Consider the following 60,948-nt stretch of genomic DNA (forward strand, 5'->3'; position numbering starts at 1 on the left):
GCCCCATTCAAACATTTTCGGCGGGGCCCTGGGAGGGATGACTAAAAAAAAGTGTAAAAAAAAAAAGCCTCTAGTTTCTTCCATGTACTATTTGCTTTCCATAGCTATATAAATAATAAAATTATATATTATGTACATTGCATCATATATGCTGTTGATTGGTTATTAATGACGGCCGTTTCACACGTGTGGGTCCCCACCACTCCCTGGGGGTGTGCACATATGTGAGTCCCAGCTGCTCCCTGCCCCCCTCATTGAAGCAGGTGTGCAGGGTTACTGCCCTGGGAACTGCAGGGCAGCAGTGGACATGGGGCTGGCTGGAGGCAGGGCAGGGGCTGACTGGAGGGAGGGTCTGGCTGCAGGCAGGGCAAGGGGTGCAGGGCTGGCTGGAGACAGGGGAGTGTGGGGCGGGCTGGCTTCAGGCAGGGCCACAGGGGGGTGCTGCAGGGGTTGGCAGGGCTGGAGACAGAGGAATGCGGGACTGGCTGGCTTCAGGCAGGGGGGTGCAGCAGGGGTTGGCTGGAGACAGGGCAGGGGGGTGCGGGGCTGGGTGCGGGCAGGGCGTGCAGTGCAGGCAGAGGTGTGTGTGGGGCTGGCTGGCTTTGGACAGGGCTGCAGGGGGGTGTGGCAGGGGTTGGCTGGAGACAGGGCTGGGGGTTTGGCAGGGGTTGGCTGTGGGCACAGGGTGCAGAGCTGGCTGCAGGCAGGGGGGACAGCAGAGGCCATTTAAATAGCCCCCAGAGCCCTGGGGTAGCAGGGCTGCAGGGTAGGGCTTGCCGTGCTCCGGTCGGAGCTCCAGCCGGGGCCGCGGGGCTTGCCGTGCTCCAGCCGGCGCTTTGGTCAGGGGAGCGGGGCCACGGAAGACCCCAGAGCAGACCTCCTGGGGTGGGAAAGTCTGTCTTTACCAGCAGCCTTAGGCAGTCTTCCCATTCACTGCTTCATCATGCCACTCTCTCAGTGGCTGGCAGGGAAACCTGGGTCCACCCTCCTCCAGGTTCCAGCTTAGGGACCCACTAGTCAACAGTCAAGGTCTGGTCTCTTCTAGAACCTTCCTGCCTTTTCCTGAGCCCTAGCTTCGCCTGACTCCAGGTTTGCTAGCCCAACCAGACCTCCCTTCTCCAAGGCTGGAACTACAGAGTTTCCTACCAGTCCCTTTTGCTTCCAATCTCGTGTCTTTATAGTCCCAGTCCAGCTTGTTCCTCCTCAGGTGGGCTCCCTCATTCAGCCAGTCTGCATCAACCCTTTCCAGGCAACAGTGGGGTAAACACCCCATCACAGGAAGGAATGAAAGAGAGAGAGAGTGTGTGTGTAGGGATGGCCCGTTCATATAGGTGAACTAGGCGGTCACCTAGGACGCCAAGTTAAATGGAGTTCCAAATTCGAGGAAAAAAATAAAATTAAAAAAAAGAAAGGAAAAAATGAAAAAAATACAAATAAAATAAGGAAGATGTCATCATTTCAATTCCTGTGTGCGTACGGAAGGAATATGAATAATAATTCATTTCTCTACACTTCTGAGAATTTATTAATATGTGAAATCTTTAATTTACCACAAAAATACATATTTGAGTGAATTTTTTTTTTCAATTTGCAAGGTAGAGTCAAGATGACCCACTCCACAACTTTGATATGCAATAACTCAGCCACAATAAAACACGCCCGCCAGCGGCAAGAGCTGCAATGCTAGTGACACCTAACTCTAATATACATCTTTGGTGCCAAAGAATAAAGAATAACATCTTTCAGCATTATAAATCCAAAATATGAGTATCTTTAAGTGTTATTAAACCTTAGTGTTATTTTCGGGCTGTATAATTATGAACTTGCATGGCCTTGCATCTGTCTCAGTTCTGGTCCTGTTAGATTCCCTGCCCCCATCCTTTCAGTGCCAAGTAGTATTTTCGGAATTACTATCCACCACTAGAAGTTGGTAGAGAGGTAGATCCTCACTAGATCTGATGCCACCAGCAGGTTTATTACTATCATTTTAAATGTTGGCTTTAGGTAATTTGTAGGCATTGTTCATGTTAATTCTGAAAGTTTAATACATTCTGTACACCAAATTGGTTGTTGGTGGCAAGGAGCACACAAGCCTGATTTGGAGGGTGTGGAGGGGTGACACCAGTTGGTCAGAAAACCGAGGGATAGAATTGCTGACTTGAGTGTACAGAAGCCTGATTTGTAAGTCTTTATTTGTTTGTGTGCATGTCGGGGGGGGTGTCTGTCTGTAAGACTTGTGAATTCTGGTTGATATTATGAAGTTGTCGTCATGAAATTTCCTAATCATAGGAAACCTCTTTCTATGCGTATCCATCCTGATGGACAGGACCTACAGCAGGTACTCACTAGGCTGAGGACAATGGGAAACATACTTATGCTAAGTAGGGAAGCAGTTTGGCCAAGTTGATGTTAAGGAGAATGGGGGTTAGGAGTGGAAAGTTCCTGAAGGTTGACAGAGAACAAAAGGTTCTAAAAGAAATCACTGGGGGAAGAGCCACAGGACAGTTGGGGCAGAGGAAAGAAGGGGATAAACTGGCCAAGGTAAGGTTATGTGAGCAGGGGGAGAAGGCTGGGTTTTTGTGCATATAAGTGATGCATTGCAACAGAAGGATATTGGATGACACCAAGTGACCCTAATCCAGGCCCATAGAATGGTTTGGTGTGTTGAGGAAACAGACAGGGAATTGTATATCGGGTTTACAATTTTGGTTCCAATCTGTGTATTTTCTGTGTGTTGAAGTAAATAGCACTAGGGTGTTAGAATCCTGGGCAAAGTGTTTGCATGTTATAATCTACACCAAGATGGACAACGTGAGCCTGAGAAGGAGCCAGAATGTACCAATATACATTGCCAAAGAGCCACAGTTATACTCAGCAGCCTTCCATCAGCTCCCCCACCCTGCTCCCAGTGTCTCCCACCCACCGGCAGCCCTGTCGATCAGCGTCTCCCCCTCCTTCCCCTCACCTCCCGATCAGCTGTTTTGTGGTGTGCAGGAGGCTCTGGGTGAGAGGGGGGAGGATCGAGGGCACGGCAGGCTCAGGGGATGGGACAGGAAGAGGTGAAGTGGGAGCAGGGCCTGTGGCAGGTTGGGAGGACAGACAGAAAGACAGAAAAAGGGAGACGTTTCCTCAGTTTTACAAAGTTCAAGCCCCATGCGCACTCACTTCCTTTTACCTATGAAATGCAGTGAGACTATTTAACCCTTCAGAAGTAAATCAAATAGAGAAGAGCGCCGCGGAGCGGCCATCGGCGGGACGCCCCCCCGCTGGCCGCGGAGCGGCCATCGGCGGGACGCCGCCCCCCCGCTGGCCGCGGAGCGGCCATCGGCGGGACGCCGCCCCCCCGCTGGCGCTATCATCAGCTGGTTGTACACCTGGGCTGGGATACAATGCGTGCCAGGAGGTGCAGGAAAAGGGAGAGTGGACAAGGGAAACTACAAAAGTGTACTTGTTTTAGACATGCTGCAGTTAAAGGAATGTAAGAAAAAGCATTGGAACAGGCTTTACTCACCACTATGCGCTTCCTCATGGCCAGGCAGAGCATCACAGTGTCCTTGTCAACAGTCACTCTGGGGCTGGGCTGGTTTCTTGCAGATAACTCACCCCTCCAGCCAGGGCACAGTCTTTAGCCTGTTCCTTCCAGGGTCAGCGATCCACACTCAAATTCAAAACTATTTTCACAGAAATAAAAAGCTTCCAGCCTCTCCACAGCTCCTTCTTCAGCGAGGTCACATTCAGACTCCAGCCCCCTTTCTGGGCTCAGCTACCTTTGTACACCGCTTCCTTGGGGCTGGTAGGGGAATCCAGTCCCAACCTCACATTCAGGTTCCAGCCCAGGGCTCTGTACTGCACAGCTCAATCAAATCCTCTACCCATATGACCATTTTCCATGGGCCATTTCCTTCCTCACCTCTTTCCTTCCCTTCTAGGTCTCCCAATCTGTCCTCTGGGTGCTCACTCAACACCCTGCAGGCACCTTTTGACTCCCTGCATTCTGTTTCCTCCAGCCCTTCCTCAGCTGGGCCCACTCAGTAGTTAATCTGAAACCACCTAATTTCTCTCAGGTGGGGCCCATTCTGTAATCAGGGCTGGCTTCCTCAGGGGCTCTCTATTATTATCACAGAGCTCTGGATGAGCTCTGAGAGATGATCTCCCTCTTTCTCTCCATTTCTATCTCTCTCTCTCTCTCTCTCTCTCTCTCTCTCTATATATATATATATAGAGAGAGAGAGAGAGAGAGAGAGAGATGAATTTTATTATCAGGCTTTGGCTCTGATCCTCTTACACCAATCACTGTAACTGGCTTCTACTCTGGGTTATCTGTTTTCTTTTAATGATATTGGGCCAGCCAATGGGGCCATGCTGCATTCCATGAGCTGAGGATCTGGCCTATTGTTCTCATGTTGGGCCAGATTCTGCCACCCTTATGTAGACTATACAGTACCCCACAAGCAAGTCCCATTGAAATCAGTGTTAGAAGAGAGAGGTATTACTCAGTGTGAGATAACAACTAGAGCACCTCTGTCTTGTCTATTTATGTCCTTCTGCTTGTATGTCAGTCTGTGTTGTGATCCTGTGTGTCATATCAGTGCACTTACATGTTCTCATACATTATACAAAGAAGTATCTGACAGATGTTCAAGGAGCAGATTTATACCACACAGATTTATACATGCGGAGAATTGATGCATTCTGACTTGCATATTTAGGGGTTTTTTTGAAAGTCATAAAATGTCAACGTAGAAGACAGTTTCGCATTATATTATTTTGCAAATGTCAGTTGCATACACGCTGCATTTATCTGTGCACTTGATCATCACCAGCATGAATACACAGTTAAGTAATTGAAAACAATCACCCCACTAGATATGAAATTGTTCTTTTGTGAAAGGAGTTATGCTGAAGGGTTGCCATGTTGATGGTTTAGTTGATGGCCCTTACTGGTTATCTAGCACAGTTTTGGTCTAACATGGAGATGAAGCTGCCCATAAAAGGAAAAGTACAGGCAAGCTTGACACAGACCAAAAGAGGATAAGAAAGAGAAATGATGTGGGAAATATGCCATGAATGTTGTTGTGGTGCCATAATTGTTAGATGAACAGTAGGAGTAGGGGAAATATAGAAGATAATTATTTAGACCTAGTTGGAAGATCTGTTATTTTCTAAAAGGTATTTATGGACTGGACAGCCCAACAGTTTTTGACATTTTATAAAGCCTCTAGCTTTGTGAAACAGTTTTCAGGATGGTGGCAGGACAATAAACATAACAGTGTCTAGCAGAATGGAGAAAACATCCTCCCCAAAACAAAAATGGGTGCCTTGAATAAATACACAGGGATGAACATGAAGAAAAAAGACACTAAAAATTATGAAAAGAAACCACCACAGAAAAATATGTATCTCGCTTTCTGTGTTTTTTGACAGGTGGGATATGAATTTGCTCCACGTTTAAGAATAGAAAACAGATCCAAAAGTCAGTAGGTGTGCTTCTCCCAGCTCCAGTTATTAGGTAGCCAAAATCTCATGAGCGAGTCTAAAAATGGGATATTTTTAATGATCAGAGTCGGCGCCGGCACTGGAGTTGCTGACTTTCTTGGTTTCCTATAGATGCCAACAGACTTGGCAACAGCCTATTTGAATGATCTACATCTGCTTTTTCTATCCTACGCTTTTCCCAGGTTAATCATTACTGATGGGGAGTTTACATAAAGCCCCTGAAGATAGTATGTAAAAGGGAACATCAAATTGCTTCTATGCTTTGGCTGGGCCCATATTTTTCTTGCCCATTCTGTCAAAGTAAAGTGTCTACACTTTATATGCTAACTCGGGGTGGGCAAACTATGGCCTGTGGGACTGTCTTGCCCGGCCCCCAAGCTCCTGGCCTGGGAGGCTAGCCCCAGCCCCTTCCCCGCAGCCTCAACTCACTCGCTCTGCCGCCAGAGCAAAGCTCCGGGCATCTGGGCTGCGAGCTTCTGGGGCAGCGCAGCTGCAGAGCCCGGCCTGGCCCAGCCTCTGTGCTGCGTGGTGGTGGGGGCAGTGACAGACTTGAAGGTGGCAATTTTGCAACAAAAAACTTCAAAAACAGACTCCAAAGAGAGACTGCTGAACTCAAATTAATATGCAAATTAGATACAATTAACTTAGGTTTAAACAGAGACTGGGAATGGTTGGGTCATTACACCAATTGAATCTATTTCCCTGTGTTAAGTTCTCCTCACATCTTCTATGGGTCATCTCAATTATCACTTCAAAAGTTTTTTTTCTCCTGCTGATGATAGCTCATCTCAATTGATTAGACTCTTCCTGTTGGTATGACTACTTCCACCTTTTCATGTTCTCTGTATATATAAAGCTCTCCTGTGTCTTCCATTCTATGCATCCGAAGAAGTGAGTTGTAGCCCATGAAAGTTTATGCTGAAATAAATTTGTTAGTCTCTAAGGTGCCACAAGTACTCCTGTTCTTTTTGTGGATACAGACTAACACGGCTGCTACTCTGAAACCTAAACTATTGTTGTATGTAAAGTAAATAAAAAAATTAAAATGTTTAAGAAACTTCATTTAAAATTAAATTAAAATGCAGAGCTCCCCAGACCGGTGGCCAGGACCCGGGCAGTGAGAGTGCCACTGAAAATCAGCTCACGTGCCGCACGCCTTTGTCACACATGCCATAGGTTGCCTACCCCTGGCCTAATCCATTTAATCTATCTGAAACTGGAGTTCTAGCTAGCAGATGTGGGTAAAGGTGTCTAAGCATTTACATTCTGTTGCTCTGTTTTCAACTGCTCAGAACTTTACAAAACTTTTCCCAGCCCCCTCTGAGACTTGCATTCATTCATTCTTGATTTCAGCCTAAATACCTTGGAGAATCCTGACCGGGATGACTGGGACATTCTGTCCCCAACCTATTACACAAGGGATACCTTGAACTCACATCACCCCACTCCCTGCTCTCTCTGGCTGTGTAGCTGATTGCAGGACAAGTCCGGTTCGCAAACGCAGTTCTCCACTCCGTATCCTTTCAATGCAACGGAAATAAAATCAACCCCCATACGGGAGCCAAGACTGTACACAAAAAGGGAACCGCCTCCCCCCACGTCCCTGGGTGGGCTCGAACCACCAACCTTTCGGTTAACAGCCGAACGCGCTAACCGATTGCGCCACAGAGACTGGGACGGGAGCCGGCTTGGCGGCCAGCAGAGTCAAGCCATAGCAACTCTGCCGCTGGCCACTGGGGGCAGGAGGGAGCCAGCAGAGGCGCGCGAGAGACAACAGCTGCTTGCAAAGCAAAGCAAAGCAAAGCAAGGAAGGCGGGCGAGCAAAACCCAGCAGAACCGGGGGCGGGGGGGGGAATAGCCTTGAGCAGCTGGACTCCCGAGGCGCAGACGGTGCAGCCCAGGAGAAGGGGCGAGCAGGAATGTGCAGCCCCCCCCAGGTGGCTTGCTCCTTGGGACCTTGCCTAGGCATCTGAGAAGCCAGTTTCCTTCTGCCCCTTAGGCGCAAGGGATTTAGCAACCGAAGGTGGGGAAGATTCTCCTGAATCTCGAGAAACGTGTGTTGGGAGGAAGGCTCCTGCCCTCGACAGGGCGTGGGTGTGCTGTGTGTCCCCCTGCACATTTCCATCAGGGGTGTCATTCTGCACCCTGAAACATTGGCGGGGGGAGGGGATTTTTAGCAGAAGTATTCGGCAGTTTTCATGGGTGCAGCTGTCACCCCTCCCGTCACACGCTCATTGTCAGGGTGCTGCCAACACCTTGCAAAGTTAGTCGCCCCTTCCATGGCTGCACTGTTCCAGGGGGAAAGAGAGTCGCAAGACACAGGGTAGATGTTTTACGAGACAGATTCCTACCGAGATTTCAGTGGCCTGTGCTGCTGGCCTGGGCATCTCCGAAAGGTCTCGCTAAACACCCTCTCATTTACACCCCGGAAATCTCTCTCGTTACTTTCCTGGAAGAGAGCTCTGCCTTTGGCCGGGATTCTGCCCTTGCACGACTGGAGCTGAGTGACAATGTTGGTTTCGGACACAACCCTCGGTTGCAGCTTGACTCGGCAGGCGTTAGTAAAGCCCAGAATCACGCCACTGTGTTGTGTCACTGATGAGTAGGCAAGAACTCCCCACTGAAGTCAGAGAAGGAGCTCTGCTTAAAAAGAGGGGGTTTGATCAAAACCCATGTGGAGACAGTCGATGAGATCGTTTAGCTCCCTACAATATCCTACCCAGCTTCCTCCAGTCCAGCCCAAACCCGCAGGCTGTTGCCTGCAGCAGAGCACAGGAGTGTGGGGAAACTGAGGAAGCAGGCAGCCAACCAATCCCTTTACGGTTGCCTTCTGGGTTAAAATCAATCAATCGATGGTCATTAGGTCGCTTTACAAATAGCCCAGCGTTGCAGGAGGAAAGGGGCGTGCGCTAACCCTTGTATAAAAGCCCTAGGTAGATGTTCTCCAAAGAAACTTGAGGCAGGATGATTTGGGATCTTGGCTTGTCCTCGGGGTCAAACTATTAGTCAGCACATCAAAGCAGGCTCTTCAGGAGAGGAGCGTCCTTAAAACAGAGCTCACTGATGTTTTGGGAGTAGAAAGAGCTAATTCCATGGGACCTGATTTTCAGAAGAGCTCAGTTGTTGTTTAAGCGCTCAGTACACTGGGGCCTGAATGCTGTTGAGAATCAGGCCCTAAGTAAGAGTTGAGCTGCTTTGAAAATCTGACCCCTCAACGGTGGGTGATGAGAACTTGAAAAATAGGACTCTGGACTCTGTCCTGCAGGCCACAGCCCTTTAAATAAAACCAGTGGCAAATTATGATGTAATGGGCCACCAAATTCCATTGTGACAGAGGGAGCAAACCAGTCTGAAACCTGTCACATACTCCGGTGGTTTTCTCCATATTGTGTACCAAAAAAAAAATTGTGGTTCTGGGTTGTAGACTTCTACTAAATCCAAAATTACTTGTTGTGACCCTCTGCAAACTGGAGCTCAGAACAGAAAAATGATGAATAAATATTTAAAAAAATACCTAGTCATTCTCAACACTAATATGAGACTTTTCATCCTCAAAGCTCCTGGTAAGGATTAATTGGCTAAGCCTCACGGCGCTTCTTTTGAAACGGGGGAGTAGTATAATCTCCATTAGGCTGAGAGGGGAAACTGAGGCATGGAATTATTCCGCGAATTGGGTCAAGATTACAGAGATGCGGTCTCAAAAAGCCGCTGCCGTTTGGGTTCGTACGGCTGGCACCCGGGGGAGGGGGGGATTCGATTTGTAAATAAGAAAAATCAAGATTTGTTTTGATCTGAATTGATTCCCCTTACAGACATTCAGTTAGACAGAACAACACCCTTGTCCATCTAATCTCATTCCTGGAACAACTAGATACCCTGAATCCTATTGGGACATACCCGAGGAGTGGCCAGTTTGTGCGATTTTTAATCAAGCTCAGCTCCTTTGCAAGACAAAGGACTGGCCTGGTGGTTAATTCGGTTAATTCTAGAGTCCTCTGATTTTCCTATTTAAACGGGGGGTCACCCTCCAGTTACACAGTGCAGGGCATTCACCTCCCTTGGCATATTTCACGTCTGCAGCGTAGGTGTGACATTTCAACACACTGAATAGAAACCAGCCTTTTGTTGTTATGTATCAGCATAAACACACTCATCTCACCGCTGCTCCTTATTAAACCAACAAAAATACATGGCACATCATTGACTATCCCTGTGTAAGACAAGTAACCCCACAGTCCCGCTCTTTTTCTTATTGCCATTCTGCAAGTTTTATTTTTTTTTTCTTACCATGGGAAGATTGAGTAGAATTAGAGGCAATTTAAATGCACGTTTGGTGCTTAAAGCCTGTTCCCATTGAAGTCAAAGGAAAAATCCCTTTGCTTTCAATACCTCAGAACCCTACATGGGGACGGTCTCTCCCATTACCTGCCAGATGAAGGCTGTTTGATTTTCATGGTTCCACTGGACAGTTTCTGAGCAGACCATTGCACAGAGATGCATAATTGCACCCCAGTTTAAGAACTCGTAAGTCGCCTGGAGACAGGTTGTTAACAAGTTTGTTTAAAAATAGTTGCTAACATTTTCAATACAGAGATTGCTGTTGATCTATCATAATCAATCTTATCAACTCTCAATCCACACACACATAAATACGACATGTATGCATAGACACAGATAGCTAGACAGACTGACAGAGATGTGTATGTAGGTAGATACTTATATTCCCACATATATACAAACACACATATATAGAAGGAGAAAAAATATTCATATTTCTATACTCCCAGCTAAGTTCTTCAGCACGCACAGAGAGGTGATTATTTGACTGAAGATCTGGTTTACATGTCCTTATATCTATAGCGATCTATAAAAGATTAATTAAGATTAAGATCTGATTAAGATTAGCATCAACTCCTGTGTTCTCTAGATGCAAATTACACGGGTGTGTGTGAACCAAGCAACACAAACTACCGTTCTTTGCTTCATCTAATTCATATTAATTTGAGTTACAGTATTTTATTTGCAACTCAGGAGCTCAGGGCCAATATCAGTTTTAGATCGATCGATCTGAAATTGAGATTAGTTCTGAGCTCCTGATCTATCTGTCCTTCCATCCAAGTGTCTATGCAAATATCCGCAGTGGACTAGATAGATTCCATAACAAATATGTCCATGTCTATGGCTTGCGAGGCACACAGTGTGCGCACGTACAAAGCAACTCTTTGATTCACCCTTTAGAATTGCTCTGTATATTTTCCTAGCAGGAGGCTCCCGCAGAGCATCCGTTTCCCATTCCACCAGGGCCCAAGAAGAGTGAACAGCCCCATGGCCTCGAGACGAATGGCGCGTGATTCCAATCACATGCGCTTTGCCCGCGTCCGTGCTTTGTTATTCCTCAGCCAATTTTTTATTTCAGAGCGAGGGTGAAATTACACACACACAAAAAAAAGTAGAACGCAATGCGTGTATCTCCATTGTGTTACCTTTGGATTCTCCTGGTGCCTTTAGTATGGATCCTGGTTGCAGAATGGGATTGGCACAAGGGATTTAGACTCTGATCCATGTTTGCACACTTACGCACGTGCTTAACTTTACTCGCAGCGGTAAGCTTAAGCACGTGCGTAAAGGTTTGCGGGATCGGGGCTTTAGACAGTATGTAGAAAACGTGTTTATGTGCTCAGAGCAGACACACGCATAGACACACACACCTATCTACTTGGATAACTCACTCTGTCTGGGAGACAGGCTGCAATAACAGGAGATGACAGATCCATTTTTTCGTCTGGGCTTTATTTCCTGAGTATGTTGCTGCCTATTTAGAGTAATTTTGACCTCGTTGCTTTCTTATATACGGATTTCTTTCTCTTTCAATTCGCCTGCTCCTGGAACCTTACCCAGATTCCGTACTGACTGAAACATATTATGGGCCCGATCCTGAAATCCTGATTCAGAGAAAAACTCCCACGGAATTTTGCCTGGATATGATCTGAGAAATGAAGCCCCTAATTAAACACAATTGAGAGCCCTTTTTATTTATGAAGTAGATTCTGTTCTATCCATTTTATCCCTCCAGAGGGAGCGGTCAGGGAGATCAGGAAGGAGATATAAGTACATTCAAATATTTTTTCCAATTAAATAAACACTCACACAGACGATTAAGGAAGTATATAGAATACATGATTTTTCCCCATACAGAATGGGAAGTGTGATATAGATGCAAATAACAAAGGTTTATTTAAAATTGAGTTTTACAGAATAATTATTTGTAGATACAAGAGGAAGATGGGTCAAGGTGAATGATATCTTGCTCCTATGAGGAACCAGATCTCTCTGTCATTTACACACACCCCTCCACGTTGAATGAAGTCCTTGCACCAGTTAAGTAAGTGGGAAAATCTCCCACTGACTTCAGTGGGTCAGGATTTCAACCCTAGTGTTTGTTTCCACGGTGTTAGTAGCCAAATCCAAATCTTGTCTTCTCTCACACCGGTGTCAATCCGGAGCACTGTAAGGAAAGCTGGAAGAATCTGTCCCAGAGAAATTGGCATATTCTCCTCCTGCTTGTGGTAAACAGGATATGAAAGAAGTGGCCCGATGCTCATCCTGGAGACCGTATGACAAATATTTCCGAGACAATCCTTGAAAATTAATTCCTGCGAGAACCTTGAACAATTGAATGCACACCCTCACAAGGACACACACGCACATCAAACATCAACGCACACAAATCATCGACTCTGATAGACAGCCCATAAAACACACGCCCAAACATACACAAAACACCTCAGGCAGACACAGAAATATACACACACAACACAGAAACACAAACACACACGCAAAATCCCACACAACACACCACCATACCCCTACTCCTCCCATCACACACCCCATTAAGAAAGTCCCCTCAAAGCTCATGAATGGTACTGGACTCTTTGAGACTCGGTGGGAAAGTCTGAGAAAGGATCTTCGGTGGCTTCTCTTGCTTCTGATAGCTGAAGCATCGAAGTAATTAATTCTTCATGCATTGGCCTTGTTGTTTCCCTCCCAAATTAAGAGAGAGATCAAATATACCCGCCTCTTACTATCCACCTTAATGGGCTGTTTTTTAAATTCACACGTTCTTCCTTTTCAGCCAGCAGGCAGCAGGAGTGAGGAACAAAGCGGACGAGCAGCAGCCACTCGCCTTACAAAAATAGAGCCATATTTAGTAAGAGGAAGCGCCGGTTCCAAGAGGTGCCGGCTCTTGGACCCTGATTGGGTGGAAGGCTGCATCGGCGATCTAAATTCAGCCAATGGGCTCCTGCGATTGAATGCGCATTTTGCCAGCAAATAGGGGAATCCTGGGCAGAGAGATTAGGGAACCGAACAAAAAGCAGTTCTGCTCGTTTATGACGTTTTTTAGTGAGTGACAGAGCCACAACAGGAATTAGTTGGGTGGGAGGGGGGAGATAGGCAAAAATGATGCATATAGATACACAAAGATGTGTTAAATATATTGTGTCTCGTAATCTGAGCTAGTTTTCTGTATAGACAAATACATAGCTAGATAATGTTATATACACAGATACATAAACTTGATGTGTGTGTACTTAGATAAATATCTGTTTGATAGATAGATACATACATATGATGTACACACACGTTCCTTTTCTATATATGTGTGTGTGTATATAATAATGTACTATATATTGTAGACATCAATGAAAGCAACTGAGAATCTTGACGATCCACCTGCAAACATTTGTGTGTGCATAGGTATAGCGAGATGATTAGAGACAAGCAAACATGTTGTAACATGTAATTGTCTAATTGTAGCTATTTGTCCATCTAGCTAAACTGGATTGGAAAACAATGATGTACATAGATACACAAAGATGTGTGTGCGTGGACATTATAAATATAGTTGTGTTTCATGTAATCTGAGCTTGCTTTCTGTATAGACAGATATAGAGCTAGATAATGTTATATACACAGATACATATACGTGGTGTGTATAGATAGATAAGATATATGTGTACAGATAAATATGTATGATGTATATACACACTCACCCTTTCTATATATCATGTGTATATCATATACACACACATCAGATATATTTATCTAAATACACACATCAAGTTTATGTCTCTGAGTATATAACATTATCTAGCTATATATCTGTTTATACAGAAAGCTAGCTCAGATTACATGAGACAATATCTTTAACTTGTGTGTGCATAGATAAATGGATAGTTATGATGTGTGGGTACAGACTCAGAAACACACACACACACTCCATTTCTATATATGTGTGTATATAATAATGTGCTAGATACAACATACAATATATAATATATACCAGCACCAATTAAAGCAACCAAGGAAGCTTGAAGATCCATCTGTAAACTTTGATAGGTATAATGAGATGATTATATATAAACACACGTGTATGAAACGTGTTTATATCATTGTCTAGTTCTATCTATTTGTCCATCAAACTGGATTAGATGAGATCACACCCATACCCCTCAGCTTCCTGAAGGATGATTGCTATTCAGAAGCTGGAGGAGAGCATTAACAAGGAGACTAGCTGGATGGGTGACTTTCCTTCCAGGTTGTCTCTGCCAGTTTGCAGTGATGGGAATAGATCGATGAGGCCGACTTGCCAGAAGCCACCAAAAATGTCGAGTTGGCAAATGAGTGGGTCCCTACCAGCCTCTTAGGAGGAAGGACTGGCTTGAATGGATCCTTAGTTCATTTCGCAGCAGGCCACCTGCAGGTGCCAGTGCCTTTGAGATATGACCTCGCGACTGTATGTGGATATGTGTATAACGGAGAAAGAAAGGTGTGTGTGTGTCTGTTTATGTGTGTACGGGTGTGTGTGTGTGTGAGGGAGTTTTAAAGATTTCTGTCACCAGATCAGGAAACCCTTGTTTTTCATTTTATCTCTGTGTTTTCCGTAGGACTTTTTAAAAGAGTCATTAGGGTTTCGTTCCCTTGTCAAATGGTGAACCCTGCCAGGGGGACACTCTCCCAAGCAGCTGGTATAACACCCCATTGGGTTCGGAATAAGCCACTGAGAAGGTTTTCATTTCCCGTTTGGAGCCCTGGGTCCAGAAGAAAGAGGGCCTCGATCCTGCACCCATTGAATCCAATGAGAGTTTTGTCATTTACCTCAATGGGAGCAGGATCTGGCCCGGACATTTGCACATTGGGCGATTGCTTTATTTCGATTTACCTCCTGAACAGGCAGCTGGTGCCCTAAAAGAACCAGAACATGAGAAGTGGAGCATCGTGCCCAGAGGCCACGTGGAAAGGGCTCAGGATTACCTGTGACACCACCCTCCCCGTGTTCATGTCGTGTCCCCCACGCAAAGCCAGCCAACTTTACGTGCCAGCCAGCTTTTTGCTGAGTCTGGGGTTTCCTGTCTGTCCCGCTGATTTTCTTGATGTTGGCAGGCTGAGCCCAGGTGCATTGTGGGCGGATTTGTACTGTGGGCTTGAACCAAAATCAGACGGGGCTGGGTAGTACGTGTGTATGTGTTAAACATCCGGTCTGCACAGGGAAATATCTGTTCTCAAGGAAAAAAAGAACAGGAGGACTCGTGGCACCTTAGAGACTAACGCATTTATTTGAGCATAAGCTTAAGGATCTTTTTAAAAAGTATCTCACCATCGAGAAAGTAGACTCCAAAGACCGCGTATCGGCAAGGATCGCAGGCAGAGCTTTAATTCAGACTGACCCATGCTCACCTGAACACGAATCTGTTTCCGAACTGCCCTCTCATTAAAGCAGGATGCCCTTAAACAACGTTATGGGGCGACAGCGTTGTGATGTGTTTCCTGTCCCCACGTGTACCCTGGTTTAGAACTATCCTCTAACCGGTTTAGCTAGGTCGGTAAAGAAAGAAAAAAAAAACAAACCACTGCCTATAAATTGAGGAGTTGATACTTAAGTCGCTTTAGCAAGAGGTAAGGAATGTGCGTGCGTGGCATGTTCACGGCTGTGGGATAACGCCTGTATATTTATATATGATGGACACAGGTATTTGTACACCCAGATACAGCTCTGCTCTATGAAATATTCATAGAGGCAGCAAGGGAAAACAGTATCGTTAGCCTCCCCATCTCTCCTCTGATTCCCCGCTCCCTCCGACTAGCCCCCGACCCCTGTTTTCCGAGTGACAGCGGAAGGGGAAAACAGCTGTCACCTAGCTACGATGTTTTGATGTTTGTTTCCTTGCTTGTTTATTTCAGTGAATTTGTTTATTTCATACAAACTCTCTGGGCCCCGCCCCCTTGTTCTCACCCGCTGAGGTTCTCAAGGGAAGGCACTGGCAGGTTTGCCTCGGTGGAAAGTTCAGGGTTGGGGCAACCCACCACCACTTTGTCCCGCTGCTCCTGCTTCTCTTCGCGGACTTTCATACCTCCCAGGATCTGGCCAAATGCCTTTTGCAGATCTCTCTCTCTCCCCCCCCCACTCCCTCCCCCCATGCATCCCATCCCAGCACCTCTCCCAGGAAGAAGACATTGCAGAGTCGCTTTACGTGCAGCTTCCCATCTCAGGGCACCAGCTCCTCAAACTGGGGAGAAATGACGTGGACAGCAGGACCGAGACTAAAACCTTAGTTCTTGGCTACTTTCCTGTGCCCAGGGTCTCTGTGTCTGGCGGGGGAAGGGGGTGGGGGAGATGAGAGATCTGGGGATCTTAGCACCTCTCCGAAGTATGGATGGAGTTAAGAAAATAGCAAACTATTTAAAAAACGACTCGCGTTGCTGACCAAAGCCCCCAGGATTCTGGGCTCACAGCACCGCGGAGAGCAGGAGGGGAACCGGCAGATGTGGGACTCTGCTGCCTCTGACTGGGTCTGGTGCCGTCTGAACGGACCCCGTTTACAAATCTCCCTTTGAAAAGATATTTTATCCCGAGCGATTTATACTATGTGGATGCGATTTAATCTGTGTGAGAGAGAGAGCGAGAACAGACAGTTCCCACATGAGGGGAAATTAATCCATTTAGCAATGTTAGGAAAGAAAAGAAAGAAAGATAGATGGGGGTGGAGAGAGAGAGAGATTCACTACAAACATACAAAGCAACCTCTGGTTAGATCCTCAGCGGGTAAGAAAAAAATGTTATGCCCGTTTACACTAGCTGAGGATCTGCCTCCCTGTGCAGCACATGGGTGCCTACTGCCGCGTCCTAAAAACGGTGTTGTTTGAAATCAAACTGCAACAAGCGCAGGGAAATTCGGGTCTTTTGGGGATGGGTCTGCCCCAAGCCTGGCGCCTCCCGCAGACTAAGGAGATGGACACCGACTGCAGAGCCCGCTTTCCTTCTTGAGCCGTCTCTGGATCTTTCCTTGGAACCGATTTCTGTTCGGTTCCTCTCACCCGAACGCCAACCAGCCGCCGCAGTCTGTGCTTGTAAGGAACCGAGCTCTCTAAAGCCCGATTAAATACCGTGTGATGTTTTGCTAATTGTGGCGGGGCTGCTAATTGAGATAATGGCCAATCAAGGCATTTCATTGTAAGCGGAGCCCGACTGAATCCCGCGGAGCCGCCGAATTACAACCCCCTCCCCGACACACACGCGTGACTCCACCACACACCAGCTATTTCCCTGGACTCAAGAGCTGACTCGGCTAAGACCTCCCAGAGCCTCCTCCCTTTCCCCACCAGCCATCGATGGGGATGGAGGGATGAGGAAGACCCAGAGCCTCACGTCTCTATATAATAAAATAATAATCATAATAATTAATAAAAACCAGACACAGCTTTGGCCAGAGCTCTGGGGGAACCATCCAGCGAGGCAAAAGGAAGCCGTTTTCTGTAGCCCGGGCAGGCTGTGAACAATAAATCACACAGTTAGGGTTTTATTGTCTCGCTTTTCTATCTCCAGCCAGTCGCGCCAACCAGCAGCCTGCGTGTGTGTGTGTGTGGGGAGAGCGCGCGTTGTGTCATGTGTGTCTGTGGACTCCAGGGTGCACGATCCAAAGTTACAACCCGATCTGTTCCGAGAGAGCGAATATCCGCGGTAGCGCCTGTGGCTTTAAATTGCAACCAAGGGGCTGCTTTGCATGCAGGTCAGGTGGGTCCGCCAAGCCGCTTGCACGTGGACAACGCACGTGGCAGGCAAGCCCAGTGGCTGAGTGATCTCAAGGCGTGGTGGGGTGGTATTTGCAGGGTCTCTGTAGCCCAGCGCAGATTTCAAAGTCAAGGGCGCTTGTGCCAGCAGAGCAGGGGATGTGCGCCTGGGGAAGCGGCTGTTAGACAAACCACGAGCCAGAAGAAGGATTCTGTGTTTCATGAAACGGTCAAGATACACACAGAGAGTCAATGTATTAAAGAAGCCTCCATTCAATGTGCAGCTCCCACTGTGTGGAGAACCGCCCCCCCCCAAAAAAAAAGAGGGAGAGAGAGAAAGACTCCACCCCAGTAATGCATCTTGTGGATACAACCGAGAAAGTGAACACGACGAGATCTGTATCTTTCTCCGCACGTTTCTATTCTGGCAACCCCTAGAGACGAACATGATTTTCCACTCTCCCCCCCCCAAATACTAATGACAGTAATAAAAGGTGCTTGCCGCAGACGCCAGGCTGTTGCGCACCTTGGTTTTTTTTCAAACCCACAAGAGATGCTAAAAAAATAACCTACAGTGTCTCTGTTTATTGGGGGGAGGGGGGAATCCGCTAACTTTCTGCGGTCCTATGACCAAAAAAAGTCTTCTCCTCTATAGTGAGCTGCACATAGATATATGTAAAGGGCGAGAGAGAAATGCATTGGCTTGTTGGTCTCATTAGTTAGACAAATGCAAGAGAAAACTGACGAGAGGGGAAAAGCACCTTTCCTTTAGAAAAACAACAAGGAGTCCGGATTTTGGGGATACAGACTAACACGGCTACCCCCTGAGACCCTTTCCTTTAGGTCACCCATCCGAGCTTAAATGATAACGCCGCTGAATCTAACGACCAGACCTGCAAACCAATGATAAGTTTCACAAATAAAATAAGAGGCACGAGCGGTGTATACGACGGATCTGACGCAGGGGTCTGATCACAATAGATTTCCATTTAGCCTGCTTATTAAAATGTCACATGGATGCTGGCACCAGCTTCCTCTTCCCCTCCCTAAACGCATGTGACGTCAATATGTAAATTCCCTAAAAAAAATCCATCCCACTGATCAGGTGCCATGCCACGATTATTTGTACCGGGGCTAATTTGACAAATGAATTATATGTCCTCCCTTTTCAAGATAAAGAAAGTAGGAGCTGTGGGTTAAAATAGGTTAGATACTGTTTTGAGATAATTGCTGCCTCAGCATATTATTTCTTTCTGTCATAAGTAAAAGCACGAGAGAATAAAATAAAATAGATGTGAACCAGTTACTTTTAGATTTTAAAGTTTATTAAAGAGTTAGCAACAAATGTATAATTCTATGCAAGTTACTAATCTGGTGGGTTTGGCCAACCAGCAAAAAAAAATCCTTTGTTATGGAACTGACCTTAATTAAAAAAATATGAGTTTTATTCCGAAGTACTTTCTCGTCCAGAATATGTTCAGGAAAAGGACACAATGCTAGATGGTGGTGCTAGATTCTGCAATCAATCGGGACGTGTCGTTCTAACTTTGCCAACAAAAACTTTCCAGCGCGTAAAATGTTAAAATGTACGCGTGTCAATTTCTTTTTTTTTTTTTAAGGAGTCGCGGGGAGAGGAGTTTGGGGGTGGGGGGTTAGACTTTATTTTCTGAATCTTTGATTTTGGCCAGTGTCCACTTAGCCAAAAGAGGTCCCTGCTGATTGCAATCACTTCATGCGTGTGGCTTCATTGCCTCTTGGAAATATACTCCCCTGAACGAATCAATTTTTCCTTCCTCCCACTTTCCCCCCCCCCCTCTTTTGGCTGCGTTTCTTTTTTAAAGTCTTCTCCCGCCTGAGAGCACCTTGAAGTGCAGAAGAGACTCGATCAAGAGCAACATCAGCAACAGAAAACCTGGCTGCCCAAATGAAAAAAAAAAAAAAAGGAACAACAGAGAGAAGTTTTGAGGTTTTAAGAGGCAAGATAAAGTTACCACAAGGCCCAGAAATACACTTAGCCAGCGTTTGGCGCCTCCTCACAGCAAACTTCCGCTGATTACAGCTGCAGAATAGAAACGGATGATGCCTTCAGGTTTCAGATCGAAAACCAAACACCCCATCTGACAGCACGGGACTCACTGCCGGGGAGCGGCGAATAACCATGGGAAATCTAGAGCCAGTAAACAGGGGCAAACGACACTTTTTGATGCAGTGGGAATCCCGTAAAAATGTAGCAAGACAATAGGCTGAAAGTGGGTATCCTGGTCTTCACAGGCACTTAATGTTCGCGGGTTTAAATACATATCGCCGACACGTGTTATGTGTCTGCATCTTCGGGAGTGGGTGTAATTCTGGAGCTTGATTCGGTTCTGCCCTTCGCCTCGCGCCTTCGTTTAAACCCCCGGCACATCTACAGTCACTCTGCGCTCCTGTCAACGAAGACACGAGGCACAGAACAAGGCTAAAAGTGACCCCGACGGCTTGAGGCGCAAGCAGGGGTGGGAATGAAATTGACAAGGCAGCTCGAAATCCTGCTTCCCCTTGGGTAACCCGCTCCCCCCTCGCTCCCTTTGGCAAAGGAGGAAATGAAAGGAGAAATCAAGGAGAGGCGAGGTCTTTAGAAAACCCACCACGAGGCAGATCTAACAAACCGAAGCGAATGGGAATATTTGAAAATCTGGTATCGAACACAGGGATGGTGGCGTGGTAGTAAGAATTATAAAGGGGCAGTGAAAAGGGGCACTGGGGTGGGTGGTTTAAAAACAAATGCAGGGAAGGCGACGGGTTATTTGTCCCTGAAGGCGGGACGTTCCCAAACTCCAGCGGAGACAGTCTCCAGAGAAATCACACGAAGTTGTCGACAGCGGGTCTTTGTGCTTGGAACTTAATGCGTTGGGTTTGAATCAAAAATGTTCGGGGGGCGGGGGTGTGTGTGTGGAGGGAATAAAGCCGCGTCCTTTCCCAACAAATCCCTCAAATTGTCTCATTTCATCCCTGGCTCCTTTGCTTCAAATTTGATTTGATTCTTTTTATTTGTGAGCCCTGATTCCTGTTTGAAGAGAGACCGCAACAGTCCTCGGGGAGGGAGAATAAAGACGTGTGTGCGCCTGTGTGTGTGTGTCTGTGCAGCACTGGGCAATCTGGAATAGCCCCGTGTCTCTGCCTTCTAGGATATGTCAGCGCCTTTTAAATCCGTTTCTCTTCACGGTGCACTCTAAGCAATGCCTGGCTGGTCTGTAAATGGATACAAAGCGGAGAGCGAGGGGGAGAAATATAGATACACGCGCGCAGATATTTTTCCTGGTGCAAAAAAAAAAAAGAAAGAAAGAAAAAAAAATCGTTTGCTTCGAGACTGTAACGAAACAGAACATAACTTGCTACGACACTGGATCATCTGCTATTTTTTTTTCACCTTCCCCAGACATGAACGGCAAAATCCGGGAGCAAAAGGGCCGGGTCTCAGCATCGACCCCCTCCTTCCCCCCGATTTCTTCCCGCTTATGATTCCCATTGATTGCCAGCCCCCTGCCCCTCTTAATTTCCCTCCCCCCATGGAGGGAAGAGCGTAGCTGCTTTTGTTCCGATTGGAACCTCATGTTTCGTAGCCGCCCCGGGTTTCGCGACTGCGGCTGGGTCCCCGGGCAGGGGTTTGCGCCGGCGGATGCTGCTGGTTCTGTATTGTCAGGATGCTCCGGGGGCGGATGCCGGAGGGGGAGGGGGGACGAATCTCAGTTTTTGTCTCCCCCCCCCTTTGCACCTCAGCCCCTTTGCAAACACCCTAAAGGAATGAGATCACGTGAGGCAAAAGGGGGCGGGGCCAATCTCTTGTCTGGAAGGGGGAAAAAGCCATTTTGTGCCCCCCCCCTTCAGATCCCATCAGCAGCTACACAGACGCGTTTCTTCCAGCTCCGACGCTTTGGCACAAAAAATAAAAGCAAAGGAGAGAAAAGGGGGGGTTTGGGGGAGCTCGCTGTTTTCCCAACCCTGCTCGCCCCCCCTCCCCGAAAGGATCCGGGATCAGGTAGGGACACACCTCCCCCTACAATCCCTTTTGCTCTGTGGGGTGTTGGGGGGCGGAGGGGGAGGGAATAGATCTCTCCCTCCCGCCCCCCTCCAGGGAAGGACTCGACTCTGCGGTCCAGGCTGCGAGCTCCCTGCCTCGGCTTCTGTGACATCGTCTGTCTTTCGGGGGTTGGTTTTTTCTTCCTTCCTTTTCTATTTTTCCGCTCTCTCTCTCTCTCTCTGCTTTCAAGATGGCCGATCGGTTTATTTGGTATCCATCTCCTGCCTGGCTTCCTATCTCTCTCTTTGTGCTGCTGCTGCTGCTGCTGCTGCTGGTTTTCTGGCAGGGTCCGGAGGGGGGGAGAATTTGCATGAGATCCCCTCCCCCCCCCAGACATGGCAGTTCACCCCCCCCCAACCTCTCCACTCTCTCCCCCAGCCGGGGAGGGTGTCTGCTCCCCCGTGCCCGCTCTCTTGGCAGCCTCCTTCTCTCTCTCCAATTGGCACGCCTAACTTTTTGGATCCCTTCTCTCCCCCCCCCACCGCTTTTCTTTGGCCCCGACGCAGGGAGGCTGGCAGCCGGGCGGGGGCTGCCCCGGTGTGTGGGGGGCAAGGGAGACGGGGATCTGGGGAGAGGGAACCGGGTTTGACAGCACCCTGGCAAGCCCGAACCCCGAACCCCCCTCCCCAAAGAGCCCCCAGGAAATACCCCCACCCCGGGGATGCCACACTGTAGGCGCGCGAAGGGCAAGGGGCGCGCGAGTCCTGCCCAAGGGCGCATGGACGTGGGTGGCGGGGGGTGGGTGTGTGTGTGTCTTAGGAACTGAGATCTTGGAGCAATATGGCGCGGTTTCTCCATGGTTGGACAGAAAATGAATGTGGAGAAGGTTGTGGAGGGGGGCGAAGACCCCCCCCCAAGTTTACGAGACAGCGATTGTCCTGCGCCGATGGGTGGGGATTCCAGGGTCTGGGATCCAACCCCAGAGGGGACGGACAGAGAGAAGAGGGGTGGGTGTGGAGAGAGGAAGGGGGTCCTTGTTTTTCTGTCATTCCCGAAGTCATCTGGGTCCCATCCGCTCGTGTGAAAACAAATACATAGAAAGCAGCATAACGTACCACCCCCACCGCTCCAAAATAAAACAGAGGGGGCCGGCAGGGGTTTGCCAGGAGACCCTCGCGGGGGAGGGGGTGGGAGTGAAGTCGTTGCAACAGAGTCGAGGGGAGCTGCGGGGGGGGGGGGCATCTTTCATTTGGTTTTAATTGTCGCGATGTTTTGCGAATCAATATGGAAGTCCAACGAAGCTATGAGTGGGGCTGTCTCCCCTACCGCAGAAAGAGCGAAAGGAGAGGTAGGAATTAAAACCCACTTTGCAATTCATCTCACCCGCAAACAAACAAACAAAAAAAAATCCCCATTTAGATCCCGCCAGGGTCTTTTTTCTTTTCTGTCTTTCTCCCTCCCCAACTACATGTGGACACCTCGCCGCTAATTAGCGCGGATCGCCCCTCCATGCCTGATGAATAATAGATTGCAATAGAATCTCAAAATGAGCCCACAGCTCGGCTTGGGGGGCGGGTTTGGCAGGAAAGTGGCTCTCCCTCTCCCCACCCTCTTTTCCATGTCGCCTTTTTTCATTCAAGGGGGCCATTCTTCTTACTTTGGGACAGAATAAACAAACAAATAAAATAAAGACTTCCCAAACCCCCCCCCCCCAAGATGCAAAGAGAAAGAGCCTCTCCTGCTGTACCTTTCCCTCCAGAATTAAAAGGAGGGAGTTCTTGTGTATGGATACATTTATACATATTCCCCTGCCCATGAAAGAGTTACTTTCTCTTTGTCTATGGAACTCTTTCTGGAGGGCATATAGATATTTTTGGGAGGGGAATGCGTGGGACAGAGGGAAGGTTTTATAATTATGGAGGTCCCGATCTTCTTCCCCAGATTAGCCATCACCTCTTCCATAGAGCTGGATGATGGAAATATTCCTCCCTCACCCCAGATTGTATTATCATCATTATTATGGAGCGTCTGCGCACAAAGCCTGCTTTGTTTGGAGAAAAAGATGCATGAAATAACCCTTGTGTAACCAAAAAAAACCCCCCCAACCAACCAAACCAACAAAACAAAACCCACCACTGCAAAGGGATTGCTGTTCTGTTTGATATTGATGAGGGAGGAAGGGGAGAAATCTCGTGTCAAGGAGCTTTGGTAGCAGTGAGGGGAATGGACCGGTTTTGCCCTTTGAAATCGGGGCCCTGAGTTCAAGGTTCACCATGCTTTGCCGTGTCCAGGAGTCGTGCGCGCGTGGCTGGTCTTCAGGCGGGATGGATCCAAGTTGTGAATGGGAGGGAGCCCGTTCCATTGTACAACGTTGGGGCCGGGGAGGTGTCGGTGTATTTGTTCTTCCTCTGCCGCGGTGACAACCCACGGGGCTTTTCTCGCGTGGGTTCGAAGGGTTGTCTTAGGACTCAGGATGGAAGGCTCCATACAGGGAGCTGAGACCGGACCTAGGAACCTCCCTTCACCCCCTTGCGCACACTGGAGTCGGTACAGGAGGATATAAACTTCCACAAACCAATACCCAGCAGCATTTTGTCCCGGCGATCGATCCCTTTGTTTACATGTATCGACAAGTCCCTGCGATCTCCCTGAGTGGGGGCTGGGGGGTGGGGAAGAGACAGCATGTATGAGCCAGCGAGCTCCGCTTCTTTGCAGCAGGTTTGCGCCTCGGCTGGTTGTTCGCAAGGCTGATCTTGTGCAGTGGGCGCCGCTTCGCAGCTTGAGGGGTTGTGTGGGTGGGTGTCTTGTGCCCGGGGGATTCCTCCTGCCTTGGAATATTGTACCATTGCTGGAGGGTTCCCCGGCTTACTTGACAAGTTGTAGAATGACATGCAAACGGAGGGACGTGGGGGTTATTTCTTAGCTGGGGCAGAGAGGAAGGAGGGGATGACAGCGGTCGAGAAGTTATGGGGGACTTTGAAAGGTCCTCCTGCTCCCCGAAAATTCGGTCTCCTTTCTCTGCAACGGCTGGGAGTGTCACCCCTCTGCCCCGGCGAGCTTGGGACTCCCGGAAAGGTGAAGTTCATCCCTTGGGTTGATGTGCACAGACCACCTTCCCCTGCCTTCCGGGGGTGCGAATTGCCATCTGGGAATATAGACTCACCTTCCCTTGCGCTCCTCCTTTCGAATGCTGGCCACCCACCCACCTGAAACCCTGTCCCCAATCGCCCCTTTCCAATGTGTATTGGGAACAGTTTCAACAAAAGAACCCGTAAAGTGTCGCTAATTCTCAAGGCCCAGTGGCTGGAACAGTCCTGCTGGGGTGCTGTCATTCCCAGGCCTAGCCGGCTCCTGCCTTCAGAGCTCCTGGTCTGTTAATAATGATTAACTATGCGGGCGTGGAATGACAAAACAAACAACTAACATCGTATCACAACTAAGCCAAGATCAGACCTGGACATTCATTTTTAAACAAGCATCATTAGAAAAGTTCTCCCGGACTAGGAACCTCCCCGTGAAACCCACCAAAAAGCTAGCCCACCCCTAATAATGGATTGAAAAGTGACGAGAGATTGAGCAGCTCCTGAGAGCACTAAGAGGGGTGGTGATTCCCTGCTACCACTGAAACGCTGAGCAGAGCTTTGCCATCGTCTTCCATTGGAGCATCACTTCCTCCCCCGTCCATGTCTTCCAAAATAAAAAGCGATTTTACTCCTGATACCTGTATCTACCCTCACTGCACTACTAGCCTGGATTGAACGCCCTGCGCCAAATTTTCAAAAGAACTCTGCTCTCATGGAGGCACCAAAATAAGCGGCCAAATTGTCATGCTGGGCGCTGGACTTCCCCCCGCCCCCTTTTGTTGTTGTTGTTGAAAATCTTGCCTTTATTTGGATGCTTAAAGTTGAGCTGGGCTCTTTGGAAAATCTGGTGCTGAACACTTGAAAATCAGGACCCCTCATCACCTCTTTTGAAAATTTGGCACCACTTCTCTGCATGCCAGTGATTTACATAGGCAGATGGACTGTGGGAATTTGCTGTCAGTCATTGATTGTGGTGTCTAACACAACTCAGCCTCCAAACCTCTCCAGACTGTTGCAGCCAATATGCTTGTCACCAACAGATGTGATGCCAAGGGGTTTTTCACTGGAAAAATACTTAATTACTAACAAATACATGTTGCCCTGGATTCCCACAACTGTTTCTGGCAGGGCTAGATTCTGTAGCAAGTCCTCTTCTGGGGCTGGAGAAACCTGCAGCAGTCAGAGGAGATTTTTTATTGATTTTGTCCTGTTCTGCTCTGTTGACTAAATAAAGCACTTAAAAGGGAAAGGAGGAAGGAAGGAAGAAAGAAAAGGAAAATGACACCTCCTCCCTTCAACTGTGAAGCTCAGAAAAGATCCAGGTTTGATCTCTTGGATTTTTTAATACAAATTCCTTGGAAGAACTTTAGAGAAAAAAAATGTGAAGAATGAAACAATCCCCAAACAGCATGTACAAATCGTAGTGAGGGGGCCCGATCCTGTTTGGGCTAAACTGGAGAAGTCAATCGAAGTTTTGTCTGGGGACATGATGGAGAATGGGGCTCACTGGTTCTGACAAAGTCCCCTGCTGCCTTAGACTTCACCGCTGGGATTTTCTGACAGCATTTCCATGAGCTGCTCTCAAGTCTTAATTTTTGCATGTTATGGACAAACCCTAATTATCCAGATATACGTACACTCTAATATCAGGGGTTTCTGAACTGCTGCCTGTTCCCTGAAATATAGAAAAGCTCAATTCCGTTCCTCCAAATCGGTAGCAACTTCACCGACTGGCTTTGCGTTTAGACATGGGTAAATTAGAGCAGAATCCGGCCCTTTGAAAATAGTTGCTGAGTCCTACCGCCGCTCCATTCGCCCTGAAGGACAAGGGATGGTTAACCTAGCATGGAGTGCTCTGTTCGGCTGCGTAGGGGTACTTGGTGGATGGTTTATTTTTTATTTATAGCTTCGAGAAAGCAAGGAGGACTAGCCGGCTAATGCTGCTCTGACTGGCTTTTCCACTCAATTACTCACTGTTTCCTCTCCCCCCCCCCCACCGCCTCAAATCCAGTTTTGGGGCCCGTCTGTGGAAAGGCTTCTCTTCGCCTGCATAAAGCTGCATTCATGGTCAGATGCTGCCTTGAATGTTTCCATAGGAGATAAAAACTGTGCACAGTTGCAGTGAATTTGGGAGGTGTGTGTGTGTGAGAGAGAGAAGATCAGCCACCAATGTTTTGGTTACATCTGTACAAATATTTTCCTGGTTTTGAGGAAGGGGGCCGCACCCGCGTCTGCTTAATTCTCTGAATGACCCCATCGTGGGGGAAGGGGGGAGAGAAAGAGGGTGGAAATACCTTAAAGCTGCCCTTAACATTGAGAAGTTGGTTCACGGGTCACTGGTAGGTCCAGAGGCAAAGGTCTATCTAATTTCAACTCTCCTGTTATGGAGGTCGGACTAGTTCTAAAGGTCCCAGGCGCCCCTCTTTCACACGTGAAAACCATCTCAGACTGGAGTCTTCTGGCTTATTAATTAATTAATGATCGTCGTTGTTGTTGCTAGTATTAATCTGCGGGGGGAAGCCCCAGAGAACATCATTTCTGATTTGACAGAGGAGGGGGGTGAAGGATCTTAAAATATATAGAGACTGACGTGAGGGGAGACAGAGAGAAAGGGGTTAGACGTTGCTTTTGTAGGGATACTGCAGAATCCAGAACATTTGGACTCTGGCTTTTTGGCAAAAAGTTGTGGGTTTTTTTAGAAAAAAAGAAATTAAGAGGATGTTCACTCCAAAAGTCCCTGGTCGGGTGAAGACTTCTTGACTCTACACTGACTTTATCTGAGATTTTCAAGTGGTTTTGGGTGCCTGACTTGAGATACCTTAAAAGGGTCTGATATTCAGAAAGTGCTGGGACGCCCCCAAAATTAAGGCACCCCAAATCTCCAAGCACTTTTGAGATTCTTAACTTGTATTTTCTTGGGAGGATTTGAGTTTCTTGGAAGGATTTGAGCTTCCTCTCTGCATTTTAAAAGCTCTGATGCATCTTCTTCTAAAACCAGATCAAATGTCAGGGTAAACGATCAGAACAATTCATTTTTCCCCTCCCTTTCCAAATCTGTTTTAAAAAAATGAAAAATATGTGTAATGTCTTCTGTTCATAGAGAGTGTGGAAACTTTAAAAAAAAAAAAGGAAGCAGGATATACGTGTATATAATAGCAAGATGCATAACCCACAGCGTTTTGCAGGAAATCAACATGCAAAATAATTTATTTCCATGGGAGGAATAATCTGTGTCTCGGAATTATTGTCTGTTTTTAAGATGTTTTTTTCTCATCCCTTTCAAACCGGGATGGTTGCACTATCGCCTTCTTGCGAGGCAACGGCAGCAAAGCAACATTATTTGGTAATAGCAAGGGAAAACTTTGGAGATCTGGAAAGATAACGTGTCCTAGGCACAGACTGAGGGAGGCTGAGAGAGAGAGGGGGAAAAAAGGGGGCGATTGATCTGGTTCTGGAGCCTTGTCGAGATTTTAAATCCAGACCCACATCTGAGGTCACGTGCCCTCTTGCTTTGTGTAAACCCTCCTCTCGCTTGCTCCTACTGTACTTTGTAAACCCGAAAGGAGAATTTCCTGTTGTCGGGGTCTGATGCCTACTGTAACTGCTAGCAAAGGCTACGTTAACCCAACACGTCGCGGGTGTCTCTTTGTGAAATGCAGGCGTGTCTATTTTGCAGCAATAAAATTATATGGCATTATTATTAATTATTATGATAAATAATAATAATATTTTCTAATAAGCGTTCGGGAACCCGCATAACCAGCTGTGCATGTCTTGTCTGGTGATAAATGGTGCCTGTCTGATATTGCCAATCGATATATTGTTTTCCTGCCCACACCCGTGCAATTAGGAGTTGGAAAGATCTGGATCTTTCTGCTCAGAAAACTTGCCCCAGAGGTGGCGAAACTAGCGAACCTGTTAGGGAAGGTAGCGGGAGGGGAAGTGGTGAATCCTGGGGGATCTGCGCAGGAGTGGGGTGTACGTTTGGATTTCTGGTGCCTGTGTCCTGGAGGAGAGACACCTCCAACGGTGCCGTTTAATCAAACGATAAAGCAACGTGCTCCACTTTGATATAACGCTTTCCACCAGAGGATCAAGGAGGAGCCCATTACAAACATGAAAGGACTCAAGCTTTGCAGCATCCCTGCCGGGTGGGGGGAGGAGGCATCATTCCTCTAATTTCGCAGGTGGGGGAAACTGAGGCAGCAGAGAAGGAAGGCACCTTGCCCAAGGTCATTACCAGAGCTGGAGTGGGGGGAGGAAGCAGATCGCTAATCTCCCAGTTACATCACAGGCCCCTAAGGAGTTAATATTTTAAAGGGAACAGGGGGCCTCTGCAAAATTAAGCCCGAAGGGGGCAGTTTAAACGTAATCAGCTCTGGGTTTGAAAGATGCATCAGAGCTGTTTAAATAGTTTTTTTTTTAAGGGGGGGATAGACAGGGAGGTGGGTGGGTGGATGGATGCCGGGAGTGGAGGAGGATTGAATTTATTTATTTTCTGGGGGTGGGGAAAAGGTCAGGGCGGTGGAGGGTGTTTTTTTGGGGGGGACGGGGGGTGTTTTAAAAGGAGACCAGCGCCAGCCCCATCTGAGTCATGAAATCGGGATGATTATCATCCGGTTTATTAAAACCGGTTTGTGCTGGCGTCTCGGGCTCCCCCACCTCCCCTCTCCTTCAGAGACCCATGACGCCATTTGCTAGACTGGGAGGATAACATTAAAAAAAACAGGAGAGTCTTGCAGGGAGCAGGGGACCTGCAGAACTCATTGCCCGGCGAGAGCCCGAGTCACTGGAGGGGGATTGGATTTCAGGTGCACCAGGCAGGCCAAAGCTCCCCCCCCCCTCCTCCTCCTTCGCTTGGCTGTTGGTGTTGGCATCTTGCCAGCTGTTACCCTGCAGGTAACTATAGAAACCAGCGCACAGGGAGCCTATCAGCAGCCCCAACGTCACCTGCGCCTTGTAAAGGGGTCTGCGGGGCACTTCACTACCTTGATGATGCTGAGGCTTGAAGGGGGGGGGGGGGAGACGTGCTGCTATTAAGTGTAATCAAGGGGGGGGGTGCATGGGGGGTGGTGGAAGCAAACAAGCCGGAGGACCCCATAGGGGTGTGAGACGTGCTTTTGCCTTGGGAATCTACAAGGGGAGATGGGGCTGGGAGAAGGGGGGGGGCAATCCAGTCCAGAGAGCAGAACCCAAAACCCACCAGCCTCTTTCTGACCCGCATCTGTTGTGCTGTTGGCTTGTTTGCAAACACCCCCCGCCCCACAAATGCTTCCCAGCGGGCAGGCGCTAATGCTGGGTGGCAAACGCGGCTTTTGCTCCCTGGAGTTGCCTGCCCTGAAGGGGGGGGGGCGGGGAGTGGTGGCTTTAGCCACCGCCTGGAGCAGGATAGTCCCAAATTCTCCTCGGCCCCCTTCCCCCTTGACACACCCACCTCCGTGCTTAAGTTTTGTCCCACAGTCTCACCTCTGTTGCTTGTCTACTGAGGCTGGGGGAGTCGGGGGGGGCACCTTTGCCTTGAAGTTTGATCAGTCACTGTACCGATGGGGGGGTCTTTGATTGGTACAATATTGTGAACAGCTTTTGTGAACGTTAAACGCTTTCCCCGGCATTTGTGTGTGTGTGTGTGTGTGTGTACACACTTCTGCACCTATCCTTTGCAACGGTTCTCCATCCCAAGGGTAACCCCCCCCTCCCAGGCCGCTCGGAGGAGTTTGCTGCGCTCTGCCCGATCTAGATTAACGCCCGGTCTGGATTATAATAGGTAGATAAACTTCCATTTTTTTCAAATCAATCCCCTCCATGCCCAGGATGTGGAGAACTTGTCAAGAAGCAGCTCATTTGGACTAGCCACAAGAGGGTGGGTGTTTTGTTTTTTTTTAATTCAGTAACAAGGGTTTTACATGAAATAAAATAAAAAATACCCAAAGAATGGCTTGCAAGGGGACTGAATCTGTGTGTGTGTGTGTGTGTGTGAGTGTGTGTGTGTGTGAGTGTGTTCCTAACAGTCTGGCCCCCGACTGACGTCACGCACAAACTCATTTGCACAGAAATAGATTTTAGTTCATTTTCCCCCCCCCTCTCCCCTCCACCTCGGATGGTTGTAATAATATTCTGGCTCCTCGCCAAGTATAGGAGTTACCATAGAAACAATAAAACTGCAGCGATTCAGGGCCCCAGCTCGAACGTCTCCTATAGTAAATATTAAAGTAACGGGGAAGGGAAAAGGGGCTGGGGGGGGGCAGCAATTACATTGACATCTGCGACTTTCTGCATCTCTCCGCACTTGATTGCATCGACTGGTGATGGATTTCCCAGAGGGGCTGGATTGTAACCCCACTTTATTTAGTGCTGCAAACGTCCTGCTCAGAGTCTCAAACTTGGCAAAACCCCTTTCTTGTTCCTTTCCATGTTGCTTCTTTCGTATGTGTGTGTGTGTGTGTGGGGGGGGAACTGAACCTTGCAGACAAGTTATGTTTTTCCGCGGCTACAAATTCTGCCCGGTGCTTATCTGTGTGCCTAGCCCTGGAGGTTTTACTTCAAAACCCTTCTGCTTTCCAAGTAAATATCCTCCGCTCTCTCTCCTGGGGCGGGCATAGGTGTATACACACACACACACACACACACACACACACACACACACACACACACACACACACACACACACACACACACACACACACACACACACACACACCCGCCGCAAAGCACATACATTCATTCTAGCAAAGGCGAGTGACTGTTGTTTTTTTTTTTCTATCTATATTTGGGTGCCTGGCTGTGAAAAGCCGAAGCACGCCCCAGATTTGGAAAAAAAAAAACAAAACACAAACCCACCACCACATTCACGCGCGTGCCCGCGAATCCAGGTCCGATTGTTAAATTCATCTCCTGTCTCAAGGAGGTGTGTGGCCGTGTGGCTTCTGTCACGGGCAAGGAGCCAGCAGCCGGCTCTGGAGTCACTATAGAAACCACGAGGCACGAGCGGAAAATGCCTTTGACCATAAAACAAAACGCGCTCGCGTTAAAACATATAAATACCGGAGGGGGGGAGGGCAGGGGAGGCAGACCAAGGGCCGAGTTCCCAGTCGCACCAGTTGAGGCTTGGGGAGGGGGGCGATGGGAGCGGTGTAGGAGACATCTCAGCAGGGACGGTCTCAGTGCAGATTTCTTGTCCTGGGGGGTGACACACCAGAAGTCCAGGAGACCCCCCCTTACACGCACGCCCCTTTCCTTGCTTTTGACAGCGATTTAGGGGAGGCGGTTCATCGCTGTGGGTTTAGGGCGGGATCCCACTGCCTAAAAACCCACACCCAGGCCTGCAGAACCAGCAGGCGGTGAACGGCCCTCGCCCATCGGCCTGGAGGCGAGTGGATCCAGTTTTTTTTGGAGGAGTGTGGGGGGGAGGGATTTAAGCTGGCTCCCTTCCCCTTCCTAGATTTCCCCGGAGGCAGAGCCTGTCCCTTTAAACGCGGTCCCGCAGTCTATTCCCCACCGAGCCATATGTATCCATCTATTTAAATACCCCCCCTCCGGGGGTGGGTGGCTCTGATTGGGGGGCGAGGGGGGCTGGTTTGCCTGCGTGCAGCAAGGCCCTGGAAAGGGGCGGCGCTGCGCTCCGGCAGGCGGAGAAGGAGCCGCGGGGGAGACAAAGGTGCCGCTTCGCACCTTTGCCAGGGCTGGCCAGCCCCTCCGAGCCCCCGTTTTCCGCTCTCCCCGCCCGGAGCCTTGGCTGTCAGGCGGGTGAAAGGCGAGCGGAGGACCCGGAGCCGGGTAGCCGCCCCCGCCGCGGGTTCCGGCTGGGAGATCGCAGCGGTGAAGGACAACAAGGAAAATGTGGGTCCGGGGGCGCTGAGGGTTTCTTGTCTGGGCACCTTTCGATCCGTGCAGGGGAATCATTGTCTGCGGTATGTGCCCACGCTGCGCCGCGGGGCGCAGGGAATGGAGGGCTGGGGGTGTGGAGGGGTTTTTGTGTGCGGGGGTTTGGCTGCAATGAAACAACCCCACCCCGTGTGTCTAGGCCTGGGGAGGTGGGGAAGGGCAGTAGATGTGATCTAGAGACGCGGTAGAGATCATCGGGGACTGTTTCAGGTGGGTGTGGCATGACATGACAATGCCACGCGTGGGTGTGGACGGGTGCTCTATATTCTTCCAGGTGCTAATACGGGGGACAGATTACAGCCGGCTTTTATGCGTTATTAGACGGGCCTCCTAGGACACTGGGTTGTGTTTGTAGATGGAGGTGTATTTGCAGGCTGCATGATGCCATATGGACACGTTGAACGTGTGTGTATATTGCAGTTATGCATCCGTTTACATCTTCAAAGTACGGTACCAATATGATAGATAATGTAAGCGCGCATGAAATAAAATATAGACACACACTGATTACAAAATGAGGCACAAAGAACATAACTGTGGTGTATCCATACTCGGTATGAGTGGACAGACACACACTATCCATGTGCATGTAATGGAGGTAACACTGTGCCTGTGTGTATAATATTCCAGTGCTTTGAAGATGTAAACTTCTGTATGTGTGCAGATGATTCATATGCACCCAGACACGCCTATTGAATGTGTATTGGGTGGTGTCTATTCTCTGCATATTGTTTATGTGCCTCTGTAGTGTTCATTGCATGTGTGATGTGTGTCATAGGGTCTGACACGCCTGTCCTTCCCCTCTGTACGCGCAGGTACCCAGGGGCCGTGTAAAGCGATCCTCAGCAGAGCGTCTCACGTCCGGCTTTCGCTGGACTTGTGCGCTTAATGAATTGCATGTTAATGTTCAATTAGACCATTTATCTGATTTGTTCCGGTCCATTGCCCTGCTGGAGGGAGGGGGCTGGGGGCAAGGCCAGGAAAGAAAGTGAAATCTCCCCTCGGCTTTGTTATCTGGTGTCAGCAGCAGGCTGGGGAAGAATTAAAGAGGACATGTGGAGAGCCAGAAGCCAAGGTGAAGCCGTTGCAGCTCCTAGCTGGGTAGGATTGAAATGCCAGCAGCAGGGTGCTGCTGTGATCCTTCGCCTCACGGGCTGCAGGCTTTGCTCGTCTCTTCTCCTTTTCCTTTTCCTTGAGGTTTGCCCAAGTAGCACACCCAAAAGGAGGGATTTCTTTGGCCATAGTTTGATTGCAGATGATCCTGTAATGGGCTACAGCGGAGGGAGAAAGAGGGAGGGAGGGGGGTAGTGTGTGTCCAGACTCTGGTGGCAGAGGTCCACTTGGAGGAAGAGACTATTGGGGATGGAGGAGTTTATTGTTAGCTAATGATGAGCAACGAGGCTCTTGATTTTTATTTTTGTTTATATATATAATTTAGAGGGCTTTGGGGCATTCCCTGTGAAGGGTCTCCATTTCATAAAAAAGTGTTCCTATAATAATCTCCATCCTTGCATCTACAACGCGTGCATAAGCCTGAGTGGACAAACTGGGCTGTGCGTGTTAGGTTTAGCCCTATTATTTCTGCCCAGCTTCGAAACACACTAAGGAAGCAGCTATAAAACCTGAAAGCTGCATGTTGGGTTGGTTTCTTACTTCCTTTACTACCCACATCTATACAGATGTACCAGGCGCAACACTTCTTTATACTCAGCTGTGCTGCCTGGTGGTTTCTCTGAATTAATTTGTCTCCATTTAAAAAAAAATAAAACCATGTTACTAAATAAATTCTTTATCTTGTATGGCTTTTGGTCAGGATTTGGGAGTGAAAAGAGAGATTCACTATATAATGTAAATTGTAGGATCACTATGGGCCAGATTGTAATACTTCCCCCATGAGTATTAGTATTCTCTTACATTTATATTGTGGTAGCACCCGAACACCACAACCAGTTCTGGGCCCCTATGTGCTAGGTGCTGTGCAAACCCATAGCCAGTGAGTCTCATCAACATGATTACATTTGGAAAGGGTGCTACCCATCCCAGTCGGACTCTATGGGGGCTGCAAAGGAGGTGTTTTGTCAAAATACAAATACTCAGTCCTCCATCCCGTCTCTCTGTATTATTGCAATTTCAGATGCTTTGCGAGGCCTGACCACAAAACCCAGATTACAAGGTGTGCATGTGGGGGAGGGGGAATAAATCCTAAAACCAGAGACTCCTGTGGTTTGTAACCTACTGAGCCATTTGCTTCTGGAATGTTGCCTTCACTAGCTCCAGCTGATGACTTAGTTCTGGTAGCTGTAATATTCCAGGAGGGGTGATGACCCTGCAGATGCCGCTAACTTGATCCTCGGGGTGTGGTGGGGTGTGTGTGTTTGTTTCCAGAGAGGATCTGCTGAGGCCCTGATCCAAAATGCACAGAACCACCAGGATAAAGATCACTGAGCTGAATCCCCACTTGATGTGTGCTTTGTGTGGCGGCTACTTCATAGATGCAACCACCATAGTGGAATGTTTACACTCCTGTAAGTTTCCTCTGTACCTGGGGGGTGGGGGGAAACAGGGGAAATCAGCTGTTCCCAATGAAATGCTCTTTTCTTTCATTCCACCAGGCAGATCTCCTTTTTGAGTGTTAAGCTCAGAAGCCAGCCGGTGGTGATGAGAGATTCCCCAGCTGCTCACCCAAATATAACTCAATGGGCAAAGATTTTTCCAAAGTGGCTAGTGATTTTTGGGTGCCTAACTTGAGATACCTTAAAGAGGCCTGATACTAGTTTTTCAGGAACCCTTTCTGGAAACCAGGGCCTCCTTGTCATGTGAGACACCCCCAAATTTGAAGCACCCCAAACCCCTAGTCACTCTTGGCCTCTTGATTACTCGCTCAATAATTTTGAGGTGAATTGGGGAGGGGGTGGTGAAGCTAGAATCCTACCATATTTCCAAGGAAAACTGCTGCATCCCTTTGGGTGGAAACACCAAAGGTGTGGATTTCCTCAAGGGGACCTTCAAAGGTGGGAAAACTGATACATGGTAATATTTTTTCATGCAACGTGGGATTAAACTGTAGAACTCACTGCCACACAAATTCACTAAGGCCAAGAATTCAGCAAGATTCAAGACATTTCTAGGGTTGTCAAGAATAACCAGAGTTATAATTAACGACGACAAACATTTGAGAAGGGACATTAACCCTTGTGCTAGATAGGGTTTAAGGCAATCTCTCACTATTAGAGATCAGAATGGAAGCTATGTGTGTGTGAGGCAGATGATCCCATATCTGCCTGCTTATGGGTTCTTCTACCTTCCTCTAAAGCACCTAGTTCCAGCCACTGTTCAAAGACAAGGTCCTAGACTAGCTGGATCCAGGGTCTGCTCCAATCTAGCAATTCCTCTAATATACCTGCGGAGAGAAGCAAGGTGTAAGGGAAACCATGCCTTGATAAGAGGGGAATGTGGAATAGCCCCTGCTGGTGGGATCCCCCTCTCATTGATACCTGGCTGCTAACAGATGGATTAAATGGAAGCAGTCACAGATTACCTTCCAATCAGTGAGGGTAAAAAATGATCTTGCTCAGAATGTCTAAGCAGTTTTCTGTTCACTGCGGGTCAAAGCCAGCCCTGTACAGAGGGCAGGGCAAGTTATGCACCACTTATATCCTGCTTTGGCATCATTTATGTCCCTTAAGCGGGATATAAATGGAGCTGAAGTGAAAATTAATACCTTGTCCTGAAGTGGCACCTAGGCCTCGTGCTGACTCTTTGCCCAGGGGTGATGTTACATTAGGCATTTACATGTTACATTTCACCCTATTTATTTTTGTCTCTTTCTTTCTTTAGTCTGTAAAACCTGCATCGTCCGCTACCTGGAGACCAACAAATACTGTCCCATGTGTGATGTCCAGGTGCATAAAACCAGGCCCCTGCTCAGCATCAGGTGAGGGATCTCACTGTTCTGGTTCTTGCCTCCCAGCCCTAAATATGTGAGAACACAGAAGCTGGGAAGCATCAGGCTCTGGATTTCTGCCGTAGCATCTCACTGAGCCCCCCTGTCACAGGGAATTCTCATCCCTGCTTTGCTGCCGTTGGGAGATGGATATTTTGGCCTAACTTTTCCAGAGCCACTAGTAGTGATTTTGGGGGCATGTATTACTGGGGTGTTTTTTTGTTGTTTTTTTTTGAGAGGGGGCGGCAACTTGGGGTGACTGAAGGGGCCCTGATTTCCAGAAGGTGGATGCACAGAATTAACAAATAACGAGGTCCCATTTTAAAATCCCCCAAACTGGGCACCAAACTACTATTTACTTTGGAAAACTGAGGTCTCTGTATGTAATTCTGACCCTTATTCAGCAAGGTATGTTCCTAACCATCAGCATGTGGGTAATCCATTGTCTCCAATGGGACTAATTTACTTTCTTAAAGTTAGGCATGTGTGTGGGACTCAGGAGATCTGGATCAAATTCCCAGCTCCGCCACAGACTTCCTGTGTCTGGGAACTTAGGCCGAGAGCCTCAAAAGCCTCCACCCAATGGAGTTAGGCACTGACCTACCTTTGAGGATCCAGGCCTTAGTCTGTATGTGACTCAGTTTCCCATCTGTCCAGTGGAGACAACAGCACTTCCCCACCTCACAGGGATGTTTTGAGGATAAATCCATTGAAGATGGTGAGGGGCACCAGACAACTACCTTAGTTTGCTGACTCAGGGCACAAGCAGCAGAGAATCATAGACGTTTGTGCTGGGAAAGACCTCTTGCGGTTTTCTTCCTTCAGCCGCTGCAGTGGATGGTCTATAAGATCAAGAGCATTATTTTCTACTAAAAAGAATAAGTATCTTTTGTTGAAGCCACGTGAAATCTGCTGTCCTGGAAGAACAGGACTTGCACGCTGCAATTTTACACCTTATAGCATAGGTGCTGGAACTAGTTTGAAGTGGATTCCATTATATCCAGGATTTACAGTTTGGTTCAATGGGTCTCAGCACCCCCACTGTAAAAATTGTTCCCGAACCCCTGCCTTAGTTTACTAGACTACATCTGACACCTTATAGTCTACTGTATGTAGGTTATTTGAATGTTGACCCAAAGTCTCTCTTATGTCCTTGAATGCTTGTGGGGAAGGAGAGGAAGGAATTATCAGAATCAGAGCATCCTAACTTTCATTTTTCTCATAACAGCTGCACAGGCCAGGGAATTCTGTACACGGTCATTAATTTGTGTTTGATGTCATCATGGGCATTTCTGGGGTGTTTGACATCATAAGCAAAGCCCTAGCGGGGCTGTGATGTCAAGATAGCCCCACCTCAACAGCTTCCAAGCATCTCACTCACTGCAGATGCAGTGCCTAATGTAACGAGGCCCCACTCTCTGTGTTGTATAATATCAATGAGATCTGAGCCGGAAGGGCAGACGACAAGCGTCATGATGGAACAGACAGGACCAGGAGCGTCTCTGAATTTTCCAGCCCCCTTTAATGATGTTGTAAAGAGATCGGGATGATTAATTAGCAGGGAAAGGCCCAATGTGAGTTACATCCTCAGTCAGTTTGGACTGAGTACCTGAGGTCATCTTCAGACAGTGCGCGGACCGCAGACGTCAGGCTTTGAATCCACGACAAGAGAAATTTAACCTGAGCCCGCTTGTGGTTTATAATTCATTGATCCATTTGCCTTGGAACGATGCTTTCTCCTCCCAGCGGAGGATTATTCTGCGTGAGCGTGTGGCTGGCTGTGTCTCAGCCGCTACTATTTTGGGTGGATGGGTGGTTTCCAGATGCCTGTTCCATGCCCAGAACCACTAGGATCAAACTAATGCAGTGGAACCCCCATGCTTGGTGCATGCTTTATGCCGCCCATTCGTCTGGGTTTGGGGAAGCCAGACATGTCTTGTCAGTCGTCGAATTAGCTCTGCAGGTGGTTGGCATAGAAACCATTAAGGCTGCAATACATCACTAGGGGCTTTTTTTAGCTCTTCCATGTAAATCCGTTTCTGTAGTAACACTTCTTTTTTTTTTTTTTTGGTTCCCTGTGAAATATTTACACTCTAACTCCCACAGACCTTTCTGTTAAATATCTCTGAATGTGTGCGCAGACCCAGCCGGAGATGCACTCTGCCAACACACAGACAGACACGAAGCAGCAGGCTAGAATTGCACTGATCTTCCAAGCTCTGAGCTATCACCCAGACCTCACTTTATCATTTGCATTGCAGTAGCTACTCGTCACAGACAACCCCTCCCTCCCCCGCCATTATGCTGGCCACTCTCCCACCATGTCTTTGCATCCTTGTCCGATCAGACCCCAATTTTCATTGGCACTAGGGCTCCTTTACACCGCACCATGATTGTGAATGAGAATCAAATTCACAGTCTTCTCGCGCTCTATTTTTATCAGAGTCGGGCAGCTGAGGCGTAGACTTGGGAATCAGAAGGGGGTGGGAAATCTGTGTCAGCGTCTGAAAGAAAACTTGTTCAAGTCACGTGGGTAACCTAACTCCTATTGAAATCAATGCAAATTAGACACCTAAATACCTTTGAGGATCTGGGCCTTAGACCAAACGTTTCTAGGGTGGATCCCTAAACTACTTCTTAAACAAGGTGGCTGAGCTTTTCCCAGAGGTGCCCACATCTCTCATGGCATGTCAGTCAAAGTCTATGTTTAGGCACACAAACTTCAAAAATGTAGCCATAATCTCTTTCTCCCTTGGCTTCCTCATCTGTAAAATGGGAATACTGATCTCAGCTTGCCTCACATAAAGGTCTTGGGAGATTTGAGTCACAGAGGTTAGCAAAGCACGCTGAGAGCTTCAGATGGAAGGGCCTAAAGATGAAAAGGCCTATATCTGAGCGAGGGATCTTTATTACATTATAGAAATCATTTTGATATATGATCAGGGACCTTGATGTTCCCATTTTTTCCATTTGTTCTTGGAACTAGAGACGGAGCCCTGCTTTTTGGGCCAGATCCAAAGTCCTCATGACTTCCCTGTTTGACTTCATTGGGTTTTGAATCAGACTCTGAATTTGCATGGTCAGTCACTTTCCTTTCCCTTTTCCTTCCCCCTCCATCTGAGTTGCATAATACCCAGCTGTGCTGTCAGAAATGTCAGTCATGACTCTTTTAAGGACTATGGGTTCAATCCTGCCAGGTGCTTGGCACCATTCAGCACCAAGTTTCGGGATACCAATAATATCCAATGGGGTTATGACATCCCAAACGCACCTGGGACCTCGAGCTATTGGGTGAAATGGTTATTGACTCATACCAGCATAATGACTGGTTTGTAATTAACCAGCCAATCAAATGACAGAACTTGCTCTTTCATTTGCTTACTGTAAATTACAAAGCAAATTCGACCTGTACATGTAATAAATAATGGCAGAGGGTGGTCTCTCAATCCTGTGATGACATCAGCAAGGAACTGTAGATTAAAGGGACATGATTAGACTAAACACATCATTTTCAAGACTAGCAAATGACTGTCCCTTTTGATTAAAGGCCTTCTGTTATTAAAACAGGAATAATTGCAAATGCGATGGTCATCATTAACACATTTGTTTTCTTCTGACACTTTACTTATGGTAATTTTTTTGAAAAGCGGCTATACAATTCTAGGGCAATTTCAGTATACGATTCAGTGCCTATAGAGGCAAATAGATACTTAATGGTATATACCAAAGTGCCTAAATGAGTTAGATGTCTGCCTCCCTTTGAAGTCCATGGGAGTTTGGAGCCTGTCCTGCTTAGGCACAACTGTCAATCTCATTAGGTGCCTATTCGCATCTTTAGGGGTCTACATGCCTTTGGAACTCTGGCCTCATTTTTGCAAATGGGACTCAGGGATGGAATTCACAAAGGTGCCTGCTTGCCTAATTCCCCTGGAAATCCATGGAAAATAAGCACCTCGGTACTTTTGTGAATAGCAGCCCGGTGTCACTTAGGCGCTTTAGAAAATGTTACCCTCAGACGACCAAAAGGTAGAACTGGTCACTTCCTGCTTTGGTTTATTTTATGTTTTGCTGAGTAGTTTTTATGTCCCACAAAGCAGCAATATTTGGAGCAAATACTGCGGAGGGATGCCAAAGCCCAAACAAAACATGGTATTGTAATTTAAAAAAACCAACAACAACTCATGGAAACATTTCTATTGATCTTAGAGATTTGTAAAAGCTGATTCTTCAGTACTGCCAGTGCTAAGGGTTCAAAAATCATGAGCCAAGCTCCCCACATATCATGATTAAGGCTACAAGTTGGACATGGAGGTCACGGATTCCAGGATTTTAACGTGACCTCCACAACTTCAGGCTCGGGCTTCCATGATTTATTGTTTATCGCCCACATCCTGTCCATGAGTTTTACTAAAAATACTCATGACAAAATCTTAGCCGTACTCATGATCAGCTTAACAATCATGAGATATATATTTTTAGGAGCTGGGTTCTCTGAACTTGCTTTTCTGTTTAAGCTTTTAGAGTGCACGTGAGAGGCAGTGTGACTTAGTGGGTAGAGCACTGGACTGGGATGTAGGAGGCCTGGTTCTAGACTGTAAGCTCCTTGGGGCTGGGACCAAGTTTTGATTCTGTGTTTGCACAGCACCTCACCAATGCGGTCCTGGTCCTTGACTAGGGTTCATAGGTACTATGGCAATGCAAATAAAATAATAAGAGTCCTGGTTCTGCCACTGGCCGGCTGGGTGACATTGGGCATGTCCCTTCTGCCTCAGTTTCCCCATCTGTAAAATGGGGATAGCCATACTGCCCTTTGTAAAGCCTTTTGAGTTCCACTGATGAAAAGTGCAATCTTAGAGGTAGGTGGTGGTTATTATTTTCCAGCTTTTCTTTGCAATCACAAAGGCTAGAAATGTAATTTAAAAAAAACTAAAATGACATTCTGATGTAATCACTGAATTTCAGGCATTCCATAAAACACCAAATAGCACAAGAGTTGGCAAAGACTGGATTGATTTTTTTTTTAAATAAGGCGACTTGCAACCTGTGTCCACTTCCCTCAAAGTCAATAGGAGTTTTACCAGCAATATTTAAATTGGCGCAGAGCCTGTGCAGCGTGGTCTTGAATTCCTCCGACTGTGTTCCTTTGCAAAGGACCAGTGCAATGTCTGTGCACTACTTCAGTTCCATGAAAGCCTTGTTTTGAGGGCTTAAATGGTGCCCGAGCCTTGTGCTGGTCTTTTGCACAGGAGTGGAAGGTGCTCTCTCTTGGTTTGGCTAGAGAACGCAAACAGGTGACTGGAATGGATACGGAAATAACTACACTGACCCTCCCTGATTAATTCGTATTTGTGTCTTTCAGGTCTGACAAAACCTTACAAGACATAGTCTACAAACTGGTCCCTGGGCTTTTCAAAGGTACAGCTACAGACAACAATACTCAGATCAAGTGATAATGGTGATGATTTGGGGGTAGTGCTCTGTGTTGGCCCAACTCTGCTCCTGTTGAAGTCGATCCCATTACGTCATCGGAAGCGGGGTTAAAGGGCTTGTGAAATTGCCACCCTTACACCCTGTGCAAACACAGAAGTTGCACCCCTTTCACTACACCGGGTTAGTTACAGTGGTACAACCTGCTTTAGTGTGGACACAGTTATGTCGGTATAAAGGAGCTTATACTGGTGTAGCTATTTCCATAGGGGGAATAAGCTATCCCAGTATGGGACACATTCAAACCAGTATCGCTGCATCCACATGAAGGCTTATACTGGTATAACTGTATTGGTAAAACATCACACTCCCAACTGGGCATAAATATGGTGTAGATCGGGCCTTGAGCTTCTATTCTCCCTCTCTTTTTATTCTTTCTTTCTCATCTCTTCCCTGCTTTGATTTATCTTCTCTTGCAGATGAAATGAAGAGACGGCGTGACTTCTATGCAGCCTACCCCATGGCAGACGGTAAGTGTCTGCAGACAGGAATAGCCTCAGTGTCTCTTCCTTTCGGTTCTCTTCTCCTCTCTGTCTTGATGCTAAATACATTTTGGGAGGGGTTCAACATCTCTCTTCCTGCTCCCTGTGTAGTTCCCAATGGGTCTAATGAGGATCGTGGGGAAGTTTCTGAACAAGACAAAGGGAACCTGACAGATGATGAAATTGTCAGCTTATCCATAGAGTTTTACGAAGGAATGAGGTAAGATTTTGTTGCTGTTGCTAAACTTCTTCTGTTCTGAGTCAAAATCCTGCCCTTTCTGGCTACCTCTAAGATCTTATTTGCGGGAATGGATCGAATCCTGAAGACTGTTCTCACTGTTCTCGGTCTTTCTTTACTCAGGTAAAGCTACAGTTCAGGTCAGTGGGAGTTTTACCAGTATAAATACTCAGGTGGGAGATGTATGCCTCTCCGTAGGGCTGGAACAAGCCTTAAATACCTTAGCTGCTCATGTGGCCCCTATTACCATATAATCTGAGCACCTCACAAGCTAATGTATTTATCCAGCACCCCAGTGCGGCAGAGCGGGGTTGTTATTCCCATTTTTACAGATGGGAAAACTGAGGTACAGCGCAGCTAAGTGACTTGCCCAAGTCGCAAAGGAAGTCTGTGGTAGAGCAGGGAACTGAGACGTTCTAGGCGAGCGCCCTAACCACCGGCCCATCCTTCTTCTCCCGCCTGTGTATCCCTTAAGTCTCTCTTGCACTTGCCGTCTACTGAAAGATGTGATTCATCCCTGCACAAAGTACAACCCAGTAACGGCTAGACAGGTGGTGAACTGTGATCGCTCCTATTGACTGGCTGCCCACCTGTGTCTGTCGTCTTATACTCAAATCAGTCTTTTTGGAGGAGGGACCAGAGGCGCCGACTCCGTGGCTCCAGGGCTGGAGCACCCACGGGGAAAAATTAGTGGGTGATTAGCACCCACCGGCAGCCAGGCTCCCCCTTCTCCTCCCCCCCGAGCACGCTGAGTCCCCGCTTCTCTGCCTCCCTCCCAGTGCTTCCTGCTGCCAAACAGCTGTTTGGCGGCGTTAGCACGCTCTGGGAGCGGGTGGGGGGAGGAGCAGGAACACGGTGCGCTCAGGGGAGGAGGCGGGGAAGAAGCAGGGCCGGGGGTGGGGATTTGGGAAAGGGGTTGGAATGGAGGCAGGGAAGGGGGCGGGGCCTCATGGAAGGCGTGGGGCGGGGGTGGGGCCAGGGACAGAGAAGGGGAAGTTGGCGCCTATGGCAAGGACCTTTTTTTTTTTTTTGGTTGTGTGTTTGTACAGCAGCTAGCACAATGGGCCCATGGGTCCGTGCTCAGGGCTCCTGGGCACCAGGGCATTGCATCCTCTTCTATTTATATTACCTCAGCTCTGCACCATGCTCCACTTGTTTGCCTTGTCCGCCTGTTACCTCTTAACTCGTAGACAGTGACCGATGAGGTCGTAGGTGTGTACAGAACCTAGCACAGTGGTGCCCAACCTGGCTGTGATAGCGACACACATGTTGGGCAATAACAAATCATCTCTATGAAAATACTGTCAAATTTAGCAAGAGCAGAGCTGGGCAAATAATTCAAACAAATACCGGGGGGGAGAGGATTTTTTTCTGTCGTCATTCGCTTTGGCGCTGCTCATGCGTCACTTTGTCTTTGTGCCATCAAGTTTTACTGGCCCAAATTCTCCTGCAACCTTGCAGGTTCGAAGGCTTCATTCGCTTTCCTGGTGCATTCTCTCCTGGTACTTTGAGACTCTTCTAACCATAACGTCTGAGCAACTCACTGACAGTCAGGGAATTTATCCTCACAACACCGCTGAGAAGTAGGGACATGTTAATGGATACAATTTCCCAAAGTGCCTAAGACCCAGTAGTATCTAGGTGCCTAATTCCCATTGAAATGTGAGGATTGGGGCCTAACAAACTTAAGAAAATGTTGCTCTTTATCCTTGTTTTCCAGATGGGGAAACTGAGGCTGGGGAGAGAGTAAGGTTTATTTTTTTCCCCCAGCTTTCATTTCGCCACCCACACAGAGCGCTTAGATTGTTCCAAAAAGCGCTCAGCCCCTAGCAGCTTCCAGCGAGAACACTGACTGCTGCTAGCACCCCTGCACAGGGGGAATTTCAGCCAATCAGTTTGATTCTCCACTCCTTTGCATCCGTTTCACATGCCACTGTCCTCCCTGGGGTGACTTCTGGCTCACCCTGGTGTTAACAAGAATCGGATCTAGTCTATTTAGTTCAGCAGGGTTGGGGGTGGGTCTGGCTGGTTTAGAATGGGACCAGATTAAAACTTGGCCAGGTATTTCAGCAGCCCCCCTTGTAGAGATCCCACGTATCTCCAGCACGGTGGCCTGATCCAAAGCTTATTGTAATCAAAGGAAGGACTCGCGTTGGCTTTGGAGTGGAAATGCTCTAGCCAAAGTCACCCATATACGTTGAAGATGCCCCATCCAGGGGTTAACTATACTCTCCCGGGTCCCGTTCCAATGGGCGTTAGGTACCTAAGCACCTTCCTGAATCCCAGCCCATGTGATTTATTGACTTTTAGGGCTGAAAATAAACCCAGTGCCTGGTTTGGGAAGAGACTTTGAATACTCTTGTTTTCTTCAGTAGCAGAGATCTTGAGTAAGATTCTGGATCTTGACGTTTAGTGGGCCAGGATTTCCCCCGAGCGCTTGATTGCCCTGGAAAGGTTTCCGTGCACTGCATAGAAACTGCTTGAGTTGGCAGGGAAGATAAACCTCTAGGCTGTTCTTTCATTAGGACCTGGACCCTATAGTTCTATAGTTGATTTAGGCATTGGGGGGTGGGAGGGGGTGTCGATCTAAGTTACGTAGGGTGAAGAGATGTCCCGATTTTACAGGGAGAGTTCTGATTTTGGGGTCTTTTTCTTATATAGGCTCCTATTACCCTCACCTCCTGTCCCGATTTTTCACATTTGCTGTCTGGTCACCCTAACGTTACACAATTTCAGCTACGTGAATAACATAGCAGAAGGCGACGTACTTAGATCGACTTACTGCGGTGTCTTCACCGCGATGAGTCGACTGCTGCCGCTCCCCTTCGACTCTGCCTGCACCTCTGGTGGCGCTGGAGTACAGGAGTCGACGGGAGAGCACTCGGGGGTCCATTTATCGCATCTAGAGGAGATGCGTTAAATCGACCCCCGCTGGATCGATCGCTGCCGCCGATCCGGTGGGTAGTGTAGCCATACCCTTAGAAGTGGTCGTGTACTGACTATAGAGCCTCAGGTGTGTTGTGGGTGTGCAGAGGCTAATTACGCTTATGAATGGAGGGCTCATCATGTGACGTGGAGCACTGTCACTGCAATACACAAGCGAAAACAAAGCCCTGAGTCTGCAGCATCCAGAATGGCAGAGCATATTGCAGTCACGAAGCCTTTTATACGCTGGCTCTATGGCTTAGCTGGAGATGATTAGATGGTAAGTGCCTCTCAGAAAGAAATTAACTCTTGTGTCACGACTGCCTTGGCAAGGTTAATATCCCCTCTCCGTGGTTAAGGGGGCGACTCTATTTTCTGTTGCTTTTTTACAAAAATGCTCGTTCTGTCCCTTCTTCCCTAGAGATGAAAAGAAAGGGACGATTGAAAACGGGGATGCGGAGAAGGAAAAGGTTAGTGCTGCCAGGCTGATCGCCTAGAGAGACCTGCAGGTAAACCAAAGAGGTGTGGGGACTGGGCAGGAGGTAGCGGAAAGCAGGGCTGATGCTTCCTGCACTGGGGCAGCTCCGCTAGTGCTTGCACTAGGGTCTGTGCAAGCTCCAAAGAGCTTGAAGCGGAAGCCACGTTTTGTTGCTTTTGGCAGGGGGGGATGAGACAGCAACAGATGATCACTTCTTTCCCCTGGCCTTTGAGCTGCTGCTCCCCCCGCCCCAATAATCCTGTCGCCAGCCCTCCGCGCGGTTTTACACATGGCTCCAAATAAAGAATCAAACTCCCTCCAAGAAATGGCGTTTTACGAAGGCTGGGTGCGGTGCAAAGGCCTAGGACTGATCTAAGCATTGGGGCAGATAGGTAGGAACTACTAGGATCATGGTACGGGTGGGGAATCTGAGGGGCAGAAATCAAGGCCCACTTTTTTTAAAGGGGGCCAGTGACTTTGGGTGTTTCAAATTTTGGATGCCCAACTCCTGATGGACTTTTTGCCCAGATCTTCAAAAGGCCCTGTAGATGCCTGTAAGCGTCCGGTGTTGGGGCACGACCCTCTCAGGCACGGCTGGGAGCCAGGCCGCCTCACTACAATGCCTAACTCCCAGTGATTTCAATCTGAGGCTCTGGGTCTGACTTTCAGAGGGACTGAGGCCCTGATTTCAACTACAATCTGGGGTGGTCTTTGCTATTCATACAACAATCAAGGAACCACACAGACACAAATTCTCCGTCCTGTATTATGCAGGAGGTCAGACTAGATGCCATAATGGTCCCATCTGGCCTTAAAATCTATTAATCTAAATAATGGCGTTTGCTGTATATTCACCCCATGCAAGGATTAGCTATATAGACGCTGTGGCGCTAACTGGGTTCTGGCGGCTACTAAAACACAACGCAGTGAGCATCGCTAGAGAGCTCACAAACTATTTAAAAGGGTACCACCCTATTCCTGGGCACTGCAAGCACCCTCTGAAAGGCAGGCCCAAGATGTCTCCAACGGGACATCCAAAAATCAGTGGTGGCTTTAGGAAATTTGGGCTCCCAGTCCCACAAAGCACATCTGTCACTTTAAGGACAATTAGTTCTAATTCTTTGTTGGGCCAGGGCCTGAGTGAACCTTGCCCAAGGGCCATAAGCAGCGTGCTGGATGAGGTTAGAACTCAAGCCTTCCTGGCTCCCAGCTCTGTGCTTACAGCAAATGAGCCGAGATAATTTTTTTTTTCTAGAGTTTGGCACTAATTAATCCTGCGAATTTCAATTTGAGCTCATCTTCCTTCTGAAATATTAGTAAGGAGGAAATCAACACAGACACACGTGTATAAGATGTTTCTCTGTATAAATATATAAAGACACTTGTTAGTTCTCTGGTGATCTCATAAGGGCTTTTCTGCTTACACCGTGCAGCCCTTGAGAGATCGAATGATCTGATTTTTAGTCTAACCAGTTAGCAAGATATTTATTTTGGTCCTAGTTAATGGGGTGTGAGTCGTTTTATGTCCCAGAGGCCTCCGAGTTAAAAATCAGTCGAAGGCATTTTTCCGCTGCTGCTGTTTTCTCTGTGAGGCGCTCTGCTCCCCCTGCTCCCCCCCTTGCGTTGCAAAACCAGAGCAGTATAGATTGCAGCAGAGCCCTTTGCATGTGACCTGCAGGGCTTTCATGCCCCCCCCTGCTCTGTTTGTGTACGATAGATTTACAGCTGCTCCTGTACGTATTTCATCCCCTCTCCTGTTCCAGCTGCTCAGCTCTCAGTAACACTCTTCTCTTCCCCTCCTCCCCCTGCCTTCCCTCCGGTCTGGCCCCAGAAGAACGGTGTAAGGTTCCTCCGCTGTCCTGCTGCCATGACAGTCATGCATCTGGCTAAATTTCTCCGCAATAAGATGGATGTTCCCAGCAAGTACAAAGTGAGTAGCGAGCGACCGGCAACCGGTCCTCGGTCACTGCTTGATCTGCTGACCTCTGTCAAGGTCCCATGCAGTGTGTGCCCACTGGGGCAGTGCCCCTTAGGCCGGCTGTGTTTGGACGGTCGCTTGTTACGTCCATGGAAGGTGTATGAGCATTTAAACGTTGTCCCTGGGGCCTGCTGGCTTTGGACCGTCCCTTCTTACACCCCTCATTCTAAATACGCACTGGGGTCCTCGCTGGGTTCAAAACCCGCATATCCCCATTCTCTTTTCAATGCCGTTATTGTTGGAGATACTTCGACGTTTAGCTCTTTAGGCCAGACCCCTGTTTGCACAACAGGACCCTGACCGAGGCACTATTGCAATACAAAGCTGTATTATATACGATGGGCATTATAGTAGCACCTCAGGACCCCAACCAAGATTGCAACCCACCATTGCCTAGCACCGTGGTTCCCAAACGTTAACAGCCTGTGAACCCCTTTCACTAGCACGTCAAGTCTCACTAACCCCCTCCTAAAAATGAATATTTCCAGGGATTTTCTCCTGTACCCGAGTATAAATGATCAAAGCAGTGAGCTTGGAAATATAACATTTGGTTTTATGGCATGCTTATTACACATTATTTATTATTAATTATTTATCATTACAGTATTTTTTATTACATTATGAAAACGGCAACACTCTTCCAAGATTCTCACTCAAAACAGTTCCTCCTACACAAGCATTCAGGTCTCGAGCGGTCCAGGCAAACAGCACACGTTACAACAAAGCTTAAACTTGTTCTTCATAATCATTTAAAAAACAAGACTAGCTGCCTATTTAATTTTAAAAACAGCAACAAATATCCACCTCCCTTTCCATTTCTTATAAGGAGTCTTGGAGTTTCAATCTCCTCACTGTGCTAGAGATGCTTGCTTTGAGCTGCTTAGCTCTTGGAAGTCCAGAGGCTCTGGGCTGCTGGCCTCATGCTGCCCGGGGTCCGTAGGGACAGCTCTGGCTGCCATTAGGGATTTTTTTCCCCGAGAACCCCCTGTAACATTTCGTGAACCTCCAGGGGTTCATGAACCCCCGTTTGGGAACCACTGGCCTAGCACAATGGGGCCAGAGGAAGAGCTGGCATCAAGTTGCATCACTCCATTTGAAGTCAACGGCCTTGATTTTGCACCGGCAGAGGCGCTGCCCGCATCCGTTTCGGAAGAAGAGTGTATCTCAGAGAACCCCCTCCTTCCGCCTTTCCCCCAAAATAAAACCAAACACATTCTGGACACTCCGGCAGCCCTGCACCGGTGCTGGAAATTCCAATCTCAGAGACCTCCCCAGATTTTTCCAAAGATTTATTACGTGTTTCTCTTATTGAAAATACACACTTGTTTAAAGGCTTGGCAGTTGTCATAATACTACTTAGCACTTGTTCGCCCTGCTGTACAAACATTTGCTAATTAAGTCTTGCAGCCCTCTTTTAAATAAGCATCCGCCTCCTCATTCTGTACCCCAGGCGAAGCTAGACGTGCCCAGAGCTATTCAGCAAGCCAGCACAAGGGTTAGAACTCAGTCCACTAGACAACTCTCACCTAGCCGGTCTCCCCAACAGGGCCTCCTTCAGAATGATTCTGACACTGATTCCCAGGGCCTACCAGGAGGGGACCTGACACGGGCCCATTGGACCCGATTCACTGCATTTTGTATAGTCACTCTGATTAGGTAGCATGTTTACATTCATTTTGCGCTGGTGTAAGTGACTGGGCAAAGTGTGGAGCAATGGTTAATCCCGCCCCGACTGCCCAATGTTCAAAAGAAGCTTAGAACCCCCTTCGGCACAAAAGTAAGTGGCCAGATTTTCAAAAGAACGCAGCTCGGTTGGTGTTGGGCTCTTAGGAAAATCTGGTCTAAAGTGGGAATGGGGCACCGTGGAAATTATTTAGATGCCTAAATGGGAGCTGAGCTCTGTTGAAGAGGAAATCTGACCCCTTCTGACCAACCATGGATTGGGAAGCAAGTTATTTTATTTTGTCCTTGGGACCCCTGGGGTCACTGGCGGGGGAAAGATTCACTGTGGTCTGTATTTGTCAGGTGGAGGTTCTCTACGAAGACGAACCTTTAAAGGAATATTACACGCTTATGGACATCGCCTATATCTATCCTTGGAGAAGGGTGAGTAAGAAACTCCCTCTTCTGCGCTGGAAGGATCTTTGTAATTTATTGAGAAGCAGCGTGGTCCAGTGGGCAGGGCAATCGCCTGGGATCTAGGAGATGTGGGTGCCAGCCCTGGCTTCGTGGGTCACTTCCCTGTTTCCCCTTCCCTTGTCTGCTTGGTGTCTCATCTCCAAAGCTTAAAGCCTAGAGCAGAAGGCCTCTGAGTTACTGCAGAGAATTCTTTCCCCGGTGGCTGGCTGGTAGGTCTCGCCCACATGCTCAGGGTCTAACTGATCACCCTAATTGGGGTCAGGAAGAAATTTTTTCCCCATGGCAGATTTGGCACAGACTCTGTTTGTTTGTTTTTTTCACCTTCCTCTGCAGCGTGGGGGCACAGGTCACTTTTTGGTTTGAACTAGTGCAAATGGTGGATTCTCTGCAACTTGAAGTCTTTAAATCAAGATTTGAGGACGTCAGTAACTCAGCCAGAGGTTATGGGCTTATTGCTGGAGTGGGTGGGTGAGGGTCTGTGACCTGTAATGTGCAGGAGGTCAGACGAGATGATCATGATGGTCCCTTCTGACCTTAAGTCTGAGTCTTCAGTACTGGGTTTCTCTCTTTATGTTTGCACAGCACCTAGCGTAAGGGAGCCCTGATCTCTGTTGAAGTCCATAGATGCTACTGCAAGACTCCTAATGATTAATACCAGTTAATCAATACTAATTTTCAGGCAATAACTCAGCCTCTTTTCAAATGAAATATTTTTGTGATGAGCGGGTGTTTTTTCAGTGGTGGATAATAACAATAGTTAGGGGAAAGGTTTCAGAAGGAGAGGTTTATTCTTCCAAAAATATCTTGGACCTCAATTTTCTAGACATGCTGGGCACCCACCACTCCAGCTGCAGCTAATGGGAGCTGCAGGGTGCTAAGAATCTTGTCAATTCTCATGATTTTATAAAATGATTCAGTCTAAACTAGCTGTTACCGCTCAAGAGAGAGATCTTGGAGTCACTGTGGATAGTTCTTTGAAAACATCCACTCAATGTGCAGCGGCCGTCAAAAAAGCGAACAGGATGTTGGGAATCATCAAGAAAGGGATAAAAAATATGACAGAAAATATCATATTGCCTCTATATAAATCCATGGGATGCCCACATCTTGAATACTGCGTGCAGATGTGGTCGTCCCATTTCAAAAAAAGGCATGTTTGAATTGGAAAACGTTCAGGAAAGGGCAGTAAAAATGATTAGGGGTATGGAACGGCTTCCATATGAGGAGAGATTAATAAGACTTGGAATTTTCAGCTTGGAAAAGACACGACTAAGGGAGGGGGGGGATATGATTGAAGTCTATAAAATCATACTGGTGTGGTGAACGTAAATAAGGAAGAGGTGTTTACTCCTCATAGCACAAAAATTATGATTCAATTAATAGGCATCTGGTCTAAAATAAACAAAAGGAAGAATTTCTTCACATACCACAGTCAACTTGTGGAACTCTTTGCCAAAGGACGTTGTGAACTCTGTTATGGTCTTGGCCTTCAAAAAAGAACGAGGTAAATTCATAGAGGGATAGGTCCATCAGTGGCTATTAACCCAGATGGGCAGGGATGGTGTCCCTCGCCTTTGTTTGCCAAAAGCTGGGACCTGGCGACAGGGGATGGATCACTCAATGATTCCCTGTTCTGTTCATTCCCTCTGGGGCACCTGGCCCTGGCCACTGTCGGAAGACAGGACACTGGGCTAGAGGGACCACTGGCCTGACACAGTCTGGCCGTTCTTATGTAGAAGGACCATTGTGAGTCTGACCTCCTGTATAACATGGGCCGTAGAACTTCCCACAGATATGTTCTAGAACATGGTTGTAGATAAAAGCTTGAAAATGTGACCATGAAAGGCAAAAAAAAATCAGAAGGCAAATTAAAAAAACAACAACAAAATAAACCCAGTTTATAAAAATCTCATGATTTTGGGGGCTTAACTTGCGATTTTTGACACTCTCCCTTCCCCCAGTGTTGGCAATACTGTGTTCAGCACCTCTGGGAAAAAAACCCAGGCCCCGACTCTTACCCGCTGCCCCCACACCTGGAACAGGGGTGTGGCTGGCGCTTCCGAAGCGGCATCGGCAGGAGGGGAAAGTGCAGGGTTTGAAAACCGAGCTCCATCAAAAAACATGTTTCCCTTGTTGAAGCTTTCTCTGCTAGAGCGTTTAATTAGAACCAGGTGCTCCGAAAAGCCTTGATTCACTCTCCCAGCCCGCGGTGGGGCGCGGGGGCGAACTTCCAACAACCGTCCTCTTCCTAGCCAGACATCGCTGCCTTGCACAAATCCACTGGTTTTTGTTTGTTTTTTAAAGGGGAAAAGGGTTTAACGTTACCCTTCTAAGTGATCGTTTCAAATGAACGCCAGCAACTCTAGATTTCCCCTTTTGTGGCTCGAGTCTTTAAAGCACTTCAGTTCCAATTCAGGAAAGCTCAGAAGGACCCAGATCAATGGGAGTTAGGCACCTAAATACCAATGAGGATCTGGGTTAAAAGTACTGTTGAAGTCAATGGGACTTCATCACATGATTAAGCTCCTCTGTATTTAAGGTACTTGTCTGGCCCATAGCACTGTGATATCTGGGTCTCACAATCTTTAATGTATTTATTCTCAGCAGCCCTGGTAGGGAAGTACTGTTGTTCCCCTTTTACCAATAGGGAACTGAGGCACAGATGTACAAAGGTATTTTGGTGCCTCATTACCACTGAATCACCATTTGAGGATCTGGACTTAGGCACCGAAATACCTTTGTAAATCTGGCCCAGAGAGAGTAAATGTCTTGCCCAAGGTCACACATGAAGTCTGTGGCAGAGCAAGGTCTTGAACCTTGGTCCTAGGTTTGGGGTCTAACATCTGGAACATCCTTTTTCTCCTAACATAGAATCATTAGATTGGCCACAGATCTAATCTAGTCCGATATCCTTTCTCTGACAGCAGTCAGTAGGATATGCTTTAGAAGAACAAAATTCCCTAATTGCTAGTAGTTAGAGATTGACTTAAATCCTGATGCATTTAAGCCCTTCTTAATGTTAATATATATTTTGGAAGAGAAACTACCTACTTTTTGTCTATCAGAGGGGTAGCCGTGTTAGTCTGGATCTGTAAAAGCAGCAAAGAGTCCTGTAAAAGCAGCAAAGAGCAGCAAAGAATACTAGCAGCAAAGTATTCACCCACGAAAGCTCATGCTCCAATACGTCTGTTAGTCTATAAGGTGCCACAGGACTCTTTGCTGCTTCTACTTTTTATCTGTGGCTGTTCTTGTTATCTATGTAAACATCTAGTCCTTGTTTGAATCTTGCTAAGTTTTAAACCACCGTGACACCATGTGACAATGAGTTCCACTGTTTGGTTGTGAAAAGATTATTTTCCTTTCATCGCTTTTGAATTTGCCATCTTCTAATTTTATTGAATTGTTGTGTGCATTTCCTGAAGCGGGGGCTTAAGCACATGCTTAACTTTAAGCAGACAAGGAGTCCCAATGAACTCATGTGAGTCTAAGGGCTGTGCCAGTGCTCAACAGTTCACGTGATAAAGCCCTGGCTCCTTGAGAGACCAGCTAGGAAATTTTAGATGGTTTTCAGTAGGATATTTTTCACATTGCCACTTGCCAGCGGGTGGGTTTTAAGATGCATCTAATTTGAATTCCTGAATCCTTCATCACTTATTTCTGGAAGGCAGCCTGAAAATCTTTTCCACAGACTGGCTTTTAATCTTTCATGAACATCTAAATTCTTGAGCCAACTGGCTGAATTCCTGGAAAGACATCTCAGAACTTGAAATTTTACAGGTGTGCCTGGAAAAAGCCATTGGAAATTCATATGAAAATAAAACAAAACAATAAATCCTATATCCAAAGGATTGTGCAGTTGCACAATGGGGCCTGGTTCATCAGTGCCTGCACCTTGTGTAGTCATTCAGACTAGTGGGTATTGAACACCACAATTCTGGTGTAAAAAGCTACACAAAGTGCAGGAGAAGGGAGAACTGTGACCGTCAGATTCAATCCATTTCCCACTGAGAAACCAAATGGCAAATCTTCCATTCCAGCCAATGAAAGCATGTTGATGCTCATAATTTAATATTTCACTCATTCTGCCCTTCACTATTCTAGCCAAGTACTGAGATTTTATTTGAGACAAAAATTTTCAGACTCTTTTTCAGTCCTGTGTTTTCTCTCTAGCATCATTCTTAGATCATAGTTTGGATATCCAGCCAGCCTGTGGGACGCAACGGATTGTGTATTATGGAGAAAGAACATAACGTCCTATAACAAACCATTTAAATGGTTAAAAGAACAAGGAGTCCTTGTGGCACTTTAGAGACTAACAAATAAATTAATAAATACATTTGTTAGTCTCTAAGGTGCCACAAGGACTCCTCGTTCTTTTTGCTGATACAGACTAAGACGGCTACCACTCAGAAACCTGCCACCATTTAAATGGTTAGCTAATGAGACAATGCCACAGTCCTTTGGTAGAACTTTTTAACCACCATCATTATTATCTCAAAACTTTGTCAGGCAAAATATTTTGAAAATGTTTGTTAGAACTTAGAACCTACCTGTTTGCAGGTGTTTCTTAATAATACTTAGTGCTTTTAATTCCTAGATCTCAAAGCATTTTATAGAGGGATGGCAGTGTTTTAAAATGACATTGTCACATAGTTTTAGGTCATGAAAGGGGAAAGTTTTAAACAGATTAATATTAATAGAAATAGTCTAGGTCTGAATTAAAAACAAAACATGAAACAGATCTGGGTTAGATGTTGAACATACCCTGCTACTCTCCCAAAACATTCTGCAACCAGAACTTTAGGACTCCTAAACTTAAACTGATAAGGAGAATTGAAACTGACCAGTCTACTTACACTGCTGAAGCAGAGTGGAATATAAGAGGGGGGAAAAAAGGAAACATTCATAAATGATAAAGTAAAATAAAAATTCATATAGTTTTAATAAAGAGGTGTTATTAGCAGCACAGGTAAGGACATGCAATTGGTTTAAGTAGGATTTTTAAACTGATGCATTATTTTTAAAAGGAACAGTATCTCCATTCCTCTCCTATGTATACGTCTAGCTTGAGAAGCCGCTGGCATGAACAATTTAGATCGTACTTAAACTTCATATTTTGTTTTGCTGTTTGCCATTTTGAGACTTTTACAACATAAGCTTGTGGTACAAAGTTCAGTTAATTCAGGAGAATTAAACTGAACTCGGGAGTCACAACAGCAACACCCTAATAAAACTGGGCTTTAGACAATCAGTGTATTGGATTGAGCCCTGAGCTAGCAGAGGACTTGGGACAGATTTAAGCCTGGGTTTTGTTGAATGGGGGCCCTGGTTGAGTTTTTAAATATGAAGTTAAATGCTAGGCCATTGCATGCTCTGCTGTCAAGTCAGTTTATTTACACTGATGATTTGAGGGGCAACGTTCCCAGGAACAAACGGCAGTCAGATGCCTAACTCCTCTTGGCAGCTAATGGGAATTAGGCACCTTGGCTACCCCTTTATGCATTTGAACCTCTCCCCTTTAGCTTTACGTCTGAGTCCCAAACTGCCGTTCCAGACCTGAAGAAGAGCTTGTGGGGCTCAAAAGCTTGTCTCTGTCATCAACAGAGGCTGGTCCAATAAAAGAGATGATCCCGCCCACCCTGTTTCTTTAATATCCTGAGACTGACAGCTCCAGCTACCCTACCTATGTCCAGACTAATTGGTGTAGATATCCGTGTGATTGTCTGTAAAAACACCCATGTGAACACCTTTTGTCTCCCTTCTCCCCACTGCAGAATGGGCCTCTCCCTTTGAAATACCGAGTGCAGCCAGCTTGCAAGAGACTAAAACTGTCCCAGCCTGCAAACTCTGAATGCACCAACACCAGCGGAGCATCCGAGTGCGAATCCGTCAGCGACAAAGCCAACAGCCCGGCCACCTTGCCCGCCACCTCCTCGTCCCTGCCAAGCCCTGCCACACCTTCCCACGGGTCGCCCAGCTCCAACACCACCACGATAAGCATCCCTGCCAACCCCGGCACCATACTCAATGGCACCTCGAACTGCCACCAAATGCCACCCTCCGCCAGCAGGGGGCGCAAAATGACTGTGAATGGCAGCACAGCATCCGCCTTGACCTAGAAGGGGCCCCCTTGGGCATGACTTTCCATTTTATATATAAATATATATGTGTATATAGGAAAAAAATTATACATACTTATTTTCTATTGATTGACCAGATTAATTTAAAATGCAAACAACAGACACAAAATGTGGTTGAGTATTTTTTAATGATTTTTTTTTTAAAACTTTATGGAACTTGCATGCCACGAGCCCAAGTTTAGGTAAAAGCTGCAACCCCTTCATTTTCTATATCTTCGGACACCCCAGGAGCTAATGGACTCACTAGTAGCGGACACACAGGTAATGGCAAAGCACATGGACCGAACGCCTCAATCCTCAGTGTAAGTGCATTTGTGGTTCTGTCACTTTCTTCCAAAAGGATGAGTCTTGTCCAGGCATTTCTTAAGAGTCACGTCTGATGTCATGCTTGTGTCAGCCTCCCCTACCCCCTTTCCTGACTGGTTTAGGGATGAAGAACCTAAAAGCAGGTGTTGAGTGTTTTGTGCATATGGACAGGCCGGAAGTGGGGCTTCGAGCTTTGTAAATCCTGCAGTTCTTCCTCTATCCAAACTTTCATGGACTTTAAGTCAGAGGCTTGCCTGGAGTTAGGGCCATTGGCTAAAGTTTTCAAAAGTACCTAAATAATTTAGGAGCCCCAGTTCCACTGAAAGTCAATGACCTATGTGATTTAGGAGCCCAAATGACTGTGGTGCCTTTGAAAATGTTACCCATAGGGTGTTATGTCCAGAGCAGCGTAGGGGATTTAGACACATCTTCCATTAATTTAAAGGGACGAGTTTGGTCTGATTCCTCCCCCACCCGCAAGAGTGCATACAGGCCCAGCAGAACAGCAAGAGCTGCAGGTGTTGGGCACCTCTGAAAATCAGGTCCCGTGAATCACATTTTTCAGAAGAAGTCAGGGCCAGATTTCTGGGAACATGCTGAAGTGTGTTGTTTCCCTCCCCCTAAATCTTGCCCGTATGCATCTACATCCCCTCTCCTGCTTTAAATTTCTCAGCCAGAGGCTCCTTTCCTGGCTCCCTTTAGAATGACAGCTTTTCCCACTGCCTTGTTGCAATGTCTTATCTGATCATCTTAATCACTGGGTAATCTCCAAAGAGAATTTCCATCCTCTGTAAATACATCCCTGCTCCCATCTTCACTTCATAATGATGTTCCCCCTACATTTCTGTGCAGTGGGGCAGGAAGGGGGAGAGCTCTCAGCTTTAAGGGCCACCAAAGCACATTCCACTTGGAGGTGGTCTTGGCGAAGGGATCTAAAGAACCCAGGAACTGGCTTTGCAAAAGGATGTGGCTTTGTCTCCCCCATGTAAATTTTCTTCTCCTTTGCAGAGTAGCTTTCTAATGACTATTTGAGGCTTCGATCCTGCAAAGATTTAAGCATGTGCTAACTTGACACACTCCAAGCAGTTCCATTCATTAAGCATGTGCCTTAAAGGTGGAATGTTCAAGAGAATCTAGGCAATTTAAGAGCACAAATCATTGATTTCCCCCCCCCCCCCCGCCCTCGCCACAACCCCAAAGGAGGCCGAGGGATCTAGCCTCTCATGTCAACAGAAGTTGGGAACCTCTCCTGGGCTCCTTAGTCATTTCGGGCTCTTTTGAAAAATCCCACTCAGACTTTGCAGGAAGGAGGCTTTAAGTACCCAACACCACCTTCAAAACAGGTAGTGCTCACGCACTGGACCCATAACAGCATTTCACGTAGCCTCAACATTCATGAGGGAAAGGAAGAGAGTTAGGGCCTCTCTCACCCAGGAAACCAGCGTTTCAGTCCTTCCACGGTGGTGATGGTTACCAGGAGTGTGGTTTCTTTGGTGGGGTGGCCAGGAATGATGCTAAAATGAAGAACCAGTGTATTTCCCCATCACTCTGCTCTTCATTTCTTCCTCCTCAATAGCTCCTTGCTTGCTAAAAAGATTAAATTCAGCATTTCAAAGCTTCATTTTAGTTCAACCCTGTCCCACCATCTCCCCTTCAGCCTCCTCATGCTGGATTTAAAAAAGTACAGTGCCTTTAGAAAGGTGGTTTGTTTGTGAAGGGGACAGGGTTAACAAAAAATGGGGGGGGGGTGTTACTATGTTTTCTTTAAAAAGGCATGTAGCTTTAGTGTGTGGTGCTGCATTTTGCTTACATCTTGTGTTATGAAATTGTCCCCATGCAGGGGGGAAAAAACGCACAGGTCCCATTGCAGAGAATTCTCTTGCGTCATCCGCTAAAGCTTTCCTTCCAAGCTGCAGTGATACTTTTCCTTTAAGGTAGGACTGTGAGTGTGAGTTAGAAAGCGGGGGGCAGGGAGTCTCTGCATTCTCAGAAGCACATGTTCTCTTGGGCCTCAAGAAGCTTATTCCCCTTATTTATTTATTAATTCATTCCACCAGGACTGAATAAGTGCCTGCAGATCCCAGGAACAGGAAAATTCCTGCAGGGGACAGGGACGAGTCAAGCTGCTAGAAAGGAACTGGGGTTTTCTCTGCAGGGGCTGCGTGTGGAGTGGGTGGGAAATCTTGAAGGCATACTGAGACCGACAGGCGTGGGGAAGGGAACTGCGTATACAGAGCCTGACTCCACAAGGTCAGCAAACATGGATTTAAAAACAAAAAACACTGAAGCATTCTCACAAAGAACTGAGAGGTGTCTTGGCTGGGAAAAGCCAGCATGAGCAGAGAGCCCTCTGTGCAAGTCATTCCTGGTAAGACTCTAGGAAGCTGGGTAGGTTACAGTTCAAGGACTTTCTTCCTCAGAATGCTGCGTAGGGAGAGGTCTCCACTGGGAGGCATTAATCGGTGCTATGCAGTTCAGCGTAGGGTGAACTGGTTAACGCTGAATTAGGCGGGGCTCGGGACCTTAACTTCTTAGAAACCTTTGAGAACGTTATCCCCAGCAAGAACGAGGGAGCTGATGGGCGAAGAGAACATTCACTTTTTTTTTTTTTTTTGGAGGTGGAGGGTGGGTGGGCCATCCGAATTTCCCCTGGAAGCAGCCAAAGTGGGCAGAACGCGTCTTCGGTTGGGTCATGGTGGGCAGGTGTGTGTGGGGGGAAATAGGGTGCTGTTTGCATGTATTAAAGATGGCTCCCTTTTGCCCTGCATTGTCTCATGGGAGGAGAAGGCACCAGATCGACTGCAGGGTAGAGACACCTAAAAGCTGCCCTTGTTCTATGAGTCTTTCCCATTTCTGTTTCTTCCCCTTCTATTGGCTGAGGCTGGACTGCGAGCTCAATAGTGTTTCACGGGGCTTCATGGGTTGAAAATATTCACCGGACTTTGGTCTCCCTTCTCCTTGTACATAGGCCAAAATGGACTAAATGAGGCACTTCCACTGCCTAAATTTGGGGGTTTGTTCTCCCCCACCCCCAATATGGTAAAACCAAATTGCTCTGTATGTTTGCATCCTGTATGATGTTTTAATGTCCAGTAATATATTTGGATATTCATATATCGTTATTGGTTAAACATTTGTATAACTATACAGCTTTGTAAATGTAATAAATGCTGCAGATTGTCCTTCAACTTGTCTGTGTGTGCAGATCTAGCCATCAGCCTGCCTAGCCTTTCATCCTGCCTATATATGTCCATCTACCAGCCTGTCCACCAATCTGTGTATATCCATCTGCCATCCTATCCTTCCCCCATCAAGCTGCTCTGTACATCAGCCTGCCTCGTCTTCTACCTATCATCCATCCAGCGCCTCTCACTCTCATATGCAATATACAGCCTTCACCCATGCATCTGAGATGCAGTGAGGTTTGACACATTCATGTTCTTTTAAGATTTAGTCACTTCAGGTGACTAAACTTACCCCTAGCTCCCATCCTCCCAGGTCAATAGAAAATAGGGTGACCTGACAGCCTATGTGAAAAATCAGGACGGGGGTGGGGTAATAGGCGCCTATATAAGAAAAAGCCCTGAATATCAGGACTGTCCCTATAAAATTGGGACATCTGGTCACCCTAATAGAAAAGAAAATGCCACTCTTCCCTATCCGTCCCTTCCCAAGTGTACCCCTGTTCTCCCCTGCCACTCAGCATGTTAACAAGCGCTCCCCGATTCTGATGGTCATTTGGACCAGGTTTATCACACCTCCTTTATTCAGCATTGCAAAGCCAGAGCTCAGTGGCATTGTCTTAAGTAGGGAGAAGGTTCTTTAGGGAGGCAAGATGGGTTAGTGGTGTGGCAAAGCTCCAACCTTGTCCCTGTGGGTCCTGCGCTTCTAGGCGGTTTATGCTAGTCTCAGAGGCTCACTGCGACCCTCCACGTAGCCCTTCTCTCTCTAGGGCCAGGGTACAGTCTACGGAGCCCTTTCCATCGTAAGCCAGCAAGGAGGTTGCTGTTGTCCCTATGGGACTATTCAAGAACAGTTGAGTCTCCTGTCCTGACAGGGGCCTGTCTTCCCTACCCAGGAGGTGTTTCTGTAGTGGCAGGTTGGGGGGAACCCGGGCCCGCCCTCTACTCCGGGTTCCAGCCCAATGACCCTAATGGCAGCAGCTGTTGGCAGCCAACCGTTCACTGCCAGAGTTGCTACATTTCCCTGGGCCACTTCCCCACAGCTCTCCTGCTTCTCCCTTCTTCACCCTTACCTTAGGGCTCCCTTACTGATGGCTTGAGGGTGTCTTCATTACCCAGCCCTT

At 47.4% G+C, this 60,948-nt stretch overlaps 1 protein-coding gene and 1 non-coding gene across 6 annotated transcripts; one reads left to right on the forward strand and one right to left on the reverse strand.

Moving 5' to 3' along the window:
- Positions 1-7,094: 7,094 nt before the first annotated feature.
- On the reverse strand, positions 7,095-7,168 carry TRNAN-GUU. The gene has a single exon. It is a non-coding gene; the product is annotated as a tRNA-Asn (tRNA).
- Positions 7,169-21,402: 14,234 nt separating this feature from the next.
- Positions 21,403-59,839, forward strand: PCGF2 (polycomb group ring finger 2). 5 transcript variants are annotated; one of them, XM_044999590.1, is made up of 10 exons: positions 21,403-21,580; positions 34,912-35,051; positions 36,364-36,460; positions 41,829-41,884; positions 42,376-42,426; positions 42,550-42,658; positions 46,023-46,071; positions 47,914-48,009; positions 50,083-50,163; positions 55,971-59,839. In XM_044999590.1, exons 2-10 carry the CDS (start codon positions 34,940-34,942, stop codon positions 56,313-56,315), a joined length of 996 nt encoding a protein of 331 aa, XP_044855525.1. In that variant the 5' UTR covers positions 21,403-21,580; positions 34,912-34,939; the 3' UTR covers positions 56,316-59,839. The 5 variants fall into 5 exon arrangements, with proteins under 5 accessions (XP_044855525.1, XP_044855521.1, XP_044855522.1 ...); XM_044999586.1 differs by having other exon boundaries at positions 47,911-48,009; positions 55,971-59,838; XM_044999587.1 differs by lacking the exon at positions 21,403-21,580 and adding an exon at positions 32,230-32,552 and having other exon boundaries at positions 47,911-48,009.
- The last annotated feature ends 1,109 nt before the right edge of the window (positions 59,840-60,948 follow it).

This window comes from Mauremys mutica, chromosome 25, assembly GCF_020497125.1.
Source record: "Mauremys mutica isolate MM-2020 ecotype Southern chromosome 25, ASM2049712v1, whole genome shotgun sequence".
Classification (NCBI taxonomy): Eukaryota; Metazoa; Chordata; order Testudines; family Geoemydidae; genus Mauremys; species Mauremys mutica.

Coding starts and splice junctions, on each gene's coding strand:
- PCGF2 (XM_044999586.1), top strand. CDS start 34,940: ATGCACAGAACCACCAGGATAAAGATCACTGAGCTGAATCCCCACTTG. Junction 42,427..42,549: donor AGCCTACCCCATGGCAGACG/GTAAGTGTCTGC, acceptor CTCCCTGTGTAG/TTCCCAATGGGTCTAATGAG. Junction 48,010..50,082: donor ATGTTCCCAGCAAGTACAAA/GTGAGTAGCGAG, acceptor TGTATTTGTCAG/GTGGAGGTTCTCTACGAAGA.